This window comes from Lynx rufus, unplaced genomic scaffold (assembly GCF_022079265.1).
Source record: "Lynx rufus isolate CCGP_SWC_20201006 ecotype Redwood Valley unplaced genomic scaffold, mLynRuf1.p SCAF_30, whole genome shotgun sequence".
In the NCBI taxonomy this organism is placed as follows: Eukaryota; Metazoa; Chordata; class Mammalia; order Carnivora; family Felidae; genus Lynx; species Lynx rufus.
Genome location: NW_025814846.1, coordinates 903,917 through 965,266, shown reverse-complemented (window position 1 = coordinate 965,266; position 61,350 = coordinate 903,917). Strand labels below are relative to the sequence as shown.

General features: G+C 44.3%; 1 protein-coding gene and 2 non-coding genes across 3 annotated transcripts; 2 read left to right on the top strand and 1 right to left on the bottom strand.

Moving 5' to 3' along the window:
• Nucleotides 1–2,850: 2,850 nt before the first annotated feature.
• LOC124521542 (uncharacterized protein CXorf49 homolog) lies at nucleotides 2,851–6,377 on the bottom strand. Its single transcript, XM_047092482.1, is given in 8 exon segments — nucleotides 2,851–2,891; nucleotides 3,482–3,527; nucleotides 3,781–3,851; nucleotides 4,407–4,566; nucleotides 5,198–5,441; nucleotides 5,443–5,561; nucleotides 5,563–5,853; nucleotides 5,856–6,377. Coding segments are annotated over 8 exon segments (1,494 nt in total).
• A 4,036-nt stretch (nucleotides 6,378–10,413) lies between these two features.
• On the top strand, nucleotides 10,414–10,498 carry TRNAR-UCG (transfer RNA arginine (anticodon UCG)). The gene has a single exon. It is a non-coding gene; the product is annotated as a tRNA-Arg (tRNA).
• Nucleotides 10,499–26,053: 15,555 nt separating this feature from the next.
• Nucleotides 26,054–26,217, top strand: LOC124521623 (U1 spliceosomal RNA). Its single transcript, XR_006964574.1, has one exon. It is a non-coding gene; the product is annotated as a U1 spliceosomal RNA (small nuclear RNA).
• The last annotated feature ends 35,133 nt before the right edge of the window (nucleotides 26,218–61,350 follow it).

The window sequence follows — 61,350 nt, the reverse complement described above, 5'->3', positions numbered from 1 at the left end:
ATCCACCTCTCTACTGCTAAGATGAGGTACATCCCAGCAACTCCGAGATAGCCTTCTCTCCTATTCTCGTTCCTTCAGAACAGCCCGGAGGGGTCAGACCTCACAGCATCGCACAGTAGGATCTGCAGCCTCCTCTGGCAACTCCCAACATTTTGAGCGTCTCCAAACCCGGTCCTGGGGTCTGGGGACTTCTGTGTCATTCCCCTCCTGTTTTAGGAATTTAACACACCCCCTGAAAAGTAGATGCGACCCTTGCTTGTGCTCATGCAATCCCTTGCAGGTGGTGGTTGTTGTTGTTGTTGTTTTAATATTTATTTATTCATCTTGAGAGAGAGAGTGCTAGCTTGAGCCAGGGAGGGGAAGAGAGAGGGGGAGAGAAAGAATCCCAAGCAGGCTCTGCATTGTCAGCACTGAGCCGGACATGTGGCTCCAACTCACCAACCTTGAGATCATGACCTGAGCTGAAATCCAGTCGGATGCTTAACCGACTGAGCCACTGAGGTGCCCCGTCCCTTACACGTTCTTGACCATGGTCTCCACTCCTTTTACTCCTTGAACCCCAGATCTCTGCCTCAAAGCTGATTATCCCCGATTAATGTTATTCACACATGCACACAGATGGACACACACACACACACAACCCCAGTCTTGACTGTTCTGTCGGCACCGACCTACCCCTCCGCCCCGAATTTCTGTGCATAAAACACCCAGTCTCTTGGGAAGAGGGTCTGGTGTGGCAGAAGCTGCCCGTACCTCACTGAGACCTGGCTCCTGGCTGAGGGAAGGAAGCAATGCCCAACCCCCAGTGAGCGGCAAATGAACATGGAGTTCAGACTAAGTCTCGCATGACCTCAAGAGGCAGCCAGGGAGCCTGACCTGGGACACAGAACTAGCATTTCACGGTGCAGGTGAAACGGCACTGGAAAGGGGCCCGTGCAGACACATGGAGACCCATCACGCACACTTGCCATGGAAGCTGGCCACGTTCCAGCCAAGGGCAGTGCGACCACCAGGCTGGAGGAGGGGCAGTGAGGAGGCTTGGACGTGAAGGACACGAGAACTCCCACGGCTGTGCCGTACATTTCCAGGTGCTGGCAGGCAGTTTGCCCCAGGTTGGCCCAGAGCCACTGCGGGCCCCATCACCCCCCCCTCCAGCCCAGACACCAAGCTGTGCTTTTCTCCCCTGGGCCCTGTACCTGCTCTCTGGCTCTGCACCCCACTGGGCTGTGACTTCTGCCTCTACCCCGCTTCTGAACCCAGGGAGGGAGCACTGACAGGATTGGAAACTGAGGGCCAAGGCCAAGCACTAAATGGGAGAGGAGGAGGAGGCGCCAGTTCCTGGACCAGCTGCCCTTGTGCCTGTGAGGTGGCAGCACCAGAGGGAGGTAAGGATGCCTAGAGGGGCTGGGCCCAGGAGGGGGGAGGAGCAGCTCAATTGTGCCCTATAACATCTGTGGAAGCACAGGTGCAGGCGAGGCCACTGATGACGGAAAGCCACGGGAGTGATCTGGGAACCTCAGAAGTCAGAGCAGACAGTGGTCCCAAGGAGGGAAGGGAACAGGGACTGGACTTCTGGAAGGGGTCATGAGTCCCTGCAGGAGGGGGAGGGGGAAGGACGGAGATGAATGGGAACCTAGAGACCCAAAAAGAGGAGGAGATTAGGAGAGAGCCTGAAGGGAGCCTGCAGGGGAAAGGGGGGCAGGTGCTCGCGCGGCCAGGTGGAGCCCACACCCCACCCAGACGGGGACACTCTGCCGGCGTGACTGCAGGGTTCCCAGCGGAGGTGGCCCAGACTTCTCTCAAGGACAAGGCCCACCACACGACACCTGTTCTGGAAAAGGCTGCAAAATGGAGCAGCTCCCTGCCCTGACCCTCCTTCCCATCCCCAGCCACCTCCCCACCCCCCCAGAGAGGACAGACTTGAGAACATGAGAGGTACTTTAATTTGAAGGTGCTGTGAACTTGGGTGGGGAGGCGGCAAAAAACAGGGAGAGGAAGCCCAGCCCGAGGTCGAACGTCGAACGGGAGGGAAGCAGCTTGGGCACAGCTTCCTGGCTCCAAAGGTACCAGCCGCCCCTCTTTTACAGAGATGCTGACTCAGCCTGTCCAACAGAGCAGAGTCAGGGAAGAAGAGCATCAGGCCAGTGTAATGCCCGAAGTTCCAAAACCTCCCACAAAAGTCCACCAGAGTCGTAAGTCAAAGCCAAGCGGCAAGGGTCGTTTATTGCAGGTTCGAACCTGGTCCTCTGCGCACTCGTCGCCGGTGACGCAAGAGGCCACGATCAGGGTTGGTACAGCGTTTTTATAGACAGAGACAAATAGCACAGGGGAGGTTTCAAATTATGAGGGGCCTGATTAGTTGATTTTAAAGTAAGGACATTTGTTGTTCTCTGATTGGGCGTCCTTTGTCTGTCCTTTGGCGGGAAAGCTTTGTCCGTTACTTGTGGCGGGAGGAAAAAAGGGGGAAGGGGGAAGGGGGTAGGGTAGGTGGGGAATGTGCTAAGCAAGCAGGTTTACAGAAGCGAGAAATGCTGGTTAGTTTATGTATAATCACTCATTCCATTACATATCAGACTACATTTAGGAAGGTTTACAACCCATTCTACTACACAGCGGGTTACATTCAGGAAAGGCCTCACAATGCTCGTAGCAAACAGCAAGCAAAACAGACTTCTCAGCAATTGTATTTCTTATCAAAGATCCATAATAAGCAGAAAAGAGAACTTTAGCTTTAAACTAAGGCAGGGCTGTCATTTGGATTTAAAGCTGTTCTTTTCAGCCAGGGCCAGTCCACGGCCCTCCTCAGCAGCCACGACCGTGGGAAGGGGTATGGTGTGTGTAACACTCACTTCAAAGGGTCTGGAACTGGTCAGTCAGGGACTGCAGGGCCGCTGAAACAGAGACAGGCATTAGCAGGTGCTCCGGATCCGGGGACAGAGAACCCTGTGCTCCTGTCCCCTTGGAGAACTGCCTAGTCCTGCAACCTGAAACCCACTCCCCCCCTCCCAGCCCCTATCCAAAGAGCCCTGCGACTGACCCACTCACCCACGAGCTGAATTAAATATGGATGTGTCGTATAGGGGAACAGAACGTGCCAGTAGTTCTCAAGTTCTGGGTCAACTTGGAACCATTCAGAGCTTGTCGGACAAATACACACTGTCCAAGCCACACCAAAGAGCAGTTAAAGGGAAAATCAATCAGGCATCTCTAAACGTCCAAAGAGAGAGAGATTCTCTGGGGCTCATGGTGGTCGGAAAACTGTGCACCCAGGTAGGCGACTTTCCCATTGGTGCACATACCTAGCTGTACACGCAAAGCAGGCTCCAGGGTCAAGCCTGCTAGGTTCCCCTTCCAATGGGAATCTTGGTCCCTGTGGGGCTGCCTGCACCTGCAGCCCATCGCAGGTCCTGCACTGAGACACACCCCCCACGCCCCCCTCTGCCTCTGCCCTGACCCAGCCCCAGCCAGAGGTTCCTCATACCAAGTTGCTCTTTCAGGTTGTCAACTTCTCTCTGCAGCAGGAGACGCTAGGCCCACAAACATGGGAGAGAGAGAAAAGCATATTAGTATACCCTGGCCTCTCCTCATCCTCCCCCTCTCCTGCGAGCACCACACACCAAGGCCCAGTGGCTAGACTGGCACAGGACCCTCAGTGGAAAGGAGGTGCCTTCCCTCTGTGGGGAGCAGAATGGGAGGGGGGTACATATGTCAGTTTAACCTGGACATGGATCCCACCAGGTAGTTGGGGCCTGCGTTTCTAGGAGCCAGAGCAAGCATTACCCGAGGACAGCCCTGTGCTCCAGGTGGCTGCCTTTCCGGTCTTGGGGGGTGGACAAGCGCTTCCTGGTCATCTGAGAGGGAAAGAACACAAAATCCAGCTTCCAAGGCTCCCAGTGAGGTGGAAAGGGCTTCGTGGGGTCTAACGTGAGGCAACACCACCCTCTGCTGGCAACAAGTTGCCCCTGCTCTGCCAGCAGCTCCACTCTTCTCCCTGGGTGCGCCTCTCCTGTCTCCCAGGGCCAGCCCATCCTTGATGGTGGTCCCCAAGGCCGGTGGCTCTGAGCTGGACTCTCCCAGAGCTGCAGCCACAGCCAGCCACTAGGAAGAGCGGCACGGCCAAATACGACTTCGTGGAACAAGGCTCTGTTCTGCTGAAAGTCTATGTCCGGGGTTGGGGTTTGGGGGTGTCCACGAACCACCCCTGCCACACAAACCCCACGCAGAGGATGGTGTGGCTTAAGGCCGGTCCTGTCGACACCCTGTTTCCCATGGGAGAAGCTGCCTGGGTCAGAGAGGAGGCAGGGAACAAAGCTAAGCCTCCACCCTCCGCAGAGCCACAGGCAGAGGCAGAGGCGGCCCTCCTGATCCCGTCTCCCCTGCACTCCTGTGCAACCTGCAACACTCACCCGAGGGTGCGGGCTCTCTGGGCATGACGTCTCCCTGGCTCGGAGCCAAGGGCTGTGAGCTTCCCTGAAACTGGGGGGCTCTGGGGTTGAGGTCACCACGACTGCTTGCCTCACGATGCATGAACGGACAAGACGGCTCTGGCCTGTGTGCTGAAAGCTGCTAAAAGAAAAATTTCTCACTCATTTGGACTTGGGATGTTTTGTGTTTTGTGGGGGTGTAGTAGGTGTACACGGGTGTGTGTGTGTGCGCGCGCACGCGTGTTTACAGGCTGGGGTGAGGCAGGGCGTAGGGAAGGGAATTCAGAAGCTGATCTGGCTAGTTAGTGCTTTCTCCCTCAGTCAGCCCCAGGTCAGGAGGCAGCGCTGAAATAGGGAGAAGAGGGGGCTACTGACAGGGCCCAGGCTTCCTGCATAGAAGGCTTGGGGACCAGCTACAAAGTAGGAATCAGGAAGCCCAGGAGTCTCAAGACTGAAGCTTTGCAGTCCAAACTTTCAAGGGGCAGGGGCTCCCTGATCCAAATCAACTACCAGCCCTCCCTTCCATCCCAGACCCTCTCTGGGCTGGGGGGAGGCAGGAAACGTGCCCAGGTCCAGAATGGTGCCCAGCACACATGGAGCACTACCTTCATGTCTGCCCTTGTGCAAATGACCGGGTCTAGCATCCCGGTGACCTGGGGGGGGGGGGGCGCCCAATGGCAGCCCCTGAGGGATGGCCAGAGGGAGCGTGGGTCAAGAAGTGCTGGTCAAGGAGGGGAAGGGCGAGGGCCAGAGGAGGAGCACAGCTTACTCACCTTTGGGACAGCGTCTCTGTTTGAGTCATTGTCTTCTCCGGCCACCACCGGCTCCGCCTTCTGAGTCCTCCTGGCGACAGATTTCTTCCCGGCAGGGGTGTGCTTGGACTGTTTGGTTCCCGGAGGGACCAAGGAATACCTCTTGGACCTCCCAAGCAGCGGAACACCAGTTACTGGGGGGAAGGCAGCTGGTTCCAGGGGTGCCGCGGAGACTCTCTGCCCCCAGGAAGGGAACATTCTCCCCGGGCAACATTTGAGGTTCCCCTGGGGATTTCTTCTCCTGGGCCACCTTTTTCTTAGGGGTGGCCCGGGGCAGGCCGCCAGCAGCAGCAGATCTTGGGTAGCTGGGCCTGTTCCCCCCCCCCCTTCCCCCTGACCACGCTCTGCATTTTCCTAGAGGAGGAGATGTCCAGCTCTCCAACGACCTGACTCTCCACAACCGAAGTGACTCCTCGGGGAGCGGAGGACGGGAAAGAGCCAAGCATGTGGAGGAAATTCTCCCTGACATGGAATTTCGAGTGTCTGGGTGTGTCCCAGGGATCCTCGGGGCTGTTGGGCTTGAGTTGGCCTCCTCCTTTGGCGTAAATGCTCACCCTCATCAGCTGTATCTCACTAAACTCATCTGCTGACTCGCTGTGGGAAAGCAGCTCGCTTTCGGCGGGCTTTCGGCGGAGGGCCGCTGGCGATCCACCACGGCGACGTTCGACCTGCTCTTCGTGCTTCTTTTCGGGTTCGCCCAGGCCGGGCCTCCCTCGGGCCCACCGAGGCGGAGAAGGGCGGCGGCAGGCGGCTGTGACTCTCTGCGGCTAAGGGCAAGCGCGCCTCTCCCTTGGGGCCCTGCCTCCAGGCCCGCCTCCACGACGCAGCCCTCCGGGTACGGGTTTCTCCGCACGCCCAGGCCATCCTGGTTGGTCAGCTACTGCACGATGGCTGCCACGGCCTCGTCCGCAAGGTGGGACGCGCAGTCCAGGGCGTCCCCCGTGTGGTCGGTCGGGGAGCCGGGGCGGCCTTCTAGGTCCCAGAACACCGGCCCTCCCGTTTCCGTCACTTCCCGCTCGGACTCGAAGCCCTCGGGGTCTGGGACCCCGCCCTCGCCCTCACCGCGGGGCTCCGGGGTCTGCTCCCCACCCTCCTCCCAGAAACCCGCTCCACAGATGGACACCTCATCGGGGGCGCTCATGCCGCGAGGCCCGGCAGCCCAGGTTCGGGGAAGACGGTCGCCCTGGCCCCGGCGCCACAGGCAAGATGGCAGAGGCACGAGGCGAGCGACGAGTCCTTCGGGCGACGCAGGCAATCACCACAGACGCCGCACCAGGCCGCACGAGACCTCAAACGCCGCGCGGCTTGCACACGCATTCGACGCCCGCGCCACGGCCTCCTCATTGGTCTGTCCCCTGCCAACCAGCGCGCGCCCCTCGTTTGCCCGCCCCTCGAGGCCCTGGCCGATGGGGTGGAGCGCCTTTGGTCTCCGCCCTCCCCCCCCCCCCCCCCCCCCCCGCAAGCAGGTCGGGGTGTTGGGTCTCTCGGGTGTGGCGGCCGGTTGGTAGGCCCTGTTGTCCGGGCTCTTCTGGGCCCGCCTCCTACTTTCCAGTTGGGAGTCACGGCTTCTAGCCTCTGTCCGCCCGTGCACAGAGTGGGTTGTGATGGCACCTGTCTCCGGGGTTGGGGATGACCCGTCGGGACGGAGGTAAAGCACCTGCCGAGAAAGGATTTGCCGGCCTCTGTCCCACGGCCACGCTCAGAACCTGATAGGACAATGGGCACGGGAAGCCCGCAGTCAGTGATCATGGGACCTGTGGCATATTCCCCCGCGAAGGGCCGGAGAGCAAATGTGGTCCTGTTTACGGGCCGCAGCGTCTCTATTGCATCCGCTTGACCTCGGTGGGCGATGACATTGGTCCCTGGATGTGTGCTCAGGGAACTTTCTTGTCAGGCGGGTTTGGCGCAAAGGCTGGACTTGGCCCCCCGACCCCGACCCTTCTCCACTCCGAGGCAATTCAAAGAAGAAATCTCAATGGCCAGTGCACACGCCAAAAGACGCTCACCATCACAAATCCTGGAGATGCGAACTAAAACCGCGAATCAGTGTTCACAGGCCAGACTTGAAAGAGTCAAAGAGCTGAACCATTCCGAGGGTGGGAGAGGTTCTGAGCAGAGCCCTTGCTTTTGCCCACTGCTGGGTGGGGGGTCGGGTGGAGGAGGGGGCAGCGGCGCAGAAGAGCCCTTTGGGAGGGTAAATTGGCAGAATCAGTGCCAACCAACTTATACAACAGGTACCACATGCCTGGCTCTGTTGTAAGCACTGTAGTTAACTAGTGACACATTGTCGAGACAATCCTAGGGTTGAGGTACCCACTAGTACCGCCCTATTATGGGTGAGCAAAGGGGCACTGAAAGGCTCAGCCACTGGCGCAAGGTCATTTGTTTTGTCGGGATCCGCGGCAGGATCGAAACTTGTAGTTTGGCCCCGGAGTCCTTGCTCTGAGCTCTGAGTGGAGAATCTTAGAAGAGACGCCCATTCCCCCTGTGACCCAGCAAGTCCACTGCCACCTACATCTTCTGGGGACGCTCTCATTCGTGTAATGGACAAGGAAGGATACGTACACAGGAATGTTGGTGATGGGGAAAACTGGGAACACTCTGAATTCCCATCAGTAAGGGGGAAGTGGATGCAAGCAACTGATGTTCAGCGCATCTGGTAGACTGAACCACGCTAGTCAAAAGGAACACATGAGGCCGTGTTCACACATTTCAAAGCATCCTCGTGACTGAACACAGTAATTTGGAGATCACTGGAGCTGGACACACATTTGTAAGTAGTCAAATGAAAATTTAAAACGGAACCAGTCCTATGTTGAGAGTGCACATAGGTGTCAGTACAAGTATGGTGAAAGTTCTGGAGCATGCACAACTAACACCTAACAGTGGTGGTGGTGGTTGGGGTGGGGCGCCAGTTGTCTCTCCAATTGCTCTACAGCTACCGGTTCCCAGCTTCTCTGAGCTGAGCAGTCCCAATATCTGGGGAGTGGTCCCTCCCTTGATTTCTGTGAGGTGCTCCAGTGTTAGAATTTCCCTTGCTTGCCACCCAACCCCTACTCCAGGAGCCCTGGATTCCTTCCATACTTTCCTTCCTCTCTTTCCCACTCTTAATGCTCTGTCTGGCCCTCGCCTCTCCTGCCTACATCCTACTCTGGCTGATCCTCAGGAGAGGCCTGAGGTACCTCAACACCTCTTGCCTGCGTAATCGCAAAGGCCAGGTTTTGCTGGGTCTGCACCTGAGAAGCCTACCGTGCTGGGAAAGGTTACAGAGCAGGGGGGATTGGGCGTACTCTAAATCTGCAGTCAGCCTCCTCAAGCATGCCCCCAATATCCCTACGTGTGTGTGTGGAAAACGCCCTCTCCCACTTCTCCCAGTGGCTCTTAAAGTCATGCTGCGCAATCTGGATGCTGTGCAAAATGGATCACGAAGGAGACAGCAGAATCTCCTCTACCCACCACCCTCTTCGGAAATGTTACCAATGGATTCAGTCGAAGACTCCGTTGGCCCTCTTGCCATTTCCGTTCCCTTCATCCTTCTCCCTCTCCCCCATAGACAGAATCCTAGCGCCTTTCCACACCTTCACCACTCTTTTCATCACTGGGGTTCTCCTACCTCCTCTTCTGTTGCATCCTAAAGGTCTCCAGTGGTGTCCATAATTGCTGCTAACTCCCTTCCTTCAACCTCACTAGGGTCCCATATTGGTTTTGACTTACTGTTCTGGCCTGGGCTGGGGACCAGTGTCAGAGGATCCACCTGGCCTTCCTGACCATGATAGTTTCTTGCCCCACAGACAGACCAATGTCCCAACGTGGGGGTTTTTGCTCCAACTGCCGAATGTATCAATCGTCAACTTGTGGACTAGAGAAGTGACCACTGCGTTGGCCCAGGGATCCAGTCGGCTTTCCATGACTGGATCTCTATCCCAACTCCTTTTATTACCAGGGTCTCCTAAGTCCCACTCTAGCCAAGCCTCATGGTGACACTTTGGGGCTCCAGTATCAATGTCACCTCGGACCCTGGGTCCAATAGTCCTAGAAATGTCTGGGTATTTCTCTTTCCCCAGTGCACTGTCACTTGAGAAATGGCAGTCATTCTCTGTAGGGAAGGCCGGTGGCATCATCATAGTATGTATATACTCATCACCTTGTTTCTTGACCCTTCCTCCTCAGGACTCCTCCACCTCTTGAGTCAGTGGGGCTGGTCTCAAAATTGGCTCAGGACCAGGAACTGAGCAAGAAATTGTAACTTTTTACTGGGACGACCACCCCCTTTCTCTTGCACCCTTGCCTTTGTCTGGCTGTAGCTGCCCCGAGGGAGCCAGGCTGTCTGAACCATCCTCTCAGCTCCCTGCCAGTCAAAGCACTCTTGACTGCCCCCCTGACCTTGCCGGTTGTTACAGGAAAGGTAGTCTCCTGAGGTCTCTTGATTGAGAGTTACTCTCTGCTCTCTATTACATCAGAATTCCATCACTCTCATGGATGGTAATGAGCTCGGGCCAGGACCACTTGCTGCCATCACCTGCATCGGCCTGCAGAGGGCAGCAACCGCTGAACTTTGGTGAATGGTGGGTCCACTGGGCCCTCTCATGGAACTTAATGGTTAGGCCATGTGACTGGCCTCACCTTTTCTATCCGTTCCAGCTCACCTGCATCATTCAGCCTTGTTGTTCCTTCCTCTACCCTCTGCTAGTCCAAGGCAGGCACTTCCACTTCTCAGTGCGGGCCACCACCTTCTTGGAGCTTTTGAGGGCCACTCTGGTGGTGAATCTATCTACTCCATCTCCTGGAGTCCCTGCCAGTGGGTTAAACCCCGTGGTATGAGAAAGTGCCCCTACTCAGCAAAACCTGATTATCCAGTCTTCTATTCCTGTCCTCTTGATCCAGCACCCTCAAAATCCAATCCTAGGGATATCCCCCTGCTCCTGCCAGTACAGACTGTCTATTTCTTGCAACTCCCTTGGTGTATAGTTTCTTTATGGAGAAAAGATCAGGGCTTCCACTGGGACGGGCACCTGTGGCTTTGGCAGGGAGCAGACTCTGCAGCATCTATCAGCACAGGGCACATGCTGGGTCTTGCTAGGGAAGGAAGGGCCACCCTGAAAGCCCTGAGACCTCAGGGGGCGGGGCCCTGGAACAAAGGAATCAAATGGTATATTAGAACACATCTATCTAGGGGCGCCTGGGTGGCTCAGTCGGTTGAGCGTCCGACTTCGGCTCGGGTCATGATCTCAAGGTTCGTGGGTTCGAGCCCCATGTCGGGCTCTGTGCTGACAGCTCAGAGCCTGGAGCCTGTTTCGGATTCTGTGTCTCCCTCTCTCTCTGACCCTCCCCTGTTCATGCTCTGTCTCTCTCTGTCTCAAAAATAAATAAACGTTAAAAAAATTAGTAAAAAAAAAGAAAGAACACATCTATCCAACACAGAAGACGGTAGCCACAGAGAAATGGAGGCACAAAAAGACATGAGAAATGTATAACACTCGTAGCAAAATAACATCTGCAAACCTACCCATATTATGAACGCATGAATCCCTTTAATCACAAGGTAGAGAGTGTCAATCCAGTAGAAGAAACGGATGGATTCAACTACCTGCTTTTTACAGGGGATATCCTTCCAATAATGGCATAAACCCGCTGAGAGTGAGAGCACAGTGGATGATAGTGTGCCATTGTGGCCATAATAACAAGAGACAAAGTTGACTTTTAAGACAGAGAGTGTTCCTAGAGACAAAAGTGGACATTTCGTAACGACAGAAGGATCCGCTGATGTGGGAGACATAACGATTTCAAACTTCTACGCACATAGGTATGGAGCCTCAAAATACCTACGACAGAACTTGACAAAGTTGATGGAAGAATTAGACCATGTAACGTTAATATCTGGAGGTTTTAATACTCTGTCTCATCCACTGATAGAAGGACTGGACAGAAAATTCACAAGGATACAGAAGACCTGAACAGCAGCCTCTGTTACCCTGAACAGCAGCCTCTGTTACCCTGAACTGACATCTATGAAACACTCTGTTCAACAACATTTGAATACACATTCTTTTCAAGTACACATAATCATTTTCAAAGATAGAACATACTGAGTGCCATGAAACTCATCTCGACAACTTGGAAGGGGTCTAGATTGTGCAAGGATTTAGCCCTCTGGTGGTATTATTATTATTATATTATAGGTGTGTGAGAGACCACGATACCACCTGAAAAACCCTTCAAGGAAAGTAATGCTCTTAGGAAACAGCCAGCTCTCAGGTGAGCAAGACAATTAGGGGGGAACATCTGGAGATGTTGAGGATATTGGGATTCTTTCTCATCACTCACCTGTCTTCACTCTCACCTGATGACTTTGCTTCCCATTTCCCTGAGAATATAGGGCAACCAGCAAAAACTTCCCTCCTTTCTCATAAGTGTTTTTCTCCAGTTGGCATCACTCGTATCAATGTACAGTCCTGTCCTTTCTCCCTCCTTAAAAAACTCTCTTCTAATCCCACCTTCCATTCGAGTTACCCCACATCTCTCTGCTCAGCCTTATAGAAAAACTCCTTCTAAAAAGTTGTGTGTACTCACTGTATCAAATTCCTGTCCTCCCATTCACACTTCCTCTCTTTTTCACATTTCACAAAGTGTTATTGAATGCTTATCACGTGCGAGGCACTGTTCCAAGCCCTGGAACACTACATACACTACAGTGAATGCGACTAAAGGAACATAGATTTCTGTCATAGACCTATCACCAGTATTTTCTAAATCTTCAAATGTCTTCATTCCTTTGTTCTTCAAGTGCACGTTCCCTAACCATGTTCCAGTCTTTATTGGTTACTCAGGGTGCTAGGGTGCTATATTGATCTAGAACATTCCCTTGCTAGGCCCCCAGTTGGGATCTGGTGCCTATTGGGACCCACTTTTTTTTTTTTTAGTGTACTACAATAATTCTGATAGGACACATCAGATAGGCACATGATTTCTTTTGAGACTTTGCGTGAGCAAAGTTTGCTTTTATGTCAGACTTAACTGATACCTCGATGTGTAAATCTGAGGCTGAAATTTCCCACCAAGGATTTTTCAGGCATTGATCCACTGTTTTTTTTAACTTCCAATGTCAATTTGGAGAAGCCTGCCATTATTTTGAATGCTTTATTTGTCCCAAGCCTTTTCAGGGATAAATTTGTGTATTCTTCACCACCACAGGATATAAAATAGCTTCATTATACATAAAGTCTCCCTCATTATGCTCTTTGTATTCACACTGTCTCCCCCATCCCAGACCTTTGATAACCAGGGATGTGTTTCCCATTCATATATTTTTACCTTTCCAGAATTGTATACAAACATAATGATACAATATGTAATTGTTTGAGTCTGGCTTCTTTCCTTCAGCATCATGCATCTGTGATTCACCCAAATTGTGCATATATTGATTTTACTTTCCTTTATATTGGCTACGTAGTGTTCCAGTGCATGGATGAAGCAGAGGTTGTTTTTCCATTCATCTCTTGAAGAACATCTTGATTTATTTAAGTTTGGGGTGATTATGTATAAGATTGCTATGTCCATTGTTGCCAATTTTTTTTGGTAAATGTAAAATTTCACTTTCTAGGGAAAACATCCATGAGTGGGATTGCTGGGTGTTATGGTCACTCCATGTTTACCTTTATAACAAACTGGCAAACTGCTTCACTGAGTGGCTGTACCATTTTGCATTCCCTGCATCAATAGCTGAGCTTTTCATTAACTTCAACTCCTCACCAGCACTTGGTTTTGTCAGTATGTTTTAATCCAGCTATTCTGATAGGTATGCAGTGGCATCTCATTGTGGTTTTAATTAGCATTTTCCTAATGGCTAATAACATGTTTTCATGTGCTCATCTGCTATTCTTATATCCTCTTTTGAAGTGTCTGTCAAGTGTTTTGCCCATTTCTTAATTAAGCTGTTCATTTTCTTATTGTTGCGTTTTACGAGTTCTTTGTGTATCTGGATCGTAGTTGGATATGTAATTGACAAATATTTCTAAGTACTCTTTTTTTTTTTTTTACTCTCTTTACAGGGTCTTTCTCAGAATAAAAGTTTTTAATTCTGATGGAGTCATTTTAACACTCGTTCCTTAATATTTCTGACATGTTTTTGATGTTATGTCTCAGAATTCTGCATGTATCCCAGGTCATGAAGAAACTTTCTTATGTTTTCTTTCATAGGTATTATAGCTTTATCTTTTATATTTACATATATGATCTATTTTGAGATAAGTTTTGTATAAGATGTGAGTTAGAGGCACATATTCTTTTTTCTTTGCACATGGATACCTAAAGAGTGCAATGCCACTTTTGAAAAGACTGTGCCTTATCCAGTGAATCTGTTTTGTACATTTGTCCAAATCAGTTGGTAGTATTTGTGCGGGTGCATTTCTGGAGCCTCTATTCTGTTCTATTGATTTATATGTCTATCTCCTCACTAATATCACATTGTCTTAAGTATTGTAGCATTATATTGAGTTTTTAAAAATTTTATTTATTATTTATTTTTTATTAGTTAACATACAATGCAATATTGGTTTCAGAAGTAGAATTCAGTGAATCATTACTTACATACAACACCCACTGCTCATCACAGCAAGTGCCCTCTTTCATACCCATCACCCACCTTGCCCATCTCCTACCCACCTCCCTCCATCAACCCTCAGTTTGTTCTCTATCATTAAGAGTCTCTTATGGTTTGTTTCCCTTTCTTCTCTTCCCCCCTCTTCCCCTATGTTCATCTGTTTTGTTTTCTAAATTCCATATATGAGTGAAATCGTATGATATTTGTGTTTCTCTGATTGACTTATTTTGCTGAGCATAATACATTCTAGCTCCATCTACGTCATTGCAAATGGCAAGATTTCATTCTTTTTGATGGCTGAGTAATATTCCATTTCATATATATACCACATCTTCTTTATGCAATCATCAGTTGATGGACATTTGGGTGCTCTCCATTGTTTGGCTATTGATAATGCTGCTATAAACATTGGGGTGCATGTACTCCTTCAATTCTGTGTTTTTGTAACCTTGGATGAATACCCAATAGTGCAATCGCTGGATCATAGTGTATAGTTCTATTTTTAGTTTTTTGAGGAACCTCCACACTGTTGTCCAGAGTGGCTACACCAGTTTGCATTCCCACCAGCAGTGTAAGAGGGTTTCCCTTTCTCTGCATCCCCTCCAACACTTGTTAATTTTAGCAGTTCTGACAGGCATGTGGTGGTATCTCATCGCAGTTTTGATATGTATTTCCCTGATGATGAGTGATGCTGAGCATCTCTTCATGTGTCTGTTAGCCATCTGGATGTCTTCTTCGGAAGAGTGTCTATTGTGTTGAGTTTGGTAAGTTCTTTATAGATTTTGGTTACTAACCCCTGATTAGATATGTCTTTGGCAAATATCTTCTCCCATTCTTCAGGCTGCCTTTTAGTTTTGTTGATTGTTTCCTTTGCTGTGCAGAAACTTTTTATCTTGAAAAAGTCCTGATAGTTCATGTTTGCTTTCATTTCCCTTGCCCTCAGTGATGTGTCTAATAAGAAGTTGCTCCGGCTGAGGTCAAAGGGGTTGCTGCCTGTGTTCTCCCCTAGGATTATGATGGTTTCCTGTCTTACATTTAGGTCTTTCATTCATTTTGAATTTATTTTTGTGTATCAAGTAATAAAGCGGTCCAGGTTCATTCTTCTGCATGTCGACATCTAGTTTTCCCAACACCATTTGTTGAAGAGACCCTCTTTTTTTCCATTGGATATTCTTTCCTGCTTTGTCGAAGATGAGTTGACCATGTAGTTGAGGGTACATTTCTGAGTTTCCTATTCTGTTCTGTTGATCTATGTGTCTGTTTTTGTGCCAGTACCATACTGTCTTGATGACTACAGCTGTGTAATATAGCTTGAAATCCAGAATCGTGGTGCCTCCAGTTTTGCTTTTCCTTTTCAGGATTGCTTTGGCTATTCGGGGTCTTTTCTGGTTCCATACAAATTTTAGGATTGTTTGATTTTGATAAGGATTGCATTAAATGGGTGGATTGCTTTGGGTAGTATACACATTTTATCAATGTCATTCCAATCCATGAGCACGGAATGCTTTTCCATTTCTTTGTGTCTTCTTTAATTTCTTTCATAAATCTTCTATCGTTTTCAGAGCACAGATCGTTTGCCTCTTTACTTAGGTTTATTTCTAGGTATCTTATTGTTTTTTTTTTTTAAATTTTTTTTCCAACGTTTATTTATTTTTAAGACAGAGAGAGACAGAGCATGAACGGGGGAGGGGCAGAGAGAGGGGGAGACACAGAATCGGAAGCAGGCCCCAGGCTCTGAGCCATCAGCCCAGAGCCCGACGCGGGGCTCGAACTCACGGACCGCGAGATCGTGACCTGGCTGAAGTCGGACGCCTAACCGACTGCGCCACCCAGGCGCCCCGGTATCTTATTGTTTTTAGTGCAATTGTAAGTGGGGTTGATTCTTTGATTTCTTTTTCTGCCGTGTAGAATTGTATTAATTTTTAAAAATTTTTAAATGTTTATTTATTTTTGGGAGAGAGAGACATAGCACAAGCAGGGGAGGGGCAGAGAGAGAAGAGACCCAGAATCAGAAACAGTCTCGAAGCTCCCAGCTGTTAGCACAGAGCCCGACGTGGGGCTTGATTTTGGGAATGGCGAGATCATGACCTGAGTTGAAGTCAGATGCTTAGCCGACTGAGCCACCCAGGCACCCACATCATATTAAATTTTAAAGGCAGGTAGAGTCATTCCTCCAACTCTATTCTTTTAAAAATTGTTTTTAGTGATTATAGATACTTTGCTTTTATATATAAATTTTGGAATCACTTTGTCCATATATACAAAAAACCTCTTGCTGGTATTTTTATTATATTACATGAAACTTAAATAGATTAGTTTTAATAAAACTGGTATCTTTACTATGTTGGGTATTCCCATCCATTAGTATGGTTTGTCTCTTCATTTAATTATTTCTTGGGTTTCTTTCACTGGCACTTTGTGGCTTTCAGCATGTAGATCTTGTGTATACTTTGTTAGGTTCATTACTAAATATTTCATGCTTTGGAAATATTGCAAATTTTATTGGTTTTTAAACTTTTGGTTTCCATTTGTACATTTATTGTAGACAGAAATACAATGGATTTTTGTGTATTCATGTTGTAGCCTGTGATCCTACTAACCTCATTTGTTAGTTATAGGAATCTTTTTCTAGATTTCATGGGATTTTCTATAGTGGATAATCATGTTGTCCATGAATATGGGCAGTTTTATTTCTTCCTTTCCCACTGGAATGTCTTTTATTTATTTTTCTGGAATTATTATACTAGCTAGGATTTTCAGTATGATGTGGAATAGGAATGGTAAGTATGGACATCCTTGCCTTGTTTCAGATCTTAAGGGGAAGCCATTCACTTTTTTTAGTATCAAGTATGTTAGCTGTAGGTTTTATGTAGATGCCCTTTATTAGGTTGAGGAACTCCCTTTCTATTCATACTTTGTTGAGTTTTCATCTTGAATAGATGTCAAAAGCTTTTTCTTAATGAATTTTCATGATAATGTGGCTTTTCCTTTATAAGCAATTAATATAATGGCTTTAATCAGTTGTTTTTACAAACATTGAGCCAGCCTTGTATTCCTGGAATAAACACCACTTGTTTGAGATATATTTTTCTTTGTATATATTGGTGGAATCAATTTGCTAATATTTTGTTGAGGATTATTGTGTCTATGTTCATGAAACTGTTCACCTGAAGTTTCTTGCTTGCTTTCTTTTCTTTTTTCTTTGTCTTTGGTTTTGATTAGGGTAATTAATGTTGGCCTCAAGAAAGGTGTTGGAAACTGTTCTCTCCTGCTCTATTTTTGGAAAGAGGTTTTGTAAAATTGATGTTAATTCTTTAAATGTATGGCAGAATTCACCAGTGAAACCATCTGGGCCTGTGGTTTTCTTTTTTGGAAGGAATTTCACTATGAATGCAATTTATTTATAGGAGTATCCAAATTACTATTTGATAGCGGATAATTTTGGTAATTTGAGGTTTTCGAGATATTGGTCTCATTCCTCTAAGTTGTTTAATTTACGTGCATTGGCTTATCCAGCCATAGTATCATTTTTTTCCTATTTGACCAATATCAATATATTTTCTGTATTCCTGAAGTTTGGAAATATTTGATTTGGTGATTTTTTTTATGAGGTGCATTTTGTTGTATATTCAGTATACCTTTTCAGCCTGAAGATGTGTGTCCTTCAATTCCAGAACTTTTCTACTTAGTCAATCTGAGCTGCTATAACAGAATACCATAGACTGGGTGGCTTATTAATGGCAGAAATGTATTTCTCACAGTTCTGGAGGCTGGAATGTCCAAGATCAAGGTACCAGCATTTTTGGTAACTAGTAAGGGCCCATTTCCTGTTTCACAGTTAAAGTCTTCTGAGGAGGAACCAAGATGGCGGAAGAGCATGGAAGATTTTTGTGTGTCTCACGTCCATGAAATACAGCCAGACCAACACTAAACCATCCTACACACCTAGAAAACTGACTGGAGGATTAACACAACAATCTGCACAACCTGAACCACAGAATTCAGCAGGTATGCGGCATGGAGAAGTGAACTTGGGGAGCGAGAAGGCGCAGGAAGGGAGGTGCTTTTGCAAGTGGAGGGAGGATGGAGACGGGGGGGGCGGGGAGGAGAATACAGGAAAAGCACCCCTCCCCAAAAGCCTCTGGAGAGAAAGTGGACAATTGGAAACAGCTGCAGGGACTAAACTAAAAAGAGAGAAAGGAGAAAGGAGAGGGTTTAAATTCCATTAAGACTGTAAACAAGGGGAGTGCAGTCTGCAACTCTGCAGCTCAATACCTGGCGGTGCTCTGGTGGGAAGGGCAAATCCCCAGGAAAAGAGTGGGGTTGGGGAGGATCTCGGGCCACTGCTGGAAGGACATTTGGTAGAGACTGTTGAAGCCACCTAGTCCCAGCAGACCTCAGAAAATGGCCACATTTGCTGGTGCTGGAACAAGGTTGTTAAGGGTGAAGCCTGGTGCCAGATGTGTGTTGTGATCTTCCGTAATCCCTGAAACGCTGCTGCTACACTATCTCGCGAACTTTTTCTGGGGCAGGCTGGCACCTGGCCGTAGTCTCGGGGCACTAGCAGCAGCAAGGTCCAGCAAGCGTTCCTGGGTGCAGCCGGCATTTGGCCATTGTTCATTCGGCCATTGCTCTGTGAGACCCTCCCGTAGAAGGGTGGAACGGGTCAAAGCCACAGTCCTTCAGAAGTAAAGGGTCAGGGAAAACAGCCGCATCTGAGACAAAACTCAGGAGAGAGGTACTGCCAGGGGCCTGGTCACAGAGAGTGAAAAAGCAGGAAGTGGACGAGAGCTGAAGACAGAGGACGGGTGCACAATTGCTGATCTGAGAGAACAGATGGGGTAGCTGGGTGGCACTATTTTCACCACTCCTGCGCATGTGCATATGCACCTACGAGCACCACAACACTCCACCTCAGTAGGCTAGCAGCGACATCTAGTGGAGAGCAGAGCCATTACACTGAGCCCTGCCCAACTGGGCCAACCTCACTCTTCAAGAACACAAGTCTCACCGCTGGCTTACTTTATGGACTATAAAGCTCTACATAGACTGACTTCTAGGGGAAAATGAAGTAATTTCAGTCTTACTTCAGTCTGTTAGCAGGTCTATTCAATTTTCTTTCTTTCTTTTTCTTTTCTCTTTTACACTTCTTTTTCTTGAATACAGAAAGAGAAAAAATTCATTTTTATTTTCAATTTTTATTAAAAATATTTTTCTTTAATTTTTATTACTATATGTTTTACTTTTGTGTAAATTTTTTCAAATTATATTTTACTTCCATCATTTTATTTTAGTCTACTTCAGTGTATTCACCTTTTCAAATTTTCAAACGATTTTTTTTCTTTTTTCTTTTTCTTTTTTTCCTCTTTTTCTTTTTTCTTTTTCTTGAATGCAGAAAGAGAAAAACTTCATTTTTACCTTCAAATTCTATTAAAAATATTTTTCTTTAATTTTTTACTATATTTTTTGCTTTTATGTAAGTTTTTTCCAATTCTATTTCACTTCCATCATTTTATTTTTGTCTACTACAGTGTGTTCACTTTTTCAAATTTTCAAATGATTTCCTTTTTTTGTTTTTTGTTTTTTCTCTTTTTCATTTCTTTTCTTTTTATTGAATATAGAAAAAGAAAAAATTCATTTTTATTTTTAATTTTTCATAAAAATATTTTTCTTTAATTTTTTCTACTATATTCTTTACTTCTGTGTACATTTTTTCAAATTCTATCTCCATCATCTCATTTTAGTCTACTTCAGTGTATTCATTTTTTCAAATTCTCAAATGATTTCCTTTTTTTTTTTCCCCCCCCTTTTTTTCCTCTAATCTGTCAAACCACTTTCAACACCCAGACCAAAACACACCTAGTATCTAGCATCATTTATTCTATTTGTGTGTGTGTTTTTAATTTTAATATTTTTTAATTTTAATATTTTTAATTTTAATTTTAATTTTTCTACCTCATTAATTCCTTTTCTCCCTTCAAAATGACAAAACAAAGGAATTCACCCCAAAAGAAAGAGCACAAAGAAACGACAGCCAGGGATTTAACCAACACAGATACAAGCAAGATGTCTGAACCAGAATTTAGAATCACGATAATAAGAATACTAGCTGGAGTCAAAAATAGATTAGAATCCCTTTCTGCAGAGATAAAAGAAGTAAAAACTAGCCAGAATGAAATTAAAAATGCTATAACTGAGCTGCAATCACGGATGGATGCAGCAGCAGCAAGGATGGATGAGGCAGAACAGAGAATCAGCGATATAGAGGACAAACTTATAGAGAATAATGGAGCAGAAAAAAAGAGGGAGATTAAGGCAAAAGAGCACAATTTAAGAATTAGAGAAATCAGTGACTCATTAAAAAGGAATAACATCAGAATCATAGGGGTCCCAGAAGGGGAAGAGAGAGAAATAGGTAGAAGGGTTATGTGAGCAAATCATAGAGGAAAACTTTCCTAACTTGGGGAAAGACACAGACATCAAAATCCAGGAAGCACAGAGGACCCCCATTACATTCAACAAAACCCGACCATCAACAAGGCATATCATAGTCAAATTCACAAAATACTCAGGCAAAGAGAGAACCATGAAAGCAGTAAGGGAAAAAAAGTCCCTAACCTACAAGGGAAGACAGATCAGGTTTGCAGCAGACCTATCCACAGAAACCTGGCAGGCCAGAAAGGAGTGGCTGGAGGGGTAGGCAAACTATAGCCCGCAGTCTAAATATGGCCTGGTGTCAGTTTTTGTATGGTCTTTCTATTAAGGATGGTGTTTACATTTTTATATGGTTGGAAAAAATTACAAGAAGAATAGTATTTTGTGAAATATCTGTCTTAGTGTCCATAAATAAAGTGTTATTAAAGCCACCCTCATTCATTAATATATTGTCTATGGATGTGTTCATGCCACAATCACAGAACGGAGTAGTTGAAACTACATATGGCCTGCAAAGTCTAAATTATTTACTACTGGGCCCTTTACATAAAAAAAGTATCTAGCCCTTGCTCTGTAGCCATGCTGTCTGCTAATACTTTTTGTAATTTTTTTTAATGTTTATTCATCTTTTGAGAGGGGGAGAGAGAGAGAGAGAGGGAGAGAGAGCACAAGTGGGGGAGGGGCAGAGAGAGAGGGAGAGAGAGAGAATCCCAAGCAGGCTCCATGCAGTCAGCATGGAGCCCAATGTGGGACTCAAACTCACCAACCATGAGATTATGACCTGAGCTGAAGTCGGACGCTTAACCAAGCCACCCAGGTGCCCCTGTCTGCTAATACTTTTTGTGATGATGGAAATGTTCTGTGTCTATATGGTACAACTTGATAGCCACTAACCACGTGAGGCTATTGAACACTTGAAATGTAGCTAATGTTACTGAGGAACTGGTGAATTTTAAATTCTATTTTCATTAATTTAAATTTAAGGAGCTACATGTGGCTAGTGGCTACTATATCAGACACTGCAGCTCTAAAATGTTCTATTGTATGAACATGCCATAATTTAATTTGCCCATTTTACTGTTGATGGGCAATTGGGTTGTTTCCAGTTTGTAAGTATCGTAAATGAGACTCTTATAACTCTTCTTGCCCATATCTTTGTTTCCCCATATCTGTGACTTTTTGTGCATATGACACTCTGATGTAACTGGAATAGCATGTGAAAATTCCACTACTTCTACATCCTCACCAACTAGGCAGTGTCAGTCGGCTTTTTTTTTTTTTTTTTTTTTTTTTTTTTTTTTTTTTTTTGCTATTCTGGTGGATATAGATATAGAGCTGTATCATGTTGGGGTTTACATTTGCATTTTATGGTTCCTAATGAGGCTGAGAGCTTTTTCATATATTGATGATTTCCATGCCAGGACCTAGAACACTTTGATTCTGTGTACCACCCCTCCTGACTTGCATGCTAGTGTTATGTATTTCAACTTTATTCATATATTTACACTGCCTAAGACATTAGTAGTAGTAGTAGTCTATTTTATTTCTCTCCTCCTCTCCTTATTTACTCTTTTTCATTTTCTTCATTCCTGAATCTGACCTCTTATCTAGGATCATTTTCCTTATGCCTAAAGAAAAACCTTTAGCATTTCCTTTAGTGCTGGTCTACTTATGGTGAATTCTCTCAGGTTTTGCCTGTCTGAATATGTTGACATTCAACTTAATTGTTTAAGGGTGTTCTTTCTGGGTATAGAATTATAGGTTGGCATTTATTGTCTTTCAGCACTTTGACAGTATTATTCCACTCTCTTCTGGATTGTATTTTTTTCTGAGAATTCAGATATTACTTTAATTATTTCTGCTTTGAAGTTATACTCTTTTTCTCTGGATTTTTTTTAAACTAAAAAATTTAACATCTGTTAAAATATACAAATCATAAAATTTACTATCTGAACAATTTTTAAGTATACAGTTAAGTAGTGTTAAGCACATTCACATTGTGCAATCAATATCCAGAACTGTTTTTATTTTGAAAACTGAATGTCTGTATGTATTAAACATTTCCCCTCATTCCCTGGCAAGCAACCTTCTATTTTCTGTGTCTATGAATTTGGCTATTCTCAGTACCCCATAGTGTAATCATGCAGTAGTTGTCTTGTTTTGACTGGCTTATTTCACTCAACATAATGTCCTCAAGGTTTAACCATGGTGTCACATGTGTCAGAATCCTCTTCCTTTTTAAGGCTGAATAATATTCCATTGTATGGAAATACAGTATTTTTTAATACATTTATCCATCAATGAATACTTGTGTTGCTTCTAACTTTTGGCAATTGTGATTAATGCTGCTACAAACATAGTTTTATAAATATCTCTTTGAGTGGCACCTGGGTGGCTCAGTTGGTTGAGTGTCTGACTTCAACTAGGTCATAATCTCATACTTCCTGGGTTTGAGCCACACGTCGGGCTTTGTGCTGACAGCTCGGAACCTGGAGCCTGCTCAAATTCTGTGTCTCCCTCTCTCTGCCCCTCCCCCCTCACGTTCTGTCTCTCTCTCTCTCAAAAAATAAATAAAGTATAAAATAAATAAATAAATAAATAAATATCTCTTTGAGACCCTGCTTTCAATTGTGTTGGGGTTATACCCAGAAGTGGAATTGTTGGATCATATGGTACTTCTATTTTTAATGTTTTGAAAAACTACCATACTGTTTCTCTGTATGTTTTTAGGAATTTCTCTTTTTCATCTTTTTTATTTCTAGCAGTTTCATTATAAAGTGCCTAGATTTGTTTTTCTTTTGATTTATATTGCTTGAACTCTAGGGATTTTTGAACTTATGTTGGATATCTTTTCTCAATTTTAGAAATTTATTTCTATAAACACTGCTTCTACCCCATCATTTCTCCTTTTGGGAATCCAATTACACATATGTTAGACTTTCTCACTGTATCCCTTTGTCTTTTACAATTTCTTCTGTGTCTTCCATATTTATGTCCCTTTGAGTTTCATTCTGGATATTTTTCTATCTTTGAGTTTAATGATTCTTTCCAATGCTGTATAAGATTCTCAAACTTGTCATTTATTTCTTGGATGTATTAATCATACAAAAATATTTTTGCTTTTTGGAAACATGTTTATGATACGGTGTTGAATTAAAAAATGTGCTTTACAAAACCTTTTTTTTAGAGATTAAAAAACCTTATAACACACTGCTAACATCATATTCATGGTGAAACACTAGAAGCTTTCCCCCTAAGATCAAGAACAAGATAAGAATGCCCACTTTAACCACTGCTATTTAACTTCATATTGTAAATTCTAGCCAGAATAATTAGGTGGAAGAAAAAATAAAAAATATACAAATTGGAAAAGAAGAAGTACAATTTTCTCTATTCCCAGATGACATGATGCTATATAAAGAAAATCACAAAGAATCTATTTAAAGCTGCTAGAGCTAATAAATTCAGGAAAGATACAAGACATAAAATAAACAATCAAAAACCAGTTGTGTTTCTCACTGAAAACTATAGAAAGCTTATGAAAGAAATTGAAGAAGACACAAAAAAATGGAAAAATATTCCATGCTCTTGGAGTGGAAGAACAAATATTGTTAAAATGTCATACTAACAAAAGCAATCTACATATTCGATGCAATCCCTATCAAAATGACACCAGCATTCTTCACAGAGCTAGAACAAACAATGCTAAACGTTGTATGGAACCAGAAAAGACCCCAAATAGCCAAAGCAATCTTGAAAAGGAAAACCAAAGCTGGAGGCATTCCAATCTCAGACAGCAAGATATATTACAAAGCTGTAATCATCAAGAAAGTATGGTACTGGCACAAAAACAGACACTTAGATCAATGGAACAGAACAGAAAACCCAGAAATGGACCAAAAAACATATGTCCAACTAATCTTTGAGAAATAAGGAAAGAATATCCAATGGAATAAAGACAGTCTGTTCAGCAAATGGTGCTGGGAAACCTGGACAATGACATGCATAAAAATGAACCTAGTCCACTTTCTTACACCATACACAAAAATAAACTCAAAGTGGATGAAACACCTAAACATAAGACAAGAAGACTTCAAAATCCTAGAGAAGAAAGTAGGCAAAAACCTCTTTGAACTCAGCCACAGCAACTTCTTACTCAACACGTCTCCAGAGGCAAGGGAAAAAAAGCAAAAATGAACTATTGGGACCTCATCAAAATAAAAAGCTTCTGCACAGCGAAGGAAACAATCAGCAAAACTAAAAGGCAACCAACAGAATGGGAGAAGATATTTACAAATGACATATCAGATAAAGGGTTAGTTTCCAAAATCTATAAAGAACCTATGAAACTCAACACCCAAAAAACAAATAATCCAGTGAAAAAATGGGCAAAAGACATGAATAGACACTTCTCCAAAGAAGACATCCAGATGGCCAACTGACACATAAAACAATGCTCAACATCACTCATCATCAGGGAAAGACAAATCAAAACCACAATGAGATACCACCCCACACCTGTCAGAATGGCTAACATTAACAACTCAGGCAACAACAGATATTGGCAAGGATGTGGAGAAAGAGGATCTCTTTTGCACTGCTGGTGGGAATGCAAACTGGTATAGTCACTCTAGAAAACAGTATGGAGGTTCCTCAAAATATTAAAAATAGAACTACCCTATGACCCAGTAATTGCACTACTAGGTATTTATCCAGGGGATACAGATGTGCTGCTTTGAAGGGGCACATGCACCCCAATGTTTATAGCAGCACTATTGACACTAGCCAAAGTATGGAAAGAGCCCAGATGTTAATCGATGGGTGAATGGATAAAGAATACACACACACACACACACACACACACACACACACACACACACACACAATGGAGTATTACTTGGCAATCAAAAAGAATAAAATCTTGCCATTTGCAATTACATGGATGGAACTAGAGGGAATTATGCTAAGCGAAATTAGTCAGTCAGAGAAAGTCAGTCAGTCATATCATGTGACTTCATTCATATGAGGAATTTAAGATACAAAACAGATGAACATAAGGGAAGGGAAGCAAAAATAATATAAAAACAGGTCGGGGGACAAAACAGAAGAGACTCTTAAATATAGAGAACAAACAGAAGGTTGCTGGAGGGGTTGTGGGAGGGGGGAGATGGGCTAAATGGGTAAGGGGCATTAAGGAATCTACTCCTGAAATCATTGTTGCACTATATGCTAACTAACTTGGATGTAAATTTAAAAATTAATTGATTTATAAAACAAACAAACAAACAAACAAAAGTTGTGTTTCTATACCAGCAATGAAAAATCCAAAAGAGAAATTAAGAAAACAATTCCATTTATAATAGCATGCAATAGAATAAAATATCTGGGAACAACTTAACAAGGGAGGTTAAATACTTATACACTGAAAACTATAAAATATTCCTGAAATAAATTATGACCCAAAGAAATGGAAACACATCCCATGTTCATGGATTAGCAGACTTAATATTGTTAAGATGCCAGTATGACCTAAAGCATCTGCAGATTGAATGCAATCTTTATCAAAATGGATTTTAAAAAATGCTATAAAAAATGACTTTTGTAGAAATGTAGAAATGGAAAAGCCAATCCTCAAATTCATATGGAATTGCAAAGGACTCCAAATAACCAAAACAATCTTTAAAAGGAAATAAAGTTGGACGACTCAGCTTCTCATTCCAAAGTTTATTACAAAGCTATAGTAATTAAAGCAATGTAATCCTGGCATAAAGATAGATATATAGATACTTACCTGGCAGGGGAGATACCAATATCACGAAAGGGGTTTTCCCAGGGCGAGGCTTATCCATTGTACTCTGGATGTGCTGACCCCAGCGATTTCCCCAAATGTGGGAAACTGGACTACATAATTTGTGGTAGTGGGTGACTGCGTTTGCACTTTCCCCTAAAAAAAAAAAAAAAAGATAGACATATAGACAAATAGAATTGAGAGTACAGATATAAACTGAAATACCTATGATCAATTGATTTTCAACAAGGGGGTAAAGACTGTTCAATGGGAGAAAGAAGACTCTTTAACAGATGGCAATGGGAAAACTAGATATTTAGATGCAAAATAATGAAGATTGACCTCATACCATTTACAAAAATTAACTCCAGATGGATCAAAGACCTAAAGTAAGTGCTAAACTGTAAAACTCTTAGAGGAAAAGATAACAATCAACTTTCATGGTCTTAGATTTGGCAATGTATTCTTAGATATGGCATCAAAAACTTGGACAACAAAAGGAAAAATAAACTGGACTTGACCAAAATTAAAATTCTTGAGCATCAAAGAACATTATTTTAAAAAGTGAAAAGAAAATCTATAGGTTGGGAGAAAATATTTGCAAATCTTATATCTGATAAGGTTTACTATCCAGAGTATATAAAAAAAACTTTTATAACTTAGCAATGAAAAGACAATCCTATTAAAAATGGGCAAAGCATTTGAAAAGACATTTATCCAAAGGATATATACAAATGGCCAGTAAATACACGAAAAGATGCTCAACATTGTTAGTCATTAGGGAAATACAAATAAAAATCACAGTGAGATCCCACTTCACACCTACCAGGATGGCTATCATAGAAAAAACAAACAGAAAATAAGTGTTGGCAAGGATAGAAGAAATTAGACTCTCATACATTGTTGGTGGGAATGTAAAATGGTGTAACAGATGTGGAAAGCAGTCTAGTTAGTTCCTTAAAAGGTGAATCATAGAGTTTCATAGCAATTCCACTTTTTGGCATATACCCCAAAGAACCGAAAAAAATAGTATCAAACAGGTACTCTTACACCAATGTTCATTGCAGGATTATTCACAATAGACAAAAGGTGGAAACAACTCAGTGTCCATCAACAGATGAATGGATAAGCACAATGTGATACATAATGCAATGGATTATTACTTAGCCAATAAAAGAAATGGAGTTTTGATACATGTTGCAACATGGATGAACCTTGAAAACATTCTGCTAAGTGAAAGAAGCCAGAGACAAGAGGACAAATACTGTATGATTCCACTTATCTGAAATATCTAGAATTGGCAAAGTCATATGGACAAAAAAGTAAATTAGAGGTTACCTGGGGCTTGGGCATGGTGGAAATAGGGAGTTACTGCTTAATGGTTACAGGGTTTTTGTTTTAGGTGATGAAAAAGTTTTGGAAACAGATAGTGGTAATGGTTGCACAATATTGTGGATAATAATGCCAGTGAATTGTACACCTAAAATTGTTAAAATCCTAATTATGCCATACATCTCTTACTACAAAAAATAATTCCAAAAAGTGGTCAATTAACCCAAGAGAAAAAAGAAGTAGAGGCTGGAAAAAACAAAGAAAAGACATAGCAAACTGAAATCAGCTAGCAAGATGATAGATTTTATTTAAATGATATCAATAATTCTGTAAATGTGAAAGATCTATACATACCAGTTAAAAGACAGAGATTGTCGGTCTGGATTAAAAAGCACAACCGGGGACACCTGGGTGACTCAGTTGGTTAAGTCCAACTTTGGCTCAGGTCATGATCTCACAGTTCGTGGGTTCAAGTCCCGCATTAGGCTCTGTGCTGACAGCTCAGAGCCTGGAGCCTGCTTCGGATTCTGTGTCTCCCTCTCTTTTTGCCTTTCCCCCACTTGCACTCTGTCTCTCTCTCTCTTGAAAATAAATAAAACATTAAAAAAAACACAACCCATCTACATGCTCTCTACAAGAAACCCACTTTAAATGTAAAGAAATAAATTAAAAGTAAAATGGGAGAAAGATATACCATACAGATATTATCTAAAGTTGACCTAGCTATGTTAATTTCAGACAAAGCCAAGTTCAGAGCAATGAATATTTTCAGGGATAGAAAGGGACATTGCATAATGATAAAGGTATCAATTTTCAAGAAGACATAACCATCCTAAATATGTATGTACTTAACAAGAGAGTTTCAAAATTCATGAGGCAAAAACAGAACTTAAAGGAGAAATAGACGAATCCACAATTATAGTTGAAGATTCCAACATTCCTCTATCAATAATTGATAGAATAAGTAGACAGAAAACCAGTGAAGATATAGATAATATGAAGAACATTATCAACCAACTTGAACCCACTGACACTTATGAAATACTCCACCCAACATGATACAGACCTTAAGTGCACGTGGAACAATCACGAAGTTAGACCATATTCGGGGCCATAAGAAACATTTGGCAAATTTGAAATAGAAATCATGAAAATCAGACCATATTGGAATTAAACTAGAAATTATCATTGGGAAGATATCTGGGAAATCCCCAAATTTTTGGAGCTTGAAAAGTATTCTTCTAAATAAGTCAGGGGTCAGAGGAAATTCTCAAGGCAAATTTAATAATCTTTTTAATTAAATAAAAATGAAAAGAAAACATATTGAAATTTGTGGGATGTAGCAAAAGTGGTGCTCACCAGGAAATTTATAGCATTAAATATTTATTAGAAAAGAAAATCTCAAATCACTAATTGAGAGCACATGTAGAGGAATTAATATAATGATTGACCATGAAATTTAAGCTGGATAGGGAGGGAAGTGAACACATGAAGGGAAGTGGGAGTGGCAGGTTTAATGAATGGGGACAAAGTACTGTTAAGGTGGAAAAACAATAACATGGGTTAGAAAGGAGGCAGTGTTAGTTGAAAAGTGGGATGCTTGAAGTTGAGAAAAGGGAGGAATAGGGTTTTTTGTTTTGTTTTGTGGTAGTAACTATAAGGTCAGTGGTATGACCATGTGGGTTAGTGGGTTAGTGGGTCAAGTAGGGTGGAGGGCAAGATATTTAGGGGAGAAGAGGTTAAGGAACTGAGAGTCCAGACTATCATTAAGATCATCTATGTGCATACTGCAATGACCCAGAATTATGACAGGAATAATGTTGCAGGGAGTAACAGTGAACTGGGTGCTAAAATCTTCAAGGAAGCAGTGTGAGTCATCCAGGGGTCAGTGGTTGCTCTGAGGACAGTGAGTGATTTAATCTGAGGACCCTCAAAGCTGGGGATTGTTCTTGAGGAGGGAGGGAGGAGAATATCCTGGAAGTGAAAACAAGGAGGATACCTTTGACACTTCCAGGCCTAGTGGTGCTAGAGGTGTGAGAGAGAAGACAGCACCATTTAAAGAGGGCTTCAGGGACACTAAGGACCGTGGAATTTAATTTCAGTTGAGGGAGAAGATGAAGGGAATATGTAGAGATGCAGTTGCAGAGATAGGGGAATTGGTGATAGCTGTCCATGCATTCTACAAAGCATAGTAGGAAAGGGTTTCAGAAGTTGGGGAGGAGGGATATGGAGTCATAAAAGTGATACACAGAGCTGTCAGACTACACTCAAAGAGAGGAATGGGTCTTGGGAGTCTTAGAGTGACTGACATAAATAGATAAAAGCCATGTTGAGGTTATTTATGATGGTTTCAAGATGAATAGTAATGGTCAGGCCCTGGGAGTGAGAGGTGGTGGTCTGTATCAGTCATGGTTCAGTCAGAGAAACAGAACCAATAGGAGATATATATATATAAATATATAAATATGGTTTATGTGATTGTGATATGTACAGTTGAAACTTGAATACATGTTCCAACTGCATGGGTCTACTTATACACAAATATATTTTTTTTTCTTTTTTTTTTTTCTTTTTATTTTTGGGACAGAGAGAGACAGAGCATGAACGGGGGAGGGGCAGAGAGAGAGGGAGACACAGAATTGGAAACAGGCTCCAGGCTCTGAGCCATCAGCCCAGAGCCCGACGCGGGGCTCGAACTCACGAACCGCGAGATCGTGACCTGGCTGAAGTCGGACGCTTAACCGACTGCGCCACCCAGGCGCCCCTACACAAATATATTTTTGATAAATACAGCACAGTACTGTAAATATAGTTTCTTTTTCTTATGATTTTATTTTTAAATGTTTATTATTTTTGAGAGAGAGAGAGGGAGAGAGACAGAGAGAGGGAGAGAGAGAGAGAGAGAGAATGAGCGTGGGAGGAACAGAGAGAGAGGGAGACACAGAATCCCAAGCAGGCTCCAGGCTCTGAGCTGTCAGCACAGAACCTGATGCAGGGCTCGAATTCATGAACCGTGAGATCATGACCTGAGGCAAAGTTGGATGCTTAACCAAGGAGCCACCCAGGCGCCCCTCCTTATGATTTTCTTAATAGCATTTTCTTTTCTCTAGCTTCCTTTATTATATGAAGACAATATATAATACATATAACATACAAAGTGTGTGTTAACCAACTGTTTATATTATTGTTAAGGCTTCTGGTAAACAGTAGTTAAGTTTTTGGGGAGTCAAGAGTTATACACAGATTTTCTTTAAAAAAAAATTTTTTTTTGAGAGAGAGAGAGAGAGAGAGAGAGGCAGAGAGAGGGAGACAGAGGATCTGAGGCAGGCTCTGCTTTCTCATCACAGAGCCCAATGAAGGGCTCAAACTCACAAACCATGAGATCATGACCTGAGCTGAAGTCTGATGCTTAGCCAGTGAGCCACCCAGGCACCCATACATGGATTTTCAACTGCATGGGGGAAGTGTCAGAGCCCCTAACCCCTGCATTGTTTAAGGGTTAACTGTACTTTGTCTGGAATGTATGATCTTACAATTGCATATAGTGATTGGATAGCCATTTTTAATGTAAATATGGAAACTCACCTGGGATGTTTGGAGACTGTTCTCTAGGTAACTCCAGGAACTGGACTTACTAAGAAGTTGAGCAAATGTCCATTTTGATTCCTCAAAGTGATGATTCTGGGCTAGATCGTTAGCAGTAGTAGACTTGTACTTATTTAAGATATAGCTGGGGCGCCTGGGTGGCTCAGTCGGTTAAGCGTCTGACTTCAGCTCAGGTCACGATCTCACGATCTCGCGATCTCACGGTCCATGAGTTCAAGCCCCACGTCTGGCTCTGGGCTGATGGCTCAGAGCCTGGAGCCTGCTTCCGATTCTGTGTCTCCCTCTCTCTCTGCTCCTCCCCCGTTCATGCTCTGTCTCTCTCTCTGTCTCAAAAATAAATAAACGTTAAAAAAATGTTTTTAAAAAAAGATATAGCTGAGATGGTTGGAAAGTGGAGCAACCCATACAAAAGAAGTAGATGAGGGCTGCCACTGGTTATTGCCACAAGTTTGTAATCCAGTTTAATCCAATAAATCCCTTCCTCATGTATTGGCTGAGAAAAGACTTGATAAAGAAGTTGAGACATCTGAATGTCAGGAAGCATTTGATAAATTAGAAGGCAATTGAGTAAGAGACAAGATTTAGACTATTCCTGATTATATTCTTTGTAAGTACAGAAACTTTGATGCAAGGGCAGGAGGCTACGTCCCCTCAGAATGGAGAAGGGAGAAAAAAAATGTACCTTCCTTTTTTATAGTCAGGAAACCACTATTTATACTGCTCTTCTGTGCCAAACACTTTATGTACACTATCTCATGTAATCCTCAGAACAATCCTACAAGGTAAATATTTAATAACCACAAAGGCATAGGCCCTGATCAATCAGAATGGATGCCTTTAGGGGTGCTTGGGTGGCTCAGTTGGTTAAGCATCTGACTTTGGCTCAGCTCATGATCTCTGATCTCGAGCTTCGTGAGTTCCAGCCCCGCGTTGGGCTCTGTGCTGACAGTTCAGAGCCTGGAGCCTGCTTCAGAATCTGTGACTCCCTCTCTCTCTGCCCCTCTCCTGCTCGTGCTCTGTCTCTCTCTGTTTCTCCAAAAATAAATGTTAAAAAAAAAGAATTGATGCCTTTAGACAATCAGTAGGGCCATACTCATGCACATCAATTGAATATTAGTCTTGTCTATTTTATGGATGAGTAAATTGAGGCACAGTGGGTGTTAAGTAACTTGCCAAGACACAGAGCTGGGGAGCTGGGGATTTGAACTCAGATCAGTGGGTCTCTAAAGCCTACATTTGGCTGTGACCACTATGCTGTGCTGCACAGCTTTGTACTAGAGAAGGAAAGAGAACCACATGTCTAACCATATTTGGATGCCTGATAATGCTGACATGTTACTTATTCAGGTTCCCTAATTAATCCAAAGCCCTGATCTGTGTAACAACTCCCAATTTAAAGTTGTAGAGATGGACACGGCTATTACCTAATGCAGCCTTAATAGCATACACAGAGAAGGCATGTCATCATGTGATGGACACAGCACATCCTGGAGAGATTAAGGACTCTTCCTTACTGCTTCAGGATTTTGTGGGGAGACAGGAATTTGCAGGGGAGGGGTGCTGGTTGTTAGGTCAGGAGTAGGATAGTCAGGGAGTGTCACAATATGATTTCTTGTGAGTAAAGCAAGCCTGTTAGAATAAAATTACCCATTGAATGCAGCAACATCTGAATGTTCCTAATTATAGTCTCTTCCAGACAAGATAGGGAGGGAGTGAGGGAAAACAGGATAGTGGGGTGAGGGGTGGTGGACTGGTGGTGAGGGGGGAACCCACATACAACATGAGGATGAGAGGCTGAACAAGAATGTGTTCATGTTCTGCTGAAATCTCCTATAGTTTCTTTCAAAATACCACAAATCTTTTCTCGCAGTTTCAGCCTGGGCTCAGAGTCAGGGCCAAAGTTCAAACAACATCAAAGTTTATTTTTGAAATAAAGGTTTATTTCCTCATGGAATTCTTGAAGGGTTTGCCCTGTGTGTGTGTGAAACACTGAGTCTGGGCTGGAAGGAATTTATTTTAGGTCCTTGAGCCGTCTTCAGCTTACACGCCTATTGCCTAGGAGGTGATTGATGGCTGTGTAAGTTTCCAGTCCGCCCCTGGAGGCCCAGCTCTGGTGCACAGCCCTCCCCACTCTGAAGGCTGCCTCAAGGGCAGAAGCCTGCTCCGGCTTCTCAAATCTTGAGGCATTGATCCCCATCCTGCTCCCACTCTTTTCAGAGTATGGCATTGATTAGCACGGGTTTTGTCTGCATTGTTGATTGCATCGTGGGATCTCTTCTGATTGAAAAGCTAAAAGCTGCTAGTTTGTTTTCCTCGGGCTACTTTATTAGGGCCTGTCTGAGGAGATAGTTTGCTTGTGTTCTTAACTACAGAGCCAAGCGTTGATACCAAAAAGGGTAAACGACATTAAAAAAAAAAAGTCAATCTGGTATTTGCCAATTCTGGTTAGTTTCTCTTGGTACGGACACTTAGCACCAGGGAACAAGACGATGTTAAAGTTGGGACTGAGGAACAGCCTTTATATCCCCCTACTGGCTGTGTGTATACACATATACATATACATATACATATACATATACATATACATATACATATACATACATATGTATATGCATTCATAAGGAAAGCATCTGCACAGAGTCTCGTGGCAAGAGGGTACTGGGAGTGGAATGTATATTCTTGCAACTTAGATAAAACAATTGCTTGACTGGGGTGCCTGGGTGACTCAGTCCATTAAGTGTCTGACTCTTGATTTTGGCCCAGGTCATCATCTCATGGTTCGTGGGATCGAGCCCCGCATCGACCTCTGTGCTGACAGCATGAATCCTGCCTGGGATTCTCTATCTCTCCCTATCTCTCTCTGCCCCTCCCCTGCTCATGTGTGCTCTCTCTCTCTCTCTCTCTCTCTCTCTCAAAATAAATTAACATTTAAAAAAAAAACACAACAATTGCTTGACTATAGAGGAATGTCATGGAGAAAACTGGCATTGCTGCTTGGCTTTCAAGTGCTACCATTTGTGGAAATTTGAGAGGTAGCAACATGGGGGCACCTTTCTTGTTTCTCATCCTGAAATAAGACAGGGCTGTACTGGCAAACTGGGTAGGTTGCATGTTTGCTCATGACTTCTCATTTCGCAGCTATGGCAGCTGCCAGCTTGAAGGAAGAGAAGTGTCATATCCTATGTTACTTATTTATGCCTTCAAATCCAGTTTTTATTGAAGTTCTAGGTTCTTAGCAGCAGCTAGTTAGGCAGGACAGAAGGTGGGAAGAAGAGCAGAGGCCTTGCTGGTTGCGGTGGCCAACTCTCCCATTTCCCTCCTACCTCTCTGGCCACTCTTTCCCAGTCACTGCTTCTAGACCAGACCCACCTCCAGTTCCACAGGTGGGCCCAATTTAGGCTTAGTCTGGAACTCCGAGCACAGCGACAGATGAGTCGCTCTAGGTCTGGAGTCTGGGAGTTGGTGGATGGGTAGGAAGCATCCATCATTTTCAGGTCTGGCTTGGTTGTTAGGGGCTTCTCCTTTCTCCCCTTTGCACCTTCCCTCTCTCTCCCTCTGAATGCACAGTGCCTCGGTTTATAAGCATATTAAAGCAAATGTTGAATTCACAGAGCACTTTCTGGCTACTTGGCCCTGGGGCTGTGTGTGCAGATGGGACATAGAAGTCTTGCCCTCCTCATTTGCCTCTTCCCATTGCCTCCAGATGAAAAGTTCTCAAGCATCTCCTTCCCCACATCAGGCAGTGTTCTGCTACAGAATCCACAATGACTCTCTACTAACCCTTAGGCCAAGTTAAGTCCTTTAGTAAAGCTCTTCATATTGGGTTCTTTTATAATCCAGCTTCATTTATTCATTCATCAGTATACATTTTCTGAGTACTACTGTGTGCCGGTCGCTGGGCTTGGCACTGGGCGTACAGAAGTGAGTGAGACCGACAAGGTTCCTGCCCTCATGGAGCTAACAGTTTAATGGGAGAAGACAGTATTATTATTTTTTAAGAAAAAATTTATTTGGGGGCAGACAGAGAGAGAGAGAGAGAGAGAGGGAGAGAGAGAGAATCCCAAGCAGGCTCTGTGCCGTCAGTGTGGAGCCCGACTCAGGGCTCAAACCCACAAACTGTAAGACCAAGACCTGAAATCAAGTCAGACACTTAACTGACTGAGCCACCCAGTTGTCTCCACGATATTGTTACTGTTAAACAAGGATGATTGTGCCAATGCTGTGCTGGAGGGTGATATGGGAGTATGGGACAGGACCCTTCATCTTAGCTTGCTGACCCACCCTGGACGGTGTGGCTGGAATGTGGCACTTCTAGAACCCTGACTCTCCCTCCACAGACCAGAGCCAGGCCCCTTGCTCCTTCCCCAGAGGCTCTCTACATAAAAGCCTGCCTCTTGCTCAAGGTCTTAGTTTTCCTATTGGGAAGAGCCTGGCAGTAAGAAGGAAGGTGAAAACTTATAGTCTCTTGACTTCTTCCAACAGTACATGCAGTCTGCCGGCTCTGGTCCTGGGAAGGGAGGAGGGGCTCTGTTCTGAGGTGGCCCCATTGCAAGTCCTTGATGTTTCTTTGATGAAAGCCAGGGCCTGCACACTGAAGAGGCTGGAGTGAACAGACTTGGCTGGGGGGGAAGGGTGTGGGGCCAATGCTGATTTGCTTGGAGCTTGTTATTATAGAGCCTTGAAAGACTCATCAGCTTCAGGAATCAAAGTGAGGTCGGCTCAGACACCAGGCCCAGCCTAGGCCTGCCACCCTCAGGCAGTGAAGCTTTGCCCACACAGTCTCTTTCAATCTGCTCGTACCTCATTTCTTTTTCTCCCCAACGAAGATCAGTCTAAACAGCCCATAGGTCAAGGAAAAGTATCCCTGGAGAGTCCAGCCAAGTCCCTACTTCCTGCCAGTCACTCTTTTGGCTCAGGTTTGAGTTCGCCAAATACAGGATTTTGAGTCCTCATTCTGCAATTGGATTTAACAGTTCAGAAAAGGGGTTGTCTTTTGCCCATTTGTTTCTTATTTTAACAGAAAGGACTTTTTTAGTATCCATGTTCCACTTTACTGAACAAGGAACATGGGTAATCAGATTACTTTTAACTAGTTGTAAGGCCTTTTGAACTGCCTTAGGGACAGTTCTGTAAAGGAATGAATGAACAGGCCACACTCAGGATCATTAGCACAGACACACATAGTCTGTTCAAGGTGTTTTATTAATAGATTATGAGGAAGGGATTATACGGATCGGAGCATTTTTAGCAGGAAAGATATAAGAATTACCAGAAGGAAGAAATGGAACCACAGCAATGTCAAAGTGGCTTAGGGGAGAATCAGATGGTAGCTCAGTGTGTTGAAAATAAGTGTTGAGAGGGGAAACTCCCCAAGTGCACAGGGACACACACATAACTCAGGCACTCTGGTTTTGAGGATGTCAGTGTCTCCCTCTCTTCTAACTTCTACAATGGAGAGGAATTGAGGCGTGACTACAGGGTTTCCCGCACTGAAAGCATATGCCAGGCTGTTCCACGGGCATCTCAGGAGCCCAGTGCTGCCAGAGCTGGAGGTAGCTCTGGACTCTCTTTTTGCATAATGTATGGAGCTGCATCCCTCCATCTGAACTGCATCTATTGTTCCAGAGAATAGGTTTGTATTCATTCATTCAAGGATTCATTCATTCCAGGGTGTTTAGAGCAGTCCAGGCACTGTGAGAGTACCCAAAGACACTGCCCTTCTGAGCAGTCCAGTAAGATAATTGGTTCTTTTCTCCTCATTCCCAAGCTCCTGGGCGCTAGAAGGCTGTACTCACAGCTTAGTCTAGCCCGTGTGTGACACCAAGTACATGTTTGGGAAAGGAAAGCTAGATGAATGAAATCAGACCATTCGGTGGGAGCGGGTGCGCTTGAATTTTTATTATTTATGAAGAGAAAGTTTAAGTTAAAGAAACAAAGCAGAACACAACTTTAACCATCAGTACTGGGACTCGAGCTCTGCAGGAGGACACGGGCACACATACTGTACCGAACATCACAATCCCCCACCCCACCTCACGCAGACATTCCTTCTTTCACGCTGTAGCTCGCTGTTTTTACTCGAACTTCCCTTTCCCTCCTCTCCCGGATCAAACGTTAATCCGCGAATCCCTGACCGCAAAAAAAAAAAAAAAAAAAAAAAGGTGGGTGGGGGGATCCCGAAGTAGGGAGGAGGAGGTGGAGAAAGGCGGGGAGGAGGAGGAGGAGCCCAGCGAACCGGAGTCAGAGGGACTGGTGGCTTCGGCGAGTGTGCAGCCCCGGGGGGAACAGCGCTCCAGGCTGGGAACCCGTCAGCCCGCCCACCCGCCTGGCTTCTTCGGCGCCCGCCAGCTCGCGGGCCCGCGCCCGGGGCCTGTTACACCCGGAGCTGGGGCCGCCACTCAGGGGCGCTTGGGCCAGGGGCGCCGCTCCGGGTGTGTCGGCGGCGCCGCCAGGCTGGTTCCCCGCGCTCGCGCCCGGGATGCCGTTCTACAGGCGCACGGTGGTGCCCCAGCGCCTGTGTCCGCGCAACCCGCCGCAGCCGCTCACCGAGCTCCGCGACGTGAGCCACCTGGCCGCGCTCAGCCTGCTCCGGCAGCTCGCCGACCTCTGTGGCCACTCGCTGGCTCTGCTTGAGGACCTCGAGGGGCACCTGCTGGCCCTGGGGCGCCGCACCGACAGCCTGTTCCGGCGAACGGTGCGCCTCCGCCGCCGCCTTCCCTGCCGCCTGCTCGGCCCAGAGAACGACGAGGAAGAGCTAGGTAAACCGCGCCTGGGAGCCTCACGGCCCCTAGTCTACCCCGCCTCTGGGGGCGCCAGTGATCTCCGTCTCTGCGTCCCCTCCCGGCCCCTCCTCCTCCCTTCCCGACCCTTCCCTCCCTTCTCAGCGAGTGAGGGGATCCCTTTTCCTGGACTCCCGACCCGCCGCTCTCCCTCTGGAACTTCCTGCTCCTTGACCCTGCGGCGCCGTCCTGAGTGGCCCTGTGCCCTCGGGGCTCTCGGCCCTGGGGTGCGCGGCCACCTTCTGGGGATCTGGTTGGGGGGCAAGGCGGGGGGACCTGCGGGGTTCCTGGGAGCCACTGGGTCCGGGACGGCTTCAGCGCCGTCCCCAAGGCCCGAGGCGTCCACGTCTTCGCGGCGTTGGGAACCAAATGGCCGCGCCGCTGGCGTCTTTGCTCGGCCGCTTCGGAAAGCGCGCGGGAGCCGCAGGCCAACTACGCGGCCGCAGGAGCCTAGCGGCGGTGCCTTCCGGATTTAAACCTGTGCAACTTCGCGCCGGAGCGTGTTCGCGGCTCGCTCGCGGAGGAGTGTCAGAGCGCCCTCCCGCCTGCTTCTGCCCGCGATTTCGGGGTCACTGCGCCAGGAGTGGCCCGAGGGGTGTGGGGGAAAGGAGAGACTGCCTCCAGCTTCGCTGACCCCTACCCTTAGGGTCTGGCTGCACGGATTTGCTTGAGAGAACCGCTTAAAGTGACTGTCATCAGTTTCATGATTCCTTAAGGAATTAGCCGTGCCTGAGAAACCCAGTGGTGCCCTGGCTGAGGACTCAGGACCCATGAGAGGGTAGGAGGGCGATGCGAGCCTTTGACCCTGACTACTTTGGACTCCAGCACTTTGAATGGGGAATCCTTGCTCCGTGGCAATGCAGTGATTCCTTAGAGTGTGGAACTTTTGCTGAAAGCAAGGGGACTGAACGTGCTGGAAATGCTGACCACAGCTGGGGCATGCCAGGTACCAAGGCAAATTGGCACACCAGAAAGGGGAGAGAAGGAGCAGTGTGACCAGAAAGTTTCAGATGGAGGCAGAAGATGGCTACTTGCTGACTTCTGAGTGCGACTCCCGCTGCCTTGGGGAAGGATTACCTGGGCCAGCCCCTCTCCCTTGCAGACACCACCTTGCCCCCACTCTTTTCAGTAGGACAGGACTCAGAGGCCCTGGGACCTCCTCTTTGGAAAAGGTCTCTGACTTCTGAGGTAGATGGTGGAGGTCACTAGTGGAGAAAAATGAACTGGGTCATGTGTGAAAAGGAAGGTGGAAGACGCAGATGACTGCCAGATGGAATGTAGACATGGGACCAGAAACCTCTGCATGGCAGGGGACCAAGAAAGCTGGGGCCCTAAGTCTGGTTAGTTCTCAGTTAACAAAGAGGGTAAGAAGGTCAGTGTTGATTTTTTTTTTTTTCCTGAGGTCCCATTGACTACTGACTACCAGGATTAGCCTAGGAGAAATTTGATCAGTCAGCTGGGGGAGTAGTTTTCAAAATCCCCACACAGTTTACAGAGAGCCACCTACTGAGTTTAGCTGGGTAAGTTAAGGACAGAAGGGAGGCTCTGCTTTTCCAGCCTATACCTTTCTGTCCACTGAATCACAGCCTTTTCCACGTGAGGGAAGGCATGGCTTCACCAAGTCACCTTGGGACCTAACCCTTTCCTGTGATCTGATGGTTTAGAAAAAGATGGCTTTGTGCAATGGATATGTTTTAAAGGAAGGGGGGCAACTCTTAGAATAAATCGCATTGTTTTGGTTTCTTTGAGAGTGGCCATTTTTGGTGTGTCCACTGGCCTCTCTGGGAATGAACATGTTTCTCAGCTGAGAGCCACTAAGGGGTCTGCTGCATAAATGGAATGTGGCTGCCCTAATTTGGCAAGAAGTTCTGGTTTTCCATTTTCTGGTCTAATGCCCTACCCTAGATTCCCCTTGAGGTTCCCACTGCACACTTTTCTCTTCAGGTGCTTTGATTGCGTATCACTTAAATTAGGCCTTCTCAGCAATGATCTGAGCATAGGTACCAAACGCAAAGAGTCTTGGGGAGCATAATCAGTGCACCATCTGGCCACCCTCTTGTCGCTCAGGTATAAGCTTGAACAAGGTGTTCAGCAGGCTATGTATTATATTTTGACCCCAAGTAAATATCCCCCTCCCTTTTTTTTTTTTTTACCATTATCAGGTCTTGTTTTTTTTTTCTTCCCTGTGCCTTTTCTTCTAGTACTCCTACTTTTTTACTGACCATTTTGCTGGTGGTCAGCGCTCCCACTCAGCATTTTACCCTATATATCCTCCACTGGCTGGATTTCCCCCAAATTCTTCCTTTGGCTATTTCTTTGACCATGGGGGGCAGGAAAGACCTGGGAAGGAGGGAGGAAGGTTTGGAAGCAACATAACGGGAGTGAATGACACCTGACAGGTCAGCAGCTTGTAGCCTTCCTGCAGGGACAGCTTGGCTGTCATCTATGGGAGCCATGGCAAGTCAGACTGGCCCTTAGCCTTCAGGCTTGCAGAGACCAGACTGCAGCCTTCTTCCGGGGGCCCTGAGAGGCAGCAGGGGGAGGGCAGGGGGAGGAGAGAGAGATAGAGGAGGAGAAAGTTGATGCTAAGGGAGTCCAAAGTGCTCCTCTCTACAACCGGGGGTCACACCCCCACCATCTTCAAGGTTACAAGGGTGGGACTGGGCTGGGTTGGTTGCCTGGCAACACCTCCTCCTCCACTGAAGGCTGTTCTTTGGTAATTTGAACCCCTTTGAGACTGCCCTAGAAGCTCTTGTAACTGGGGTGAGGTGGGGGATGGGGGTTGGAAAGAGGAGAGGGCGTGCTACGGGAATGCATCAGGCTCCTCTGGTTATGGATTTGTGACTGTTGCCACACCCTTGGCGTGGCCCTGCCTGTAACTAGAGGGTTTTTTCCTCACATCTGGCTTTGAATGTGACCTGTTTTATTGCATTCGTGTTCTGTACTCTTCGTCTCAAGAATGGCATGGCCAAAGCCAGAGGGAAACAGCTCCATGCCTGCTGCAATATGCTGAGTCAATCCAAGCTTTCCAATTTCTTCCTCAGAGATCCATTTAATGTTTGTAGGTGCTTAGATGATAATTACAAAAGCAATCAGGCTATTGGCCTAGGGGTATAATATCTCTGAAGTGAGCAAAGAAGCCACTGAAGCACTAGATAAATCTAGGTATGTTTAATAACACTGGGCCCTATCGTGTTACATTAGCTGATGAACTTGCTGTGGGGAAGATGCTCTGTTCCTTCTTGCAGTTGTTTTGGCTTGAATACAGCCCGTTGAGTCGATGGTGGAAACTCCCTCTTCATCTTTATATAAAATTCCTGCCTTCTGATTTTCCAGCTTTGTGGCAACTTTGGCTCCAAATCAGAAAGGACAGCTGGTTTGTTTATGTTTAAATCATAATTACAGTGCAAGGGGAGACTGTTGTAAATCTATATGGAGATGAAAAAATGAGAACCGCATCTTTAGACCGCAGCCTATTTACCATTAGATGAGGTGTCATGGACCCTGAATTGGACCATCATTGCTACTGAGGAGGGAATATGGCCTGCTTGAGTTGAATGGAGCAGGGGAACTTTGGGGACTTGCAACAGGCACTTTGCCAGAGCTCACTTTGTCTCAGTCCTACCTGTCATGCCCAGAGACCCTTGGGACAGTGGCTTGACCAAGTGGGGAGGGTAAGGAAGCCCATCTTCTCTTAAATACCATGAAATTCCTGGTCTGCTTCGTGGTATTTCCTTGTGTTGAAAACATCTTCCCTGGAAATTTTGACACCAAAATGTCCGCTAGAATTTTCTCTACTTTAGAAACAAGAAATTTAATCTTTTCCTTTTTAGAGACACATGAACAGCTAAGGTGACAAAAAGCATCGGGATGACGGAAGAGTAGAGTAATAGGAGAATATTCAAGTTATGGCTCTTGGGCTCAACCTTGGCCTTTGTGAGGTTGATTAGGTGTCAGGAGGAGAGTGGTGACTTTGCATCATTTGTCCCTATACTTCTCTGGTTTAGGTGGAGTTGGTTTATGCCACGTGGCACAAAAATTTGGTCATTAAGGGGTGCCTGGGTGGCTCAGTTGGTTAAGCGTCAGACTTCAGCTCAGGTCATGATCTCATGGTTTGTGAGTTCAAACCCCGCATTGGGCTCTGTGCTGACAGCTCGGAGCTTGGAGCCTACTTCGGATTCTGTCTCTCTCTCTCTCTCTCTCTCTGCACCTCCCCTGTTCACACTCTGTCTCTGTCTCTCTCAAAAATAAATAAACATTACAAACATTACAAACTTTTAAAATTAAAAAACAAAACTTGGTCATTAACCATATGGGTGTCATAACACTTGACTACTGAGGCCCAGAAGAAGGAAGGGACTTGTCCAGAGGCACCCAGCTGGATCAAGACAATTAGAACCCCTAAGGGTTGAAAAGATTAGAATGTCTCCTGATGTGTAATTCCAAGTAAAAGCAATGTTAAACCTTCAAATAAGATGGTATGTTTTGAAATTACTAAGAGTTCCACATGTATGTTGAAATTAAAATGGCTTCTTAGAGATTTTTTCATTCTCTCTCTATTTTGTACTCCTGTTGTTGGTGATCTGAGTGTATACTTACTCTGCCCCTTGGGGAATGTGGCACTGGCTAGGTCAGACAGCAGATTAATGGCAGGAAGCCTTGATCTAAAAGCCGGGCCTTCTGACATTGAAGCCAGTGCTCTGTGATGCCAAGTTCAAAATCAGTTGTTCACTGAGAGTCACTGCCCTGTCACTTTTTCTAGCTGGAACTTGTCCAAGATGAGGAATGACTCTGGCTACCTTTGCAAAGTGAGGGATGCTCTGAAGAACCAGCTCCCTCTGGTTTCTGCAGTTGGGGCTTGGTGGGTGAGCGGGAGGTGGAGAAGAGGCAAGAAGGTCAACCTTGCTTCATGTACAGAATAGATGTGAGGCAATGGGCTCCCTTGTTAAAACATAGTCTCCTTTAAGTTTTGAGTGGAAAATAGCTTAGAAAAAAGAATCTTCAGGTGGGAAGGGATGGCTGGGCCAGTGACTCTGACACTGTCTTCTGAAGGTCACCTTTCCAATGGGATCTTTTACTCGTAATCCTTCTGCCATCTTTATACTTGCTATTTTCCCTGATAGCTTTTAATCCAATTGTGGACAGTCCTTGTCACACACCCACATCATGACTATTTTCTGTTATAGCAGACACTGGTTGGCATTTCCAAAGGCACTTTTATTAAAAAAACAAAACAAAACAAAACAAGGAACGGGAAAGTAAAACTATTACCAAAAATGTATTTAGTGTACACGTTCCCAAAGTATGGATTTATTATCCTTCAGAGCTAAAGAAGCTTAACAGGATTACTAGGTTTGCTACTCTCTATACCATTTCTGAGGACCTCAAATCGCCTTATCCTCATTACTTTCTAGACTTGAAAAGAGGACACAACTTTGTCTGAATCCATCTCCTTTCCCCCTCTCACCCTTGTGCTGAGTGCTAAAGACTCAGAGGTAAATAAGACCCAGTCTCTCCCTTCAAAGAGCTTCCCCTGCAGAGGTGGGTACCATCTCATTTCCTGCCACATCAGCACATGATGCCAGGGCATCAGGTCCTCTCCTTCCCTGGGTGAGGGAGAACTGATAACCAGCATCAGGACCCTAGTTCACACCCCAGAGGATTTTCCATTCAGTCTGGGTCCAAGAATGGAATTTGGACCTTTAGAATCTGCTGTGGTAAAAACAAAAATAAAAACCACATAGTGACAGGCTGCTCCTGTGAATTTAGCAATGCTTTTACACAAATCCACAGATTTGAAATTGATGACTTTATGTTTACACATAGGCAGGGTAGTGCTTATTCAGTAGGTGGACAATGCTTGGTGGATCTGTAAACTCACAGACTTGTGGTAACTGCACGGCCCTCTAGAGTCTTCTCCTCTCAGTTGGAAACCACTAGCCTAACTGTGAGCTCCTCAATAGAAAGTGAGCTCCTCAAGGGCAGAGATCTTCATCTGTTTTTACGGCTGTTTCTCCAGCCCCTAAAATAGTGCTTGGCGTCTAACAGGCACCTGATAAATGCCTGTTAAGTTCAATTCATCCCTTTTTTCTAGTCATCATTTATTTATTGAGCACCTGATTCTGGGCCCGGCCCTGTGCTGGTTTCTGGGGATATAGAGCCTAACTGGAATGCAGCCCTACAGTCCAGTGCAGAGAACATCAAATCATTGTACTGCTGGGGAGGCAAGCCTGGGGGTCAAGGGAATGCAGACGAGGTGCCCCTGACTCAGCCTGGAGGCTGGTAAAAGCTTCCAGGAGGATGTGAAGTCTGAGGTTCGAAGGGTGATCTGGAGCATTCCAGCTGAAAAGGAGGAGGAGGGAATTCCTGGCTCAGGAAGTAGCTGGGGCAAGGCCCTGGATAGTGAGAGGGCCAGTGAGGGGGAGGAACTCACTCAAGCGATTCAGGAGGAGAGGGTACAAGGCTCCTCTTGACTCAGAATGAGCCCTCAGCGGGGAGGTGGGGTGGGGAAGCCCTCACATCATGTTTGCTGGCCAAGGAGCTGGATACCCGGAGAGTCTTGGGAAGGGTAAAGTGAAGTTGTAATGGTAATTATGGATTTTCTTGATCTACACTCAAGTTTTCACCATCCTTGGGCAGATGAGACCTACTTCACAGAGCCAGGTCCTGGGTCCCCCTTGAGAAGTCCAGGCCAGGAGGGGCTCCAAGCCACAGTGAGAAAGAAAAAGGGATTGAAAGCAAGAGTCTACCTGCCTGTATGGCCCTGGTGTGTGTATCCAGTTGTACTCCAAAGCTGAATATATTATTCATGCCCCTTATTTTTTTGTGAGTAGGGACATTGGAGGTTTGACTGTATCTTATTTTTTCTTTCTAAATAGCATAGATTCTTAAAAAAAATTTTTTTTAAATATTTATTTTTGAGAGAGAGAGAGAGAGAGAGAGAGAGAGAGAGAGACTAGAGCACAAGCAAGAGAAGGGATGAGAGAGGGAGATGCAGAATCTGAAGCAGGCTTCAGGCTAGAGCCTGATGCAGGGCTCGAACCCACGAGCTGTGAGATCATGACCCGAGCCGAAATCGGATGCTTAACTGACTGAGCCGCTCAGGGTGCCCTTAAATAGCATAGATTCTTAAGAATGGCTTGTCATTCATCTAGGGGAAAATCAGAAAAGAAATTTTTTTCTTTGGAAAATGGACTCAAAGAGAAGATGAGGTGGAAAAATGATTCAGCTGTTTTTATTTTGATTCAAATTTGCTTCTGAGAAGAGTGTAATTAACTGCCTGGCAATTTGTAGTCTGATTCCAAGTATCTTCAAAATAGCCAAACTCATATTATCCTCCCCAACTAGCAGGCCCTGAGGGGAGTGAGGTCTCCTTTATCAGCAGGCCTCGGGCTCTCTATCAACAAGCCATGTATCACAGTTATCAGCAATTCCTGTGCTGGTATTATGAACTCTTATCCCTTTTGATGCAGTAATTCTACTTCCAGGACCTTATGCTATCAGATATTCTGGGAAAAATGTTTGAGGATGTTCACTGCATATGTTGGTTCTTTATAGTAACTGCCAAAAAAATGAAAATAACCTAAATAGTCAACAGTCGGGGCATATTTATATATTTTGACAGGTCTATATGCTAGAGTATTATACAGCTAAGAAAAATCATGTTTGAAACAAATACATAGCAATACATGGAAATGCACAAAATAATGCTAAGTGGAGAGTCTGGGTATAAAATTGCATGCACAAGATTATCCAAAATAAAGCACATATATATGGAAAAGAAAGTGGAGGGGCAAATGCCATAATGGTAACAATGGTATCTCAGGGTGATGACAATGATAACACAGAGAATGATGGTTAGCTTTGTGAGATTATGGGAGTGGGTGTTATTTTTTTCTTATGCCTTTCTGAATTTTTCAAAATTTCCTAAATGAATTTGTATTAGTTTTAATAAACAGGAAAAAAAAAAAAAACGATGAGTGACATATTAAGGAAGAGGATCTTGGGATTTGGAAGCAGCAGCTGTGCATTTAAGTCCCCCTTGCCCTAGCACTTATTAGCTGACTCTGGTGTCTCTGAGCCACCATCCCTCATCTGTAATGCTACCCAGTTCAGAGGGTTGCTGTGAGGATCCAAAGTGATGTAGATAAATTGCCTGGTGCATACACTGTGATCACACACATGATCACTAAATACTAACTTAAGAAGCTTCTGTTCCACGAAGCTGTTTGAAATCCATGAAGGGAGGTACTGTCAAGATGAAGTTATAATAAGAATGGTTCCTAGACAGCTCTGAATTGCAGCCATTTTTCCCTTTTCCAGAATATGTAAAGAATGATTGTGTGCCCAGGGAGGAGCAGCATCTAGCTTTTGAGGCTGTCGGCTCATCTCTCCCAACCCGAGGGTTTTCTTTTCCTTTGACCCCTCCCTTCACTCTCCCCCACTGACATCTGTTCACTGCCTTGCCAACCAAGGGAGAAAACATTCTTTGGAACTGAAGCCGAGGCACCACCGAGAATCCTGGCAGCTATGAGATGTTTATTGTCACCGAGAATATGTGGTGCTGGCTGACCACAGGACCCGCCAGGGTGGGATGCCAAGGGGGGATTCTAATGAAGTGGCAGAGGACGGATGCAGGCTGCACAGCGAGGCAGCATCCCCTGCCTTAGGCAGAGCTTTTATCCAAGTGTCCTGCTGGCTCTGTTCACCTCTTCCCTTGGGATGTCTGCATGGCTCCTGGCTTCACTCACCAGTTTTACAGAACCAGCTTGGTTTATGGGTGAAGAAAAAACACCTTCTCACAACACTTATGGGGCCTAGGGTTGTTTCAGTGACACATTTGGCAGTTTGCCTGAGGGTCCAATAGGCCTAATTCCTACCAGCATGGATATGGAGTGAGTGAGCATCTGATCTCATGACTAGGCAGCCTCAAGGTCATGGACACACCTTGGAAGTGTCTACAATGTGCTGGAACCACCTGGAACTTCAGTCAGTCCTACTCTCTGGGTAGAATCCTTCACACCACTTGTCTGATTACATTTTTTTTTCATTTTTTAGTTATAGCTAAAAACAAATAGACCTAAAATAGACCCTGGCTGCAAATCCAATTTACTTGGGGAGCTTAAAAAATTACTAATGCATGGCCCCAACCCATACCAATTAAACCAGAATTGCAAAGGGGATGAAGACCAGGAGCTAGGATTTTTAAAAGGTCCCAAGGTGATGTATAGCCAGGGTTGAGAAACACTGTTATGGTATAGATGGTTAAAACTGGAAGAGACCAGGCCAGAGTTTCCCAAATTTACTTGACCACATAGTCCTTGAAAAATTACAATATATTTATGGATATCGAACATGAATTATAATGCAGGTTTAGATTAGATTAAGTGACCAAAAATGGTCTCACTGATGAATTAGTGGTAAGCAGTAATAATGCTAAGGTAGATAATGTATTTTTTAACTTTATAAGAGAACAAAAGAAATTAGAAAAATGAAGCCATTTTATGTTATTAATAAAAAGAATAAATATATGTTAAAGTAAAATAAATCATATTTTATTGTACATTTTTTGGTTATAACGTCATCAGAAGCCACTAACATTTTATTGATTAATTAATTATTTTTTTAATGTTTATTTATTTTTTGAGAGCGAGAGAGAGAGAGTACAAGCAGGGGATGGGCAGAGAGAGAGGGAGACACAGAATCCAAAACAGGCTCCAGGCCCTGAGCTGTTAGCACAGAGCCCGATGAAGGGCTCGAAGTCACGAACCATGAGATCATGACCTGAGCCGAAGTCAGATGCTTAACCGACTGAGCCGCCCAGGCCCCTCAAAAGCCACTAGCATTTTAAACGGGACTGGTACTTTTGTTTTCTTATGTTGTAGCTACTTTATACCACACATGATGTTACTGGGTTGGATCCCTATGTCAGATCAACCTGAACTTGCTTCTCTTTGTGTGAGAATATAAAGAGTCTACTATGCACAGAGTTGTTGGAGTGCAGGGAAGAAGAAAGAAACTTCCACTTTTTTTTATATTTAGTATTCCAAATTAGACTATGCCAGAAATCACAAATAATTGAAATAGTTGCTTCTGAATCAATGTCTAGATATGTGCTTTTAAAATGTGCTTTTCCACATTGTCTGACGTGGCACACCCTTTTGTGTAGGTGGATTATTGCATTAATAATAGTGCATAGGAGTGCCTGGGTGTTTCAGTCGGTTAAGTGTCTGACTTGATCTTGGCTCAGGTTATGATCTCACAGTTCATGAGATCAAGCCCCGCGTGGGGCTCTGTGCTGACAGTGTGAACCCTACTTGGGATTCTCTGTCTCCCTCTCTCTCTGCCCTTCCCCCACTCACGCACGTGTGCATGCCCTCTCCCTCCCTTTCTCTCAAAATAAATAAATTAACGTTAAAAAATAGTGCATAATAGTAAAAGCAGCTGTATGGATGTGTTTAGTATTTTTAAACCCATATCTACTTCAACAAATGCAATTTATTTATTTATTTATTTTAAAGTTTATTTATGTATTTTGAGAGAGAGAGAGAGAGAGAGAGAGAGAGAGAGAGAGAGAGAGAGAGAATCCCAAGCAGGCTCTATGCTGTCAGCACAAAGCCCAACATGGAGCTCGATCCCATGAACTGCGAGATCATGACCTGAGCTGAGATCAAAAGTTGAATGCTTAACAGACTGAGCCACCCAGGTGTCCCAACAAATGCAATTCAGAAGAAAAATTATTTATCTTTGAGCCTTTCCCCTTCATGATTTAGAGTTTTAGAAAGTGCATTTAGGCCAACAACTGCACAGAGAAAGGAAGAGGACTAGTCGAGAGGCATCTCCGGGGTTGGTGGCTATAATTACTCCCAGTGCAGAATCTCTTCTGTGACTATTTTTGGGTCCTGAGGTGATCACTTAGGCTGATATTAGCAGCTCCTGGGAAATGGCTGGGACAAGAGGGACAAGGGAGAGGGGAGAATAATGGGGGCACTTCTAGTATCCCCCTCCCTGCTGTGACCAGAGGGGAAAGATGCTAAAGGACAACCCCTATAGTTTACCTCCCAAGCAAAAACTGATGCTGAGGATGACAAGGCATTAAGAAGAGGCGGCAGTGGCTCAGTCAGTTAAGTGTCTGCCTTTGGCTCAGGTCATGATCTCATGGTTTGTGAGATCGAGCCCTGAATCGGGCTCTGTGCTGACAGCTCAGAGCCTGGAGCTGGCTTCAGATTCTGTGTCTCCCTCTCTCTGTGCCCCTCCCTTCTCTCTCTCTCTCAAAAATAAATAAACATTAAAGAAGAGGTGGCACCATCTTCAGAGGCATCTGTTTAAGAAGGCTGAGAAGTGTGTTTTCAGGAAGAGTTCCACTCAAAATGGTGAAAATTGAAGAAACAATTCAGTACTAAAAAGTGGGGAAGATCCAGCTCCCAGAAACTTTGCTGTTAAGAGGGAATCATATCTTGAGGACTCTGGAGAGCTAAGTCTCACCATATTCAATTGCTCCCCATTGAGAAATAGCACAGTGAAATATTTTTTCCCCATAATTTGGAGTTAATGAAAATGGTAGATGTAGGAAACACGTGTTACTGACTTACACTGAGGTTTTCCATTTTGTGCCTATAGTTTCAAAACTATCTGATGCATGTGGGGAGGAGGTGGTGAGGGAGGGAGGGCGAGGCCATAAAAGTGAGGACTCTTTCCATTCCAGTGAACACTTATGGTGGATGTCAGTGGGAGATGGTGGCATACATGGCAAATAGGTGTCCCTTCCAGGTAAAGGGATGGCAAAAAGGGTGCCTTTTCTGGACAGACCCATGAGAAAAACCCACTCATTTTGGTAGAACCTAAGGGAACTTCCCCCTCCTTTTTTTTTTTTTTTTTGAACAAAGGCACATTCTCTGAGAATAGCAGTTAGAAAAAGTCATTTGTTCTGGTTATAACTGTTGAAAAATAGAGCGTCCTCCAGTTGGAACAATTTTTAAAACTCACCCTCTCTGGGCATAATAATTACATGAAGGTGCCCTTCGTCCATGTGCATTCAGACAGGGCACTGAGCTTGGCTGGGTTTTGTCCCTAACTTGGGCAGGGTGCCCTTGTAGGAATAGAACTTGCACAACGGTACAGGCTGCCCTATTGTGCCCAGGGTTGGGCCGGGCACCAGGCACACAGATACATGTAAGAGCTAGACCTTGTTCTTGAGGAATTTATAGAATCCCTCATCCTAACCCCCACCCTCTTTAACTCACCCCATCTGCTGCCAGCTCCACCCATGCTGCATCCCTCCTGGCAGAGCTTCTCTCTGTGGTGACAAAACGTCTACCCTCCAGATGCACAGGCTGCTGTCTGCTGGTGGAGGGGGCTGTGCTTCTCCTGTCTGCGGCTCCAGGCTAAATGTCTCCTTTCTACGATGAACAACTAGGCATAATTGTTTGTTGTGAGGCCTCGTTGCTTCTGGGTTCTAGATGGGAAAATGTGGACATCACTTCACACTCCAGGATCTGTTTAAAAACGTTTGTTTTCTGTTTAAATGTGCTTTTAAATGGTGAGTTCAGGCATAGCTGAAATATTTTCCCTTTAATTTTCATGTTCTTTCATAATGGAAAGCAGTTTAATCTGGTAATTTAGAGCTCGCTTCAGGGGCTAATTCCTACCTAGCTCATTGTACTAAGACTGTGCCAGGCCCTGTGCCAGGTATTAATAACACTGAGTTGGTGGGGCGCCTGGGTGGCTTAGTTGGTTAAGTGTCCGACTTTCGATTTTGGCACATATCTCACAGTTCGTGGGATTGAGCCCCACGTCGGGAACTGTGCTGGCAGTGCAGAACCTGCTTGGGATTCTCTCTCTGCCCCTCCCCTCCCGTCTTTCATAAATAGTTTTATTAAAAAAAAAAACAATAACATTGAGTTGAGGAGACTTACCTTTTTTCTCGAGTCTTAACATTTTGTTAGGAAGCCAGTATGGAAATAGACAACCTTGCTGCAGACTGCTGGGTCCTATGTCAAAAGCATAGAGTACAGAGGCAGGGGAGGCTTCCGTAGCCTTTTTCTGTCTTGTCTTCCAGAAAACTCCTATTTATCTGTCAAGACTCCCACTTGGACAATCCTTCCTCTTTAGAGACCTGTCTGATTCCCTCTGCTATGTTTCTTCTGTGCTTTGTTCTCTTTTGCAACCCTCGGTTCCTTCAGGTGGCCCAGCTTGGTAGGAGATAGTTGAGGCAGAGACTGCCAAATATGTATTGGCCCTTCTTGAATTCATATTTATTTCCTTTCTTTTACCACCTTTTGGAAGTAACATCCTCTTCTTTGGCACTTGCAAGGACAGCCTGGCCCTTCCCGGGCTTAAAATGAACTGGAAGCTAGAAATTAGCATTGTCTCTAGAAGAGTGAAAGCCTGTCTTAAAGGTTGTGGAAATTTGGAAACAGGATAAAACTATGGTGGTCTTTAGATCCTGATAAACCTAGATGAGGTTGGAGGGTTTCCTTCACCCTAAGGGAAATCGGAGTTGCATTAGACCCCAAGGTCTATCTCTAAAGGCGTTTAGAGATAGAAGTACTGGGCTTGTCTTACTTTGCTTATTTTGCCCTAAGTATAAGCCCAATTCCAGTATTTGCTAATGGGGGCAATTTCAGTGCTGAGCCTCTGTTTTCTATTCATCAGGAGGAACAAATGGGATCCTGTATATGAAAGGCTTTCTAAACAAAAAGTCACTCCCAAAATGTTAATGTATTATCATCTTTGAGAACAGGGAGAGTGGCTGACTCATCCCTCTTTCCCTAGCATCTAGTTTAGAAGTAGGCACGCTGCAAATGTTTGTTGAATGATGGGGTGGCCTTGTAGGAGACAGGTGTTTGTTTGTATTTTAAAATTTCCATAGTATGTAATAAATCTATTATAGTAGTTAATACCCTTAGCTGTTTTGTAATTGCTGATATTACCAACACTCTGAAGCTCATGGTTTATTTGCTCCCAGCTAGTTTTGCTTGCAATCAGGATATACTGTTGACAAATTGACAGTGGTGCCTGGGCTATGACCTTTTCTTAAGAGCTCAGGTCCCCCATGAAACTCCTCAAGGGTGGGGGGTGTATCCTATCTATGTTTGTGTTCCCTTGGTACTCTGCTATGCAGTAAGTGCTCAGTATGTATTTGCTAACAGGGAGAGGGAATAGCATGTTTTTGCACTTCTATTTGACCAGCCAAATCAACTCCAGATATCAGAATGTGTGACAAATGTCACAGATAGGATGCTTCATTTTAGCACTGAGATGACCTCCCTTTTTTAAAATTAAAGAGTGTTTGGACAAAAAGCCATGGCTTTTAATATTATGTTTAAGAGTTCACTCTGTACCAGGCAATATGTGAATCATTAACTCATTTATTGCCCACAACAATCCTGTGATATAGTTATCATTATTATTCCCATTTTCTCAATGGGGAAACAGCTCAGGGAAGAGTAAATAATTTGGTTAAGAGTTATAGAGTAAGTTGAAGACCTAGAGTTTGAATCTCTATGCATGTTCCTAATCACGATGAATGGGGAGTAGGTTGTACTGAAAGTGAGGAGCAGGAGGAATGTGTTTTTACCACCATCAGGGAGGAGCCTGGGTTGGGGTAGGATCAGATGAAAGGCTTCCTAGTGGGACTCAGGAGATTCAGCACGACTATATCTAGTGGGACTAAAAAGAGAATTAAAATTTCTTGGGGGAGCCAGGGAGAGAGAGCAGGAAATTGAAATTTTCTCTGTGAAATTAACTAGCATTTTTGCATTTCCTTCTAATTTTTGAGGCACTTTACATATGTTATCTCACATGGTCCTTATGACAGCCCTGTGAGTTATTACTCCTATTTGAGAAATGAACAAAATAGACTCAGAGAGATTATAACTGACTTGCCTGTGGTGGCAAGTGGGAAGGTTATGAAGACTACAAAAACATTTGTTCATTCATTAAATATTTTCTAAGTGCCTACTATGCACCATGCACTGTTTTAGGTGCTAGGGATACAGCAGTGAACAAGACAGACAAAACTCATTGTCCTCATGGAGCTTACAAGGTAGGTAAACTATGATGTATTTCTTTTTTTTTTTTTTTTCTATGATGTATTTCTTTTCAGTTATCCTCTGTCAGGATAATTGGTTTGGGTTTTCAACTTTGACTGTGTTTTAGAATCATCTGGCACATTTTGGAAAAAACACTGATGCCTGGGTCCCACTTCGGATCAATTAATCAGAATCTCTGGAGATTAAGCCCAGGCACTGGTGTGTGTGTGTGTGTGTGTGTGTGTGTGTGTGTGTGTGTGTGGTGTGTGTGTTGTGTGTGCACATGCACATGTGCACATGTGTGTGTGAGAAACCTGCTACCGAGGATTTTAGTGTGCAGTCAAGCTTGAGAAGCATTGGTGGAGAACAGTGGTTCTCAACCTTGGCTGCTCTTTAGAATCACCTTGGGAACTTAAAAAAATATATATCAATGTCTGGGCTTCACCTCTGAGACAAATTAAATTAGAATCTCTGCTGTTGTGTTCAGATCTTTTGTATTTTATTTTATTTTAAAAAATGTTTATTTATGGGGCGCCTGGGTGGCTTAGTTGGTTAAGCATCTGACTTCGGCTTAGATCATGATCTCATGGTTTGTGAGTTCGAGCCCTGTGTCAGGCTCTGTGCTGACAGCTCAGAGCCTGGAGCCTCATTCAAATTCTGTCTCCTCCTCTCTCTGCCCCTCCCATGCTCATGCTCTGTCTCTCTCTGTCTCTCAATAATAAGTAAACGTTAAATTTTTAAAAAAATGTTTATTTATTTTGAGAGAGAGAGCAGGCATGCAGGGGAGGGACAGAGAGAGGGTGAGAGAGAGAATCCCAAGCAGGTTCCTCACTGTGAGTACGAAGCCCGACGCAAGTCTTGATCTCATGAACCGTGAGATCATGACCTGAGCTGAGATCAAGAGTCTGACACTTAACTGACTGAATCACCCAGGTGCCCTAGTTCTTCTGTACTTTAAAATGTGCCCCCTCAAAAAGTGCTACTGAGTTCAGAGTGTCGGGTTTGCATGAAGTACAAACAACTTGGTCCTGTGATCTCAGATTATTCCCCTTGCCTCTCAAGCATACAGATCATTAGTCTTTCATTCTTGCAACAAATATTTTTTTAACATTTTTCAGTGTTTATTCATTTTTGAGAGAGAGAGGCAGAGCACAAGTGGGGGAGAGGCAGAGAGACAGGGAGACACAGAATTGGAAGCAGGCTCCAGGCTCTGAGCTGTCAGCACAGAGCCCGACGCGGGGCTCGAACCCACGAACCATGAGATCAGGACCTGAGCCAAAGTCAGATGCTAAACCAACTGAGCCACCCAGGCACCCTCTTGCAACAAATATTTGTTTAATACCTACAATACACCCCTGATGAGTCCCTTCCTTTTCCTGAGTCCTGATTCCTCTCTCTGTATAATGATAGACTTGGATATCCCTATGGCTTATTGAAACTCAAACACTTTATAATTCTACCAGAGAGATTGGGCTAGGAATGTTAATGGCTCAGAGGACTCACTCTTGGAGACCTAGGTTGTATTATTTGTCCTCTTGACAGCAGTGTATGTTATAGCTGAGAGACAGAAATTAATGAAAATCCAAAAATGTGTGGGCAAGTCTTTTTCTCACATTGAGCAGTCTGTCCATGAGGAGCAGATGGACTTTTCTTCCTTCACTGTCTTGCTGACTGCTGGGTGGGCAACACAGATGGGCAAACAAGGGCAAGAAGGGCGGGGAGCAGGGACTTAGCAGGGTCAGACTGTGAAAGTCAACCATAGGGAAGAGGAAACAAAAATGTGTGCCTTGCGGATCAAAAGCACCTGGGAGCAGCAGAAAGTGAACTAGAGGAATGTAGACTGCCATTTGACCTAGTTCTCTGCACCTATGGTTGGTCTGCATTGGTAGAAGAAAGATGATAATGGCAGCTGTCGAGAGGCAGCATAGTTAGCATAGTGGTTAAGTGCATGGACCCTGGGGCCACTCACCCTGGGTTTGAATCCTCACTTTGCCATCTGCTTTCTTTATGACCTTGGACAAGTAGCCTGACATCTTTTGGCATCAGTTTCTCTATCTATAATTGGGAATCAGCATAATAATACTTACTTCATAGGTATGTCATGAAGATTACAAGCTTGGCACACTGAAATGTTTTTACACAAAAATTATAACTAATGGTTCTAAGTGTCCAGCACTCTACTTGTATTTGCTCCCTAATCTTTACATGGAGGCATTATTTCCCACTTTTACAGATGAAGACATCAAAGCATAGAGATGTTGTCACCTGGAAAAAATAACCTAGTAAGTCTCAGAGTCAGGATTTGACTCTAGGGGGATTGATTCCTTAGTGCCTGTTCAATCACAAGACTGTACCCAGTAGTGACACCAGCCATTATCTGTCTTGATGCCTACTGATAGAGGAACTGAGTTGAGCCCTGGGGATGCTGAAAAGAATGAAACCTGGGTCTGGCCTAGAGGAGTTCACAATGTAGTTAGGGACACCAGACATATGTACAAGAAGATTGCAATAGAAGGTGCATCATGCCTGGTGCCAAGGGAGTTCAGAGAGTAACCAGTGACAGCTTTGTCATGATTCCTGGCTTAGGGCTGTGTCCTTGACAGACACAGGGAGGGTGTTCTGGACAGAGGTTGCTGTGTGAACAAAGGCAAGGAAGTAAGGCTGTGAGTGGCATTTTGGGGGTTGGGAAAAGCACCTTTCTTCCTCTTGCACATTGTAGGGAATCATTGGGAGGCTTCTCAAACATAGTGTTGAGGTCGAGGGGTGCCTAGTGCTACTGGGCCCCTTCCTAGGGATGTCATAGAAGAAGATAGTGCAGAAGCATAAACTCATGCTGTCATAGCTGGACAGGCCATAAGAAGACCATCTAGTCCAAACTCTTCATAGCACAGATGGGGAAACTGAGGCCCAGAGAGGTGAAAGGATCAGCCCCAGCAAGCCAGCAGTAAACTGGGTCAGGCTTTGTCGAGCCAATATTTCAGCCATGCAGTGATGCATAAGAAAGCCTGGGCCATTTACTGGCAATGTCATTCAGTAGCACCCAAGACTACTCTAGTACCCAGTAGTCTTTAGAACTTGCTTCCAAGTTTTCTGCTTTATTTAACTCCCCATACTGTCATATACAGAGTTGAACATGAGGCTTGGCAGACCTGCCATGGAGGCGACACAGAGTCCATTGAGGGGAAGATAGGGCAGGGACCTAATAAGAGTGACCCCCTAGGATGTTGGAGTTCCTGATCTTTTCCATAATATTATTTAAAAAAATTTTTAATGTTTATTTTTGAGAGACAGAGACAAAGCACAAGCTGGGAGAGGGGCAGAGAGAGAGGGAGATAGATATTCTGAAGCAGGCTCCACGTTGTCAGCATACAGAGACTGACAAGGGGCTTGATCCTATGAACTGAACTGTGAGATCATGACCTGAGCCAAAGTTGAAGTCGGATGTTTAACCCAGGTGTCCCCAGAATATTATTTTTACATGCTCTAGATAAAATAGGTAGACTTACAAGGGAAAACAATTGTACTGAAATACAGTTACCAAAATATTAAAAAAAATTTTTTATGTTTTATTTATTTTTGAGAGCAAGAGAGACAGAGCATGAGCAGGGAGGGGCAGAGAGAGAGAAAGGGGGGAGACACAGAATCTGAAACAGGCTCCAGGATCTGAGCTGTTAGCACAGAGCCTGACACAGGGCTCGAACTCACAGACCGCGAGATCATGACCTGAGCTGAAGCCAGATGATTAACCAACTGAGCCATCCAGGCACCCCCCAAAACATTTTTTAAAACAGATATGGTAATATGTGTGCTTTTTCACTAACACATTTTACTTATTTATTTTTTTTAATGTTTATTATTTTTGAGAGAGAGAGAGAGAGAGCACCAGCAGGGGAGGGACAGAGAGAGAGGGAGACACAGAATCCAAAGCAGGCTCCAGGCTCTGCCCTGTCAGCACAAAGCCAATGCAGGGTTTGAACCCATGAACTGTGAGATCATGACCTGAGCTGAAGTTGGATGCTTAACCAACTGAACCACCCAGGCGCCCCTTTGCTAAGACATTTTAAATTATAAGATCAAACAGCAATTCTAATAATTCCTGTAATTTTGAATGACTGACAGTGAAATTTCAAGATCCCTGCAACAATTGTCAAATGATACACAAATCTCTGTGATTTCTATTACTGATAAAGTCACAAGTACTGCTAATGCTTTCATGGTTTGTTGCCTACATTCACCATTTCAATTAGAGGTTAATGGAAATAAAGAGGTAATTTTTTCATAGGCCTCCAGGAACTCTCTTCATGTAACTCTTGGAGATCTGTGGGCCCCAGGTTAAGAATCCCTGCCCTAAGGCAAAGCAGACATGGGAGAACCAAACCAGTGTGGGATTTTCATCCTACTCTAGGAACAGAAACTACATTTAAGACTGTATGTGTGTGTGGACACATGAGTGGGTGGCTGTCATTAGTACTTCTATTCAGATAGTTCTGGCTCCCCTTCTTCCAGGTATCTGACAGAACTGCACCTTCTCACTCCCTTGCAGTTGGGTATGTCCATGTAACTTGCTTGGGCCAGCAAAATATGTCCTTTCTTGCTCCAAAGCCTCTTGTGGCTCTTCATTATACTCAGAGTGGATTCCACGTTCCTTATCATGATCTGCAAGGCTGTATGTCCTGCCAACCTCTCACATGTTGGCTCTCACCAATTTCACCCTGGCTCACTTCAGCTGCACTAGCCTCATTTCTGTTCCTAACCAAGCTTATTCATGCCTCAAGATCCTTCTGGCTGGAACACTCATCGCCCAAATCTTAGTATGAGCAGCTTAGTCTTGACCTTTAGAACTCACTTTCCATGTTAATGCCTTTTTAAAAACAAAAGATTTCTTGAGATATAATTCACACACCATACGATTCCTCTACTTAAAGTGTACAATTTGGTGGGTTTTAATATATTCACTGAGTTATGCAGCCACCAGAATGATCAATTTTAGGACACTTTCATTACCCCTTGGCCATTACCTCCTGATTCCCCATCCCCCCACCAGCTTCTGGTGAGCCCTAATGTCATGTAAATGGAATCACATGATGTGTGGCCTTTAAGTGTCTTGCTCCTTTCACTTGGCATGATGTTTTCAAGGCTCACCCATATTTTGTATTTGCCAGTGCTTCATTCCATCATATGGCTACATCATAATTGCCTTATCCACTGGTACATGAAGGACATTTGGGTTGTTTCTATCTTTTGGCTATTATGAATAATGCTGCCATGAACACTCATGGTCACAACTTTGCATAAACATGTGCTTTCATTTCTCTTGGTTATAAATCTAGGAATGGAGTTGTTGGGTCATATGGTGACTATGTTTAGCCTTCTGAAGAACTGCCAGCCTCTTTTTCACAGAGGATGCACCATTTTACATTCCCACCAGCAATATGTGAAGGTACCAATTTCTCTACATTCTCACTATTTCCCTACATACAATTTTTCTACTTCCTTGTTATTTCCTTTATTTTTTTTTGTAGCCATCCTTGTGGGTATAAAGTGATATCTGATTATGGTTTTGACTTGCATTTTCTTAACGACTAATGATATTGAGCATCTTTTCATGTGCCTAGTAGCCATTGTACATCTTTTTGTAGAAATGTCCATTCAAGTTTTTTTTTTGCCCATTTTTGAATTGGATTGTTATTTTGCTGTGGAGTTATTATTTTTTTTTACATTTTTTAATGGTTTTATTTATTTTTGAGAGAGAGAGAGATAGGGCATGAGTGGAGACAGAGAGAGGGAGACACGGAATCTGAAACCAGGCTCCAGGCTGCCAGCACAGAGCTTGACATGGGGCTCAAACTCACGAACCACGAGATCATGACCTGAGCTGAGGTCGGACGCTTAACCGACTGAGCCACCAGGCACCCCATGCTGTGGAGTTATTATTCTTTGGTACTATTGATATGAATCCCTTGTTAGACATATGATTTATAAATATTTTCTCTCATTCTGTGAGTTGCCTTTTCATTTTCTTGATAATGTCCTTTGATGTATAAAAGTTTTTAATTTTAATGATTTCCAAATTTACCTATTTTTTTTGGTTGTGCATCCTTTTGGTGTCATATCTAGGAAACCACTGTTTCTAATCCAAAGATACCCATTTATATTTATATTATCTGCTAAGAGTATTATAGTTGAGCTCTTACATTTAGGTTTTTGATCCATTTTGAGTTATTTTTTTGTCTATGGTATGAGGTAATTGTCGAATATCATTCTTCTGCATGTGGATATCCAATCCTGACATGATCAGTCTTTTGTGGAAGAGATTATTCTTTCACCATTGAATGGTATTGCCACCCTTGTCAAAAATCAATTCACCACAGGTGTGTGGGTTTATTTGTAGACTCTTAATTCTATTCCATTGATCTATGTGTGTGTTCTTATGCCAGTACCATACTTTTTGATTCCTATACCTTTGTGGTAATTTTTGAAATTAGGAAGTATTATTCCTCCAGCTGTATTTTTCAATTTCAAGATTGTTTTGGCTATTCTGGGTCCCTTGGATTTTCACATGAATTTTAAGATCAGTTTGTAACAGCAGAGAATCTCTTGCTACAGACATCAGGGGACTAAGGAACAGTCACGAGGAGCTGAAAAACGCTTTAAAGGAAATGGAAAACAAAATGCAAACCACCATGGCTCGGATGGAAGAGGCAGAGGAGAGAATAGGTGAACTAGAAGATAAAGTTATGGAAAAAGAGGAAGCTGAGAAAAAGAGAGATAAAAAAATCCAGGAGTATGAGGGGAAAATTAGAGAACTAAGTGATACACTAAAAAGAAATAATATACGCATAATTGGTATCCCAGAGGAGGAAGAGAGAGGGAAAGGTGCTGAAGGGGTACTTGAAGAAATTATAGCTGAGAACTTCCCTGAACTGGGGAAGGAAAAAGGCATTGAAATCCAAGAGGCACAGAGAACTCCCTTCAGACGTAACTTGAATCGATCTTCTGCACGACGTATCATAGTGAAACTGGCAAAATACAAGGATAAAGAGAAAATTCTGAAAGCAGCAAGGGGTAAACGTGCCCTCACATATAAAGGGAGACCTATAAGACTCGTGACTGATCTCTCTTTTGAAACTTGGCAGGCCAGAAAGAATTGGCACGAGATTTTCAGGGTGCTAGACAGCAAAAATATGCAGCCAAGAATCCTTTATCCAGCAAGTCTGTCATTTAGAATAGAAGGAGAGATAAAGATCTTCCCAAACAAACAAAAACTGAAGGAATTTGTCACCACTAAACCAGCCCTACAAGAGATCCTAAGGGGGACCCTGTGAGACAAAGTACCAGAGACATCACTACAAGCATAAAACATACAGACATCACAATGACTCTAAACCCGTATCTTTCTATAATAACACTGAATGTAAATGGATTAAATGCGCCAACCAAAAGACATAGGGTATCAGAATGGATAAAAAAACAAGACCCATCTATTTGCTGTCTACAAGAGACTCATTTTAGACCTGAGGACACCTTTAGATTCAGAGTGAGGGGATGGAGAACTATTTATCATGCTACTGGAAGCCAGAAGAAAGCTGGAGTAGCCATACTTATATCAGACAAACTAGACTTTAAATTAAAGGCTGTAACAAGAGATGAAGAAGGACATTATATAATAGTTACAGGGTCTATCCATCAGGAAGAGCTAACAATTATAAATGTCTATGCGCCGAATACCGGAGCCCCCAAATATATAAAACAATTACTCATAAACAGAAGCAACCTTATTGATAAGAATGTGGTAATTGCTGGGGACTTTAACACCCCACTTACAGAAATGGATAGATCATCTAGACACACGGTCAATAAAGAAACAAGGGCCCTGAATGAGACACTGGATCAGATGGACTTGACAGATCTATTTAGAACTCTGCATCCCAAAGCAACAGAATATACTTTCTTCTCGAGTGCACATGGAACATTCTCCAAGATAGATCATATACTGGGTCACAAAACAGCCCTTCATAAGTTTACAAGAATTGAAATTATACCATGCATACTTTCAGACCACAATGCTATGAAGCTTGAAATCAACCACAGGAAAAAGTCTGGAAAACCTCCAAAAGCATGGAGGTTAAAGAACACCCTACTAACGAATGAGTGGGTCAACCAGGCAATTAGAGAAGAAATCAAAAAATATATGGAAACAAACGAAAATGAAAATACAACAATCCAAACGCTTTGGGACGCAGCGAAGGCAGTCCTGAGAGGAAAATACATTGCAATCCAGGCCTATCTCAAGAAACAAGAAAAATCCCAAATACAAAATCTAACAGCACACCTAAAGGAAATAGAAGCAGAACAGCAAAGGCAGCCTAAACCCAGCAGAAGAAGAGAAATAATCAAGATCAGAGCAGAAATAAACAATATAGAATCTAAAAAAACTGTAGAGCAGATCAACGAAACCAAGAGTTGGTTTTTTGAAAAAATAAACAAAATTGACAAACCTCTAGCCAGGCTTCTCAAAAAGAAAAGGGAGATGACCCAAATAG